The sequence below is a fragment of the Peromyscus eremicus genome, chromosome 10, assembly GCF_949786415.1.
Source record: "Peromyscus eremicus chromosome 10, PerEre_H2_v1, whole genome shotgun sequence".
Lineage (NCBI taxonomy): Eukaryota > Metazoa > Chordata > Mammalia > Rodentia > Cricetidae > Peromyscus > Peromyscus eremicus.
Window position 1 is genome coordinate 47,861,733 of NC_081426.1, and position 72,089 is coordinate 47,933,821.

Consider the following 72,089-nt stretch of genomic DNA (forward strand, 5'->3'; position numbering starts at 1 on the left):
AATGCCATACCTATAGTGCGTGCGCGCGCGCGCGCGCGCGCGCGCGCGCGCACACACACACACACACACACACACACACACACACACACACACACACACAGAGGCAAATCTTTGGTCATCAGAACCTTAGAGCTCCAGTCTTGGAACCATTTTCATACATCATGAGCTCTCCACCCCTGGTTTCAATCGCCTGGAGAGCCTACAGTTTTCTCTTACTATGACTCAGTTACGTTTGTATACTTTGACATATATGTATTCTTTGAAGCAACAGTCACTCGTGCTCTGAGAGCCTGGCACATCTCAAGTGAACCCACTGGAAGTTATAAACATGGCAGAACATGAACAATGGCGTCAGGAGACCCCTACCTTGGACACTAGAAGCTGAACTACAACGCCGCTGTTGTCAATGCCTAAAGCTCTGTTTGGTTTAGCACAAGTATAAATGCCATTCAGGCTTGTGGTCACTTTGTGGAGATCTAGCGATCTTTCCTGGAGTGTTTTTAATAGAAGAACCCAGGCTTTCACTAATTGAATGTCACCAGCTACCTGATAATGTCAATGGAGCTGAATGTTATCATCTGAGAGTGACTTCTAGCTTCTGGGGAAGGCTGAGGGGAAGCTCGAGTGTATGAGAGCAACATGAAAGATGGTGATAATATGGCCACGGAAGGCTGCCATGATTGATTGGCCATTAAAAAGAATTTATAGCACTTCAATCTTTTTGCCTTGTGAAGCCCGCCTGAATGGGCCACTCTAATGATTGGATTTAGAACTATGTTGAAAGATCAGCTAGACTTATCAACTGGGCTTTGATGTTAAATTGACCCTGGATTTGGAATCACAAAGACTCAAGGGGATTGGAATGCCGACCCTCCTCCCGGCCAGCTAAGCGACTTTTGGCAAATGATGTCAAACTTCTTGGGCCTCATTTTCTCACTCTTGAAATGGGTGTGATACTGGCTTTCTCACCTACATGCAGTGGGCACACGGTAATTGCCTTGAGTCACTCACCACTGTTCTATCCCTCCTTGGTATGCTTCCCCACTCCCCAGGCCATGGTTTTCTGAACCAGCCCTTAACTGTGTGATGACACTGGAATTCCATGCCTACTGTCACCTCCTGGCCACCACCTCCACCACCATTTCCCCAGTTGCTAACATCTGTAAGAGTGTTTACTTGTGCCAGGAATTTTCCCTCTTATTTCCTCAAACACAAGCTGCTTCTTCTTCTTCTTCTTCTTCTTCTTCTTCTTCTTCTTCTTCTTCTTCTTCTTCTTCTTCTTCTTCTTCTTCTTCTTCTTCTTCATCTTCTCCTCCTCCTCCTCCCCCTCCTCCTCCTCTTTCACCTTTTTTCATTCTTTTTAGGAGCTGAGGACTGAGCCCAGGGTCCTGCACTGCTAGGCAAGTGCTCTGCCACTGAGCTAAATCTCCAATTCTCCAATCCCCTCACACAAGCTTTTGAAGAAATGAGGATCTTAAGACTTAGGAAGGTTAGCTAATTTGCTTAGGAAAATTATTCCTTGTTATAGTTAGAAACAACCGAAATTCAAGTGTATGTCCGACTTAGAAGCATTAGTAGCAATTACAAATTGCCTTCGGGTCTCAGAAGCATTGATTACTGAGAAGATTCTGCAGTTGCAGGCTGGCTCCTCTGAAGACCTTGTTTGTGTTCAGAGAGCACTTCCACCCCCGCCTTACCCCCCAAAGACCTGCAAGGGCTAGTCTCACCTGTGGCTTAGTTTACTTCTTTCTGGTGAGGATTTCATTTTTAAGAAATTAAATTAGAAAAAGAAAATCAGCTAGCTTTCATTATTGCAAGCATCAAATACTATTTCTATGAGAGTGAAGGCCAAAGCAATAATATGTGTAAGGCCATGACAGGCTTGGGGAATGAGTCAGTGAGAAGTTGTTCCCTTTAAGCATGATTACAAAGGTAAACAAACCTGCTATACAGTGAGTGCATGACGCTGTGCCATCCCTTCCAAGTGCTGTAGACTAAGCCTGTCTTACGTCTTTGTAGGGTCGATAAGGAAAATGGTGAAAGAAAAGCAAAAATAGCATGTGTGCCAAAAATGGGTGAGAACATGTCTTTGTTGAGCTCTGCACGGGACCCCACTCCCTTCCAATGCTTCCTTTCTAAAGAGGGAGACCATTGCTTCTGATGGTTATTTGGAAAACTTGAGAGAAATTTTGTATTTTTTTTTTTTTACTTGAATAAGGCCTGTTCAATAAGGGCTGTTTAACTTGATCCATCAGCAAATATGTGTTAATCATTCTGCTTCAATCAATAAGTTATCAGCATTTAAACTATAAGTCAAGCTTTGTTTTAGGCCTTAGAGCTAGATAACCAGTGGATGGCGGAGACTTTTCTGGAGTTTAGCTTCAGGGGAGGAGAGAATAGATACCTGTGATGAGTAAGTGAATATTTGGGCCCAGAGAGTGTGAAGTGAGGAGGCAATGTTGTGAACAGCAGGTATTAAGGAAAAGATGATGTCACCAAAGCCCCTTCGTTTCTTTAGAGCATCTCACACATGACAGACACGAAAAATTATTTGTTGATAACTAACTGAATTTTATCAAGAATTGGTTCTTTTTGTGGCCTTTAAAATATGGATTGGAATTCTAATGAAAAACTGAAAGGGGGTGGACCCCAATGGGAAGAGAAGTAGGGAGGAGCTTGGAGGAGTAGAGGGAGGGGAAACCATAATCAGGATATATTATATAAGAAAAAAGCTGTGTTCAATAAAATGAAAAAGATAAATAAAATATGAATTCAAGCTCTATGTATAAATACCCTTATTACAAGTAAGCTCTACAAATAGAACTTTTCTTTGTGCATGTGCTTTCTTGCATGTATGTGCATGTGCATGCCTGTATAACTGTACTACCATCACAGCATGTGTGTGGAGGTCAGAGGACAACCTCCAGTGACTGTCTTCACCTTGTTTGACCATTGTGTGTCTTGTCTTCACCCCCCTAGGCTTACACACATGTGAGCTATTGCATCTGGCTTTTGCACGGGTCCAAAGGACTGATCAGTATCTTAGCCATTGAGCTATCTCCATAGCTCCCATAATAAGCCTTTTCTAAGAGTGCTGCTCACCCACTGGGAGCAGCAGAATTAAAGTTATTGCTCCTCTGATGTGTTCCACAAAATATTTACCAAGAATCCCATCTGGCTGTGGTTGTGACGGTTTTATCTTCTTGTTCAATGTCATGTGGCTGTGTTAGGTAAAATGCAAGTTTAAGGGTCCCATCATGGACTACCAGGACATTTTTAATCCCTCACTGTCTTCGCACAAGCAAAAGTCAGTGTTTGTCATTTTGAGGAGACATTGAGGGGTCTAAATATATGCTCTTACTTACTACACCTCCTTGCTCGGGGGAAGCTTATGTAAGGTATTGAAAACAAACAGCAGTTGATCCCCAGGAGGAAAAAAAAAAACATTTTTTTGCTGTAAACCATTTTTATTGCAAACCTTGGAGTGGAACCTACCCTGTAGGTTCCCGAATGAATCAGATTCTGCTGATGATAACTTGGTTCTGTCATTTCATGAAATAGTTGCAACTGAACTTAGTTTTGTGGTCCTTTTATCACAAAGGAAATTCAGAAACAGGAACAGATTCTTGGCTAAGTGCCAGGGTCCTGGGTTCACACGGGGGAGGCAGGAAGTGATGAAAGAGGCCACAGAGAGGACCACCAGGATCTCTTGGGTCTCCTGGCACGTACATCACCGTGGCAATATACTACCAGTGCTTATGAAAGTTAGCCGAGAACACTGCTTGAATTGGGAAGGGCAACATGCCATTCACTGATTTTGTTTTTCCTTATCAATGATGTTTACTGTTGGAAACGCATATGCAGCATAAACAGTGTAGTTTTAACCACTTTCAGGCATATATTTGATGCCACTAGTTACATTCACGGTGCTTGGGAACTGCTACCACTGTTTCTAGTTTTCATCACCTCTTTTGTTGTCAGAACTCCGTGAGTGTTAAGCCTTAACTGTCCGTCTGTCCTGCTTCTCTCAGACCCTGCTAATCTCTAACGTATTTCCTGAGAGCTCTCCGATAATGGATAATTCAGATGAATAGAATCATACAATATTTGTTCTATTGTGTCTGATATGTTTCACTTAGCATCATGTTTCTGAGGTTCTTCCATTTGGTACTATATGTTAGGACCTCATTCTTTTATGCAGCTGAATAATATTCCAATGCAGGCATTTACAACAGTACTTGGTGCTTCTGATCTTTGGTTATTGTGAGGAATACTGCTTTGAACATTGGGTTACAACTTTCTATTTGTACTCTTGTCCTTGTGTTCAGTTGCTTAGAGTACATAAGCAGGAGAGGATTGCTGGTTCATTCATACAGTAATCCTGTGTGAAGCTTTCTAAGGACTTATTTAACTGTTTACTGAAGCAGGCTCACATTTCATACTTCCACTGATACAGGGCTCACACCTCTCCACGTATGAACCATTTGTTATTTTTTGTTTCATAAAAACAACTTATCTCATTAAAACCATTTTAGTATGTGTAAGGTGGTAGCTCATTATGGTTTTCATTAACATTTCCCAAATGACTGATGGTGTTGACGATGTTTTCCTATGGGCTTCATGGTTATTTGTTTATCTTGTCTATTCAAGGGCTTTGCACATTTTAAACATTGTATTGATTCTGTTGTGTTGATAAGTTGGCATTCTTTTCCTTGTATATTTTAGAGTAATATAGTTGGAAATTAGACCCGGGCAACATACGTGATTTGCACATGCTTTCTTCCACATGCTTTCAATTTACTTTGACATGTTTGTGCAGTTAGATTTGCCTCCTTACCATTTTGTTGCCTAAACATTGGTTTTTCCTATTGATGAATACATTCCCCAACAGGAGGTCGTGTTTCTCCATGCTGTACTTGAAGTTACACAGTCTTAGCTTCTACACTCAGGTCACTGATTTTCAGTTAATTTTGTATATAATGCAAGTTAGGGTTCATTCTTTTGCATGTAGAAAGTTGCCCTCGTTCACTGTTCTTTTTATTCTTACCTCAGGTACTTTTTTTCTGCTTTTCCTATGTCTTCGAATGAATTTACTTATATCAACATGAAAAAACAAGGCAAAATGAAATTATCAGTCTTTTATGGTCCCTTATTTCGGATACTTAGGGTTATTTGTTTTAGAGACAATTAGTATCCACATACTTCTTTTACTTGGTAGGAATATAATATACATTTTTGAAGGTACTTACCATGAAGAGAGTTATCAGCTTTTATGGACAACTTGAAACAGAGGTTTGCCAGTATTCTTTAGGGTTAGATCACCATCTTCACAGTTCCTTCAGAATGACAGAAGTCACCCTGACTTCACAGCTTGGCAGCTGCTGATATGGTGGGATTAGTTTAGCATCCAGAAGATAATCAATATGTGTGTGCTGACTGACAGGCTGGAGATGCCTCTGGCAGAATCTCAGTTCCATTTCCACTTGACAGCTCAGGACCCATAACTGTGTCTGCTCATCTTTCAACACTTTCCTTTGCTCAAGGAGACACGTGGCTTTTCTCTATGAGTAGATGGCTTGCCTTAATGGAAGGTAATAGTTCCTGTGAGAAGCTGAAATTTCTCAAGTAACTTTAAGAAATTATCTTGAGCATCTATTAGAGGTTAAATGTTAAGCAGGGCATTGGGAAACTAGGAAGAATCAGTAACAGTTACTGTTCAGGGATGCTTAATGGGGCAGCACAGGCAGGAGGTACGCATGCATTCAGGTGTACTAACCCATTGAAGACGGAAGACAATGCCTTCAGAAATATTTAAGTGTGGATATTTTTTAGAAGTGTGGCATGAAGGTTTGGGTCCCATTGTTCTAACAGCTCAGCCGCTGCTCTGAGAATCACCACCAGTGTGCTGAGAACTGGTTATATGTTTAAATTCTCTGAGCCCTGGTTTTTCCTTTTGTGCAATGATGACTCATGTATTCAGATTGTTGTCATGAAAACTACACATCGGGATAAAATTGGCCGATATACCGAACACTCACGTTCACAGAGTGGCACTGCATTTGGTTGAAAACATTGGCCTACATACATTGCACAAATCCTGAGTTTAATTGTGATATTTCCATACATGCACATACTTGGATTGTCATTTTTCCAAAGATTGTCTCACAATAAGGCAGACTCTGCCCTGTGTTCTTCAGTGGGAATTAGGACTTTGGAGTTAACATCTGTGTTCCTAGCTGGTAGCTAGTAAGTAAAGAGCTGGAATTTGAGGCTACCCAGTCTATTCACAGACATGTTAGCCATGACTACATATTGCCTTATACTGTCTTGTGGTCACTTACTTGAAGGAGCAATTATTTGGAATTAAAAAAAAAAAGATGATCATGGAAGGATTCTTGGGAGAATTAGGCTTTGAACTTGGCCTTGAGGCATAATGGAAAAACTGGTTTCTCTCTCTCAACTCTAATATAAATACATGGTGGTGGATTAATGCTGTGAGAGAAAAACAGTATTTTGATTGTTTTTTTTTTTAATGCCCCGGGGTTAAGACTTATCTGCCAACCTCCTCCTGATATTTATTAAACTTGACGATGATGCCACGTTTCTCCAACCATCACATTTCACTATTCAACACGGTGAATGACAGAGTCTCCCACAAGAGCTGTGGTGTGAAGTGGAGGATAAGGCTGCAGTCGAGGTCTGTCACTCAGGGTTAGGGCTTTCATTACCTTTGGCAGGATGTGAAAATTGGAGGTTAAAAGGGGGCATGAGTTGAATTTGCTTCTCTGGGGCTATCCCTAGCTTTTCAATAAATACTCTTGATATTGGAGAAATGTCAAAAAACCCCAAAGCCTTGCAATCTGGTAAAAATGGCAGTTTCCTCTGCCCAACTTAGAATGCTGCCAAGCTATAAGCCCATCTGTTGACTTGTTGATAATACACACAGCACACAATTACGGGAATTAGTCCAATTTGTACTCACTATGATTGTGTGAGCACATTCTTCTAGAATGATTGACAGTACATGATATTTTGAGGTCTTTTTATTCCCTGTATTAATATAATATGAACTGTGAAAAGATTAAAGGCTCATTTACATAACCTGAGATAAAAGGGGGTGAAATATTGTAATTATCCTTTCAAGCTAAATTTTCACTGCTATTTAAATTAACCTATGCAGAGAGCAAGTTAACCCCAAAGAGAGCTCTTGACTTGAAATTTATTTGTGAAATCAGCAATGTTTATAAACTGGCCAGTCAATTAGCCGTGCGTTTCTGAGATGCCTCCTGTGATGGGGAAGATGAGGAGGAGTCGGGGATCGCTTCGCTGCTGTAGGGCATTTTAATTTTTCTCCAATCATGCTCCATTTTTATTTGGGTAAAATAGACAAGATCATTATAACTGGCCATGTCTTTTTGGTTTTTCAAAGTGCCGAGCTAGAAAGACTAATGGTCTGCCATGAGGAAATGTGGGTTTCTGCTACATGCGAATTCTGTCACTTCCCGAGAGTGCTACGGCTTCTCAGGTCCAGGGTGTTTAAACTCCCACTGTCCTAAATGACATTAGTGACTTAGAAGTTCTGCAGGGCCCAATGACAGCTTGCAGGTATGACCAGAAAGACATGTAATTAACTGGGCATTTAAAATCCTACTAAATTAAATTATGTTCTAAATCCAAAATAATTTTTAACAAACCTGAAATTCAGAGTTATAAAAACTAGATTATTGTAATGTTTATTTTCACTTTAGCATTAGAAAGATTTTAGAGGATAGGGATAATATTATTTGTTCAATGTTTTGATTTCCATTAAAAATTAAATAAAATATTAGAATTAAAAAAATGTATTTTTACTAACCCTGAAATTCACAGTTAAATCCCTTGAGATTTCCAAAAGGAATTCAAAAGATGCCTGCTTTAATCTAAACACATACTGTATTTCACAGTTTCTGAGGTCTGTGTCATGGGCATGTTTTATTGAGTGTCTCTGTTTCAATGTGTTGGTAGACACAATGTCAGCCACAGCTGCCATCTCAATAGACCAGCTCCCCTCCATGAGGAGAGAATTCATTCCTGCCTCTCCCAATGTGATTCCTGGAAGAAGCTGGTGTGGATAGCCCTTCAGAACAAGGGCCTTAATTTTTGCTTAGCTGGCTCGAGACCTCTCTGACTGCCTTGCCATGTAGATATCACAGGGTAGCTTAAAACATGGCCATAGAGTTTCTCTGAGTGCTTGAGAGAGTTCTGAAAGAGAATTAAACATCCAAGATATCAGCCAGATTTTCTGGGACCTGATTCCAGAGGAAGCATCCATGGTTTGACGTATGCTCTAAATTAGAGTAAACCAGTTAAGTCCCAATGGCCCTCCAAGGGAGGACTTTGCTTATAGTGTGAAAATGAGGAGACATGGTCTCTCTAGCATATTTGGGACTGTCTATAAAACATCATCGAACTTATCTCAATTCTCTTTATTTCAGAAAAATGAATATAGAGATTCTTGAATGTACTTTGCTGGGATGGACAAATTACCTTTACAAGGAGACACCATTTATTGAACGATGGTAGACTCCAGTCTTGCTTTGAAATATGTGAAGTATTAGTAAGTTCAGTGGCTTTACAGAACTGTGGATATGTGGATATTAATTATCAAATCAAGTCAAGGGTATAAATGCAGCAACAAAATGGACCACCTTGTTACTGCGATACCCTTTCTAGATTAGCTACAGATTGAGTATAATTGGAGTTTCTTGGTCTTCTCTGTTTCAACATGGCATGAATGCTGATACTTTTCAGTCTGGCCATTGCTTTAGGCATGGTGATAAGTGATTCTCTTTCTGGGACAATAGCTAACAGGACACAACCATCTCCATGTCTGCTTCTCTATCCAACCTCAAATTCTCATCATCTCTGCCGACACTTGCTGGTAAGACAAGATCTGAAACCAGTAACTTGACTTCCAAATATTAGCTTGTCCGGTGACATTTGCATTTCAAATCTGGCTTCATGAAAGGGAAAGCCTTGTCTGGCTAAGGAATTTCAGTGAACAGGTGGAAATGAATTTTTCTTCCACCCACACCGTGAGCAGATGCATCCCCTCCTAACGGTGGAGTCTTGTCTGTGTTTTCAGTCAATCCTTATAGAGCAGGGGCTCTGAGCTCAAGTTCAGTACATTTCTAGGGCAGGGAAGATATAGTAACTAAAATAATAATTGAAAAAAGAACCTTAGTGCTTTTCTTTTATGCATTGTGAGAGAATGAAGAAATAGTCTTTAACTGTGGAGGAGCGTGCTACTCTTATATAGTGGAGTGAAGATTTGTCATCAAGACAGAAATTGTGGGAAGTGGTGCAAATGTCTACTTGGCTCTGGGAATGGGAAGGAAGGATATTGACATAGCTGTAGACTCCTTATTTCCATGCTTGGGAAGTGGCTTTCCAGTTTTTAATTAAGGAGAGTGGGATTAAGAGAAGTTGGGTAGGTTGCCCATTCTTAAAATGGACCTCATGGTGGATCCTGGCTTGTGAATTTGCTATTGGCATTAATTGGGTTAACATACAAGGTACCTGATGAATGCCTGCCCTCTCACTGTTATAATCACTGCTGTGTTCCAACATCATATAGTCAGGAAGGAGCAGGGGAAGAGTATGAGTCAGGATGCCTGACTCACCCTTTTCTGCTTCCTCTCAAATCAGCGGTTTGATAGTTAGTGTGGGGAGGTTGGTGCAGGTGGGTGACAGAGCATGGAAGGAAGGTAAAGAATTGGCCGTGTGGAGAAAAGAGGGTTGGGAGAAGGTTCGTGCAACAAGAGCAACCAAAGGGTGTGGGAGTTGGTGTAGGCAGACAGGAATTGCTGGAGGGTTTAAAAGTCAACTGTGATTTGTTTGAATCTGACATGCTATTGAGTGCCAGGGGAGGGTGTTGGGAGAGTGCGTTATTTGGTCAAAGCAGAGGTGAAGGCAAAGTTTTAGAGACGACATTCTCAGCTATTATTAATAAAGAAGGGAGGAGAAGTTCCTCTATAAGGGACACTAAGACCTAGACGAGGGAACAGCAGGTAGACAAGAACAGAGAAATGACTACACAAGACTGGCACTGGATGTGGCCTCAGCTCTGGTCATGTGTCCTGCAGACCTGGAGTTTGAAGCGTGTTCTGTAGATTCTGTGTAGTTGCTGTCTGAGGATATCCATCAGCAGTGTGATAGTGAGGGATTTTTTTTTTCTGGGCCTTCAAACCTAGGAAGACTTTCTGGTCTACTTTTGTTGGTTTTTGAGAACCAAATGAAGAGCAGGTTCCTACAAAAGGCTACATTAACAGTACAGGCGAGGCTGGCAGGATTGAAACAGAAATACTCACAGGGGAGGGCAATTGCCAGCTGGAAAATCAGTGAGACACTGTGAATCCTAGCTTCTTGGTGTGCACAGGGCCAAGATGGAGTCACACACATGAGAGACAAGGAAAAACACATCACTGGGAGAGAGACTGCTTGCAACAGGGAGAGATACAGGGCAGGGCATTTATGGCTATCCAGACTTTATTTCATGAGATACTGTTATGCCCTCATGATCTTCTTGATTATGGAGAGAGATGAGCAGGGCTGGTCCTCTGTTTACGCACACTAATTGTTTCCTTTCTAAGGCAGACACCATCGACATTTATCAGGAAACTGATTTTCAGTTGTCAGGTCACTGGTTGAAGTACCATGCTCACTTATGCTTTTATGCCATTCTCCTGTTTAATCCATTAAACGAGGCTGACTCAGTGACCGTCCATCCCCACTGCTGCTGCCTCAGTGCATGGTGTCTCATATGTAGACACTTCTTCCCGGTGTGATGGTGTTGTGGAATATCAGTTTAAGATGTGTTACATCCCTTTATGCTATGGAATATTTGTTTAATGATGCAAAGATGTGTTTCATTCTTTAGTTTTACTCTGTAAAGCTGTGGTACTTTGTCTGCCTAAACACCTGATTGGTCTAATAAAGAGCTGACAGGCAATAGCTATGCAGGAGAGGGTTAGGTGGGGCTGCCAGGAAGAGAGAATAAATAGGAGAAGTCTAGGCTCAAAAAAAGAGTGGGCAAGGAGTGAGAAAAGGAAAAGGGGAGAAGGACACCAAGGGCCAGCCACCCAGCCACACAGCCAGCCATGGAGTAAAAAGGAAAGAAAGATATATAGAATAAAGATAAAAAGCCCAGAGGGAAAACATAGTTAAAGGGAAAAGGGATAACTTAAGTTAGAAAAGCTGACTAGAAAAAGCCAAGCTAAGACCAGGCATTCATAAGTAAGAATAAGTCTCTGTGTATTCATTTGGGAGTTGGGTAGCAGACCCCCAAAGAGTGAAAATACCAACTACAGACGGCATTAAAAGGTGAGACCTTCGGAAAGGGATTGGGTCACTAAGGCAGAGTTCATGAATGGATTAGGTCCCAGAGAAGTTTCCACCATCTACAATTTAGGTCATTTGAGGACACAGTGAAAAGGCACCATTTGTGAGCAAAAGGCTTTAACCACACACTGAATTTACTGGTACCTTTTCCTTGGCTTTCATAGTCATTTGAACATTACACTGTAAATATGTGTTGCTTTGACTGGTTGATAAATAAAATGCTGTTTGGCCAGTAGCCATGCAGGAAGTATAGGTGGGATAAGCAGACAAGGAGAATTCTGGGAAGAGGAAGGCTGAGTGAGGAGACACCAGCCCACCATCCAGGGAGGAGCATGTAATGACACACAGGTAAAGCCACAGAACACATGTTGACACATAGATTAACAGAAATAGTCTGAGTTTAAGTGTAAGGGCTAGTCAATAGTAAGCCTGAGCTAATGGCTGAGTAGTTTTAAATAATATAAGCCTCTGTGTGTTTATTTGGGTCTGAGTGGCTACAGACTGGGCGGGACACAGGAAATCTTTCAGCTACAATGTACAGGAAATGTTTTAGTCATAAACCATCCAGTTTATGGCAGTTTATGTTAGAGAAGCCCCATAGAACCCAGATATCCACCTTCAGCCTTGTTACTAGTTATTATCAACCACTTCATCTCTGCTATCTGTAAGGCTATGGTATAGTCTTCTTGCCATGGATTTAGAAGCACAAGAATCAGAGACATTCCTGCTTTATACACCCTGAGGGACCTTGCTTGTATCTCTATCTTACTGCTGGGTATTTCTTTGAGTTGACAGGTCATTGGGGACCTACTACAACCTTCAACATTATTGTTAGTGGAAGACTTTTCTTTTGTTACCTGATCATATTACTTAAATTATCTTATTTTCTGTAAATTTGCTAAGGTTGACACTCTAAGGTAGGATTTTTTTTTGTTAATTCTGGGTTTAGATTTCAGAAATATCAATGTTTCTAAAGATATAAGAGCCCTAAGAGGTCATAAAGAGAATCAGAAAGAGTTAGAAAAGCTTATCCCAGCTTTCTTCCCATTGCACATCAGCACTCTGTAGCAAGCTAAGTGAACTCATTTTTGCAGACTTTGTTCTCCCAGGCCCCACCTTTGTGGGTACAAGCCAATGATGCTCTCCTACATTAGAAGCTGTAGACAATCATATAATGGCTAGTATTTGACTTATTTGTTGTAGATGACCTATGGTGCCTAAAACCTTTCCAAAGTAAATGTGTATAAGGTCTAGGGCATGGTAGCCCTCCTCTCTGGTTTATGAACTTGTCCAGTTCATCGCTTAGTGCTTTCTATTTCCTTGTTCTTTTTGAATTCACAGTTACTTTCCTGTGCCAGATCTTTCACATCTGTCTTTCAGCCTCCAGCCCATTTCTTCCTTAGTGACTCAGGAGCATAGCCCCTCAGTCTAGAATGCTCTCTAAAAGCATACTGCTCACTGAGCTCTTGGAGACAATGTAGGGCATTCTCACAGGGGGAACAGTAAAAGATGTTGAGTCACATGACCTCAGCCCTGTCACTCATGATCTTGGTGACCCTGAGAAAATCAACTGTGAAATGAATTAATAACAGATTCAAGAGAGTAAATATGGTCAAAATGGCAGATATAGTTTAATATATATGAGTTATCAGCAATACTAACATTGATATCCAGGATTAATTGCCAACCATGCTGGCATCCAACATCTGATGAATATTAAAATCTTATCTCTGTCTTCTGCTCTTGTCAAAATGTCTTCTGTGGTTGAATTGCTGTTCTCAAGTCCATAATCAAAGTACATAAGTACATATTAATTATTTAACTATGAGGACAGGTGTATATTATACTTAAGTTTTTCTAAGAACCCCGGTGACCTAGAGCCAGTCACAACAGGATAGAAGCCGTGAAGCAGATGAGTGGCAATAGACAGGTTGAACGACACCAACAATGTCCTGAAAGGAGCGAGAAATGAGAGAATTCTTAATGGTTATGAGAGCTAAGATGATGTCTGCAAAGCATGCTGGGATATTGATAGAAGACAACTGGGACTTACTGGGATTGGGCTCAGGAAAAGCTGCTGATATCTAAATAGTGTTGCAGTGCCTTTCTCAGTGATGTTTGCTTGGTCACTCAGGATGAGAAGGAAATGAGTCACCAAGCACATTTAGCTGTTGCCTCTGGGCACATTCCTTTGAGTATTTGCAGTGACAGTGTTCATATGCCTATTTTCCAGACGAGGACACTAAGGCACAGGGAGTTTAAGCAACCTTGTATAATGTCGGAAGTCTTTTCAGTGGAAGACCTAGTCTCATCTTTTATGTTGTTCTGTCTTTAAAGTCCAGTTCACTGCCACTATATCATACAGCCTGTTTGTCAGCCACTGAACCACCAGAAATAAGTTAAATTGTATGAAATGAACTCTGCTTAAGAAAGGAGGCAGGGAACTAATACATCCCAGGCATATTTAACAAAAAGCTGAAACTTAATCACATAAGCCTTAGCTATTGGGTAAATCTCTTAGGTAGACAAGGCAGGTAGAAGAAAGGAGTTATTGAAATGCTTTATTCTATCTGGTGGAATCCTAAGCAACTGCATTTCATGTTGAAGAGTCACCTTTAATTTGGGGGTCAAGAGGAGGCTTTTGCTTCTCTATTCATAGAGATCCATTCACCCCATTCTGTGTCTCCGAAGAATCTCTCAGCTCAGCTCATAGTTCAGACTTCACAGCTACATTGTTTTCATAGCCTGAGGACGTGGAGGTCATGAAAGTTTTTCTTAAAACAATATCAAGGGTATTAAAATGTGACTACCTGAAGTTTACGGTTCTGTGGTTTCTGCAGTCCAGTGTGAATGATTTCAAATTGATCTGTGAAGTGTTGAACAACTGTGTTTATTACAATCTTATAGATACTTATTGTGAATTTTTTTAATCTCATTGTGGGTTGGTCACTTCTGTTATTTCAGCTCAATTTTTACCTTCAGTTGTATATTTTTCTCTAGCATAACATCAATTTCTTCAGCATTGCATTTTTGACTTGTCCATGAAATAAAGGTCTGTGTTCCTTTGAGAAACACTCCAGAATACACACCTTTTCTTTTGTATAAAATGCTTGGATTGCTTCTGAAACAGCCATGGGGCTCTACAATGTGTCCATTCTGTTTGTCTATAGTCACTTAGATAATTTTCTGAAAATACTGAATAGAAAGAATGGCTACATACATACAATTTAGCTTTAAAACATGTACCAGACCCCAAATTTTAATGAGGCGTAGTCTACAGAGAATTTCTATTGAGTGTAATGGATATAATAGTGTGAAAATAATAGGGACTAGTATTTTTAAGACATCTATGTTGCTTTGAATATTATTTGAGCCATTTGCCCTTTCTTTCTCCCCAGCACCCCTGCTCTTCATCCTGTTCACAAACAGTTGTCTAATACCCATGCTGTGACAAACGTATTCTGGCTTTTGATGTATGTAGGGGAGAGTTATGGCTGGAGTGAGTGGATGAACAGGAGATGAGTGGAAAGGGGGCTGAAGTGATGGAGTGATGGAGAGTAACAGTACCCTGCAGAACCTCTGGCTTGAATGTTATGGGAGCCCCTTGGAGTACTTGAGCAGAGGCATCACATCATCTATTTTTCAAGATTCCTCTGTTACTGTGTTAAGAATAGACTGTAGAGGAAGGAAACATAATGAAAATTTCATGAGGAAACTGAGTAACAATACAAGCAAAAGGGGCAGGGAGATGGCTCAGCTGGTTAAGAGCACTTGCTGCTCTTGTGGAGGGCCCAGGTTGAGTTCCCAGTACTTATCTGGTGGCTCACAATTGCCTGTAACTTCAGGTTCAGGGTATCTGATGCCCTCTTCTGGCCTCTGTGTGCACTGTACACACAAAAGGAACACACACACACACACACACACACACACACACACACACACATATATGCAGAAAAACATACATAAAATAAAAATAAATAAAATCTTTAAAATACAAAACAAACAAAATATGATTGTCAAGAACCATAGTATGGATGTATAGAAGTATAGAGTATGACTAGACTGTGGATTTATTCTGAAGGTAGAATTTGCAGGGGGAGTGCATGTTGGGTATAGGAGAAGGGGCCAGGGAAATTTCCAAAGGAGTTGGATCTGAGTTACCATAAAAAGCTAAGAGTTGTTATTATATTAAGAATGAACAATAAAAATTCAATTTTGGATATGTTTAGTTAGAAATACTTATTGAGTGTCTGGATGGAGATCTTGTCTACACAGCACTATTTGTAAACCCAGAATTGATTAGGGCATTGGGACTGGAGATAACTGTATAGAGTTATGTTTATTACTTTTCTCATTTCTGCCAGGAAATAACTTCAATAAAACAATTTAATGAAGGAGAGGATTATTTTGGCTCATAATTTCAGGGAATATCATCCCATCCTTGTGGGAAAGGCATGGGGCTTATCATGGCTCTGTCTGTGGAAGCAAGAGCTTGTGGTGTGGTCACATGTTGATGGATCAGGAAGCAGAGGGAGTTTGGGATGGGAAGTAGGATATCATTAGACCCAACCATAGTGACTCACGTCATCAGCTAGGTGTCACATTCTGTCCATACAGTGCTGGGGACTAAGTGTTCAAATGTATGAATCTATGAGGAATAGTCACACAGAATCTATAACAGGAGCCTTTACTGTATAGTTAGTATTAGAAACTATGAGACTCAAAGAGATTTCTAAAGAAGTTTAAAAGACTGCTGTAGAAACCCTAAGGTTCAGAGGTTGGGGGGACAAGGAGGGATTGCCAAAGGCACTTGAGAAGTGGCAGAATGAAAAATGTATACCAAGTGAGAGAGAATAGTCAACACCACAAGCTACCATTTTGTATATTAGGATAAGGACAGAGAACCACCCATTGATAAGCACATGGGGAATGGACAGAGGCTGCAAGAACAGATGACTGCATTGAATATTGTTCTGGAAGAGGTGCAGAAGACAGTCCAGTGTCTGGGAGAGGATGAGAATTCAAGATACATTGGCATCTCACGTAATTACTGAAGTCAGTTGCTGCTGAAGGTGGAAATACAAGAGACTAGAACATTTCAATCTCCTTTCATGCTTTTTGAGAGGACAGAATGCCCTTTGTGCTCTTTTTATTAACCCTCTAAAATTTACTTGTCATTAATTTAGAGTTTTCAGGTTTAGGAACTTTTGTGACAAAGGAATTCTGCTAAGAACACACTTGTGTGACTAATTAGACTACCAGTACGCAATCTAATTAGGACCATCACAAGGAAGTATTAAATATGTTTTGGCTCTTTCCTCATTAATTATAGATTCATTCATTCAAAAGTGTGTACTGAGCATCTGCTATGTATCTGTGAGTCCATTGATGAGGATGGAAAGGGAGTGGAGAGTGGTCCTGAAAGGATGGACACATAAGCCAATAAAGACAGTGCAAATTAGAATGGATTGTCCTGGAGGTGCTCAAAGAGCTGTAGTTACAGTACATGGCAGGAGAAGCAGGTGTGAGATCTCTAGGGTAACTACCTGGAGTAAAGGGATTAACACCTCTCACAGAAGTTAGATGGATAGCACTGAGAGATCTTTGAAAAGCTGAATTTGGAAAAAATGGTCAATTCTCTGTCCATGTATCAGGACCCATGTCTATAGGGAAAAATATTGGCATAGTAGATGTAAGACAGATGGCACATGTATGAGTATGTAGCAAGGCTGGAGTAAGGACAGTGTAACAGGGCTGGAGTAGGGACAGTTGCTGACTTATGCACAGACCAATAATGTATTCTTCTAGGCCAGCAATCCTCAACCTGTGGGTCATGGCTTTTTTTGGATCTCATATCAGACCTTTATACTACGATTCATAATAGTAGCAAGATTACAGTTATGAAGTAGCAATGAAAGAATTTCATGGTTGGGGTTCACCACAGTAGGAGGAACTGTGTCAAAGGGTTGCTGCATTAGGAAGGTTGAGAACCGTTGTACTAGGCACTTCCATTGCCTAAAATAAAGAGTATATTACACTACTCAGCCGATGAGTTACATGCCTTCAGAATAGAGTAGGTATTGAAAGCTGTGTGGGTGGAAGAAATTCTAAAGAAGTTTAAAGGACTGCTGTGGTCACCCAGGATTCAGAAGTTTGGGAGACAAGAAAGAATTGATCAAGGCCACTGAGAAGTGTCTGAATAAAGAAAGCATACACAACGAGAATGAAGCAGAAACTCTACGAGACCAATGGACGTTGATAACACCCTTAAACCAAGATTTTAAACTTCAACAACTTGTCATGTCCAAGGAAACTCCCCCTCATTACTATGGATTGAAGTCAAATACACAGAAAAGACAAGCAAGTTGAGTGTGCAAGTGAGCGGTTCAGGGCACACTAGCCACCCATTTCTTCTCCTTTGTTCCCTGCACACAACACATTTCGCTTAATGGTTAATCTAGGACTGGCACTCAGTGCTGGTAGATGGCAACATGATCCAATTGGGAGCATGGATTAAGGGAGTTGTGGTGCATGGCTGAACCTAGAAGAAACTAAGAACAATCAGGGTCTGAGGTGACTCGGGAGCATGCAGATCTTAGGAATGATGGGTCATTTTCTCCTGTTGTATGTCAGAGCTCTCACCTTGGGGATTATTGTCTGGGAGGGTGACAACAGTGAGAATGACGATGTGAACAGCAGCAGAAACAATGCTACAAGCAAAGGAAGAAGAAGAGAACTCACTGTCTACTTTACACAGTGCTGTGTTTATCAGGAGCCATCTCGTTGATGCCTCATAGCATATTTATGGTATAAAGAATATGGCTGTCTCGCTTTACAGATAAGGACATTCAGAGAGGTCAAAGTGGAACTGGTTGTTTGCTACAACGTTAGTTTCTTAGGCTTATAATATATCCTTTCTGATACACTGTAAAACTCAGTGGAATTGCATCTGGTTGACCCTTGTAACTTTTCAGAAGCCTACCATCCAGCCCTGTAGCTAATAAGTTTGTTGAGCCAATGGATGAATGTCGACAGCATGCATTAACGATTACAAACACTGTCCTGAGTCAGTATCTTATAATTCCTACAGTGTTTCATCTGCAATGAGACTCTTAGAGAAAAGCAATAATAAAGTAATAAAAGACTGACTATCTAAGATATTACTTTAGCGATCATCTTATTTATTTTCAATATTGTTCTGGGATTTCTCATTTAAAAAGAGATAAGTCTCATTAAACTAGAATCCCAAAATAACCGGCATGCAATATATATGTATATACATATGAATTTTATTTTCAGTGGTGACGCTTTTTGTATTTAATTTTTTTTATCTCTAATAAAGAATTAAACTGTTTAGCGACCTGAAAATTGAAAATTTTCTCTGCACCAAGACAACGGGGCTCGTTTACAGACTGAGTGTGAACAAATGCCTCGCAGCCACGGCTTTAGTTTTTCACCACTTGAATGCCAAGATTTGTGTTTTCGAGATTAATTATTAGTCTGGGCAAAGACTATGTGCTGTCATGCTTCACAATTAATACTCAGACTGTTTTGAAAGAGAGATAATTTGGTGTTTTGAAAGGGAGATAATTTTGCATTTTCAAGCTCATTCTTCAGGGATGAAAATAAAAGGGGGAATATACACTTCTCATATGCATTTCAGGGGAGTCTGCAGTTGATTAATTAAGTTGTCACCCTGCTATAAACAACGTGTGTCAGTTATTTTTACAACTTTAATAAAGTTTTTAGAAATTTACATCAAAATTTTAATCAACATTACATGTATTATTTATAATACCCGGGTAGCATCGCTGTGGTGTATTTATAAGCATTGTGCACTGGTGCAGAATTTCAAACTTGATTCTTCATTAAATTTTAATTTCTGAACTTAGCTTCTCCAGGTGAGTGAAGACAGCAAATATCACAGTTCCCACCCATCTCCCAAATGAAAATGCTTCCCAGGCTGTTCAGGGCTTCCTCGAGCCCAGTCCATGGGAAGGACTGTGACACTTCTTGCCCTTTGTGTCTGTGGAATGGCTGAGTGTACCCACGGTACTGTCCCAGGACTCTGGAGTTACAAGTGTCGTATAAAAATGCCCAAGACCTCGAAGGAAATAGAGGGTGCAAAGTAGAGGAATGTGGAAAGCAGCGGGAAGGGATGAGTAGGTGGAGGACTGTATTCCACACATAAAAAATTCATGCCGAGCCTTCCCAAGCTGTTCAAACGCAAGTGATTAAGGCGAGACTAATGTCTTCATGTCACTTAGAGGAAGGAAGACATACTTTTAGAGCTGACTTTAATTTTTATTCTCAGGATTTATGTGAAGGGAAAGAACCAGGGGAATGCAATTAAAATAAAATTTTTTGTTCAGCATGTGCTGTTTTAGATTGGCACTCGTGCTAATTCAAAGAAAGGGAGATTATCATCAAATATTTAGCATCCTTTGGTGAGAGCAGGCTCAGTAAACACAGTCGCTAACTTTTTGGTGTTATCTCGCTAAGGCAGAATTAAGATGGGAGAGGCAGGAGTCTGACCATTTAGAGACAGGGACAATATTCGCTGTGGTTTGAGATAAGCAGAATAAACAGGTCTCTGCTTATGCAGGAACTACGCTCGCTGGTTTGAAAGGCACAACTTTTAAAGCCTCCGTGTATCACAAGAGCGCTTCCCAAAGGATGATTGTTCTGTTCATTTAAAAATAGCTGTGGAATGAAGGCTCCCCTTTTATAGATTATTGATACCTTGTTAATATTGAAGACATAGAAAAACATTTCTCACATTTGGCAGTGGGCGAAGGATTCCACTTTTGGATCAAATGATGAACAGTTTTCTTAAAGGGTTACAGTATGAAAAATGAAAAATGCCTTTGCTCTGTGTCTAATTTGACTAATTAGGGGCCACCAAATGCTCCAAGGACATAGCAATTCTTCCATATTTCCACTGAGAAGATCGACTATCTCTTGGCAACTGGCAGGCCACATGACCTTGGAAATATAATTTGATCTGCAAAGAGTTCTTGCTGATTAGAAAAAAAAATACAACAAAAATAGCATGATAAAATTGGGAAAAGTTCTCTCATATCTAGATTTATAATTGCTTTCAAAATATATAATCATATCATATTTTCATATGACCATAAATCTGTTGGAATGCAAAAAAAATAAGATTTATTTATTTATTTAAACTAAATCTTGCTATGTAGCTCAATCTGACTTCACCCTTACAAGTCTTCCTGCCTTAACCTCCCTAGAGCTGTGATAATGGGTGATACTTTCTGACTATTCCTGTATGTGATTTCTAAGTTCTCCAGCTTCCTCATGATTTTCAATGTGTTGATCAATATCCTTCTCCTCATGAATTCTGGACACAGTTTTCAACCTTTATTTGTCTCTCTAACTCCCTAAATTCACCTATTTTTTTTTTTTTGTTCCTGCACAGTGGTGCTAGAGAACCACCAAGTACTGCAGTATGGAAGGAGTGTACATTCCTTGAAAAACAATTTCTGCTTGGGAATGGCATCACCTCCATGGAGAATGCACACTGCTCTCACAGCTTGCCTGTCTAGCACCATGACTCAGGATGTCTCGTGGGATTGACAAGAAAACATGCCCCAATTGGAATATTGTAAAACCCCTCACTTTCTCTGCTTGTCTCCTGTATGAGCCCCCGTAGGTGTTCAGCTTTTCAGTCTCTGATCTATAAATCTGAAAATGAATAATATCTGAGCCCTTTAAGGATTGTGAGTGGAGCCTGTTGTCTGTGAGTACCCTGGGCTCAGTGACCTTGACCTTCTAAGTTAAAGAGTAGTTTTTTCCTTCAATGATTTCCTTAGGTGAACTCAGTTTAAATACCTTTTATTTCAGATTAGAGATGTTTCAGAATGTGTTATGGCTTTGATACAATGGATATCCTTATTAAACTGACAGTGGTCTGTGTCCAGCAAATGGTTATCGAAATTCACTCTTAGGGACTGCATGTGGTCACTGACAACAGTGGAACTTTGCCTCCAGAGTTGAGCACAGTGCTGAGTTCAATGACAAAGTTCTTCTGGTTCCCCAGTCTCTATGTTGGGGTGCTTGATAAAAGTTATTAATTAATGAAAAGCTTCATTTTATTTATTAAAATGTTAAACATATATCTTACTTTTAATCACATGTCTATCTCTCTTCTCCTGTGTGTGTAGCTATGTGCATGTGACTATGGGCGCCTGAGGATGTTGAAGGCATTGGATCCCCTGTAGCTGGAGTGACAGGCAGTTGTGACACACCTGATGTGAGTGCTGAGTATTGAAGCAGTTTTCACTCTTGCTGAGCTATCTCTCCAGGCCCAGAGAAACTTTACATAGCCAGCCTTTAAATGTTGACAGTTAGAAATGTCAGCAAAAGCAGAAGAGAGAAAGCACAGGGCTTTACTGATCTGCTGACCACTACTGCTGGTCAGAGTTGACGAGATTCATCTTGAAAGTGTTTTTCACTTCTTGCTAATGAAGTTCGTACAGTTTGTTGAGTCAGAGAAAAGGGAAACAGCATCAAAAGGAATTTAGATGTCAGGAAGAATTGTTTTGGTCTTATGGAAGTAAAGGTAAGGTCCAGTTATTGGGGTTTATCTGATATCTGGGAAACGGCATGGTAAATCAGAGGTGTCATGCTAGTTCAACATCATATTCACCAAGAGTCTTTAGTGACCTCCTACAGACTGAACTTGTGTTCTCTTCTCTAAAAATAATACATAGCAACCCTAATCCCTAATGTTATGGTGGTTGGATGTGAAGTCTTTAAGAAGTGGTTAAATCATGAGGTGGGATGTTGGGGAATATTATTTTAAAGTGTGTTACTTTTGGTTATGTTTCATTTGTTTAACTCTGTGAAGCTGTGTTACTGTGCCTGTCTAGAACACCTGATGGTCTAATAAAGAGCTGAACAGCCAAGAGCAAGGCAGGAGAAAGGACAGGCGGGGCTGGCAGACAGAGAGAAATCTGGGCAAAGAAATAGGTAGAGAGGGAGGAGGACTCCAGGGGTCAGCCACTCAGCTATACAGCAAGCCATGCATTAAAAGTAAGATTTACAGAAGTTAGAGAATGGGAAAAGTCCAGAGGTAAGAGGTAGATGGGATAATTTAAAGTTAAGGAAAGCTGGCAAGAAACAACCTAAGCTAAGGCTGGGCATTTATAATTAAGAGTAAGCCTCTACGTGTGATTTATTTGGGAGTTGAGTGGTAGGTTCCCCAAAAGAGCAAAAACAACCAACAACAGTGGGAGCTCTTATGAACTAGGTTAATGTCTTTTTTTGTGGTTTCTTTGAAGGAAGATCTTTCTTTGAATATGTGGCTTTCTTGGAATTCGTGATCTTCCTGCTTCAGTGTCCCCACTTCTGGGATGACACAGGCTTACACTCCCACTCAATGGGGTTAGTGTTCTTATAAGACAGACCATGAAAAAGATGCTCACTGATTTATGCTTATGTGGACATGGTGAGAAGATGGACACATATGAACCAGGAAGAAAGCCCTCTCCAGTCTCTGATTGTGTTTGTCTTGGACTTTCCAGGTCCCACAGCTATGATAATAAATCACTGTGGTTTATCAGCTGCCCAGTCTGCGGCATTCTGTTACTGCAATTTGAATTGGCTGAAGGAAATTGATCCAGGCTAAAACATTAATAATAAGGATTCCTGAGACTTTCTCTAATAGGTTCTGATTCTGGGGTCAGATGAGGCCACAACCTACTAAAATGGAAATCACTTGACTTGAAATTCTGAGATTGTAAGTGCTATCACCTGAAGGATATTTTTTTTAAGACCTAGAGATTAATCCTGCTAGAAGGTCATTAGGTTTCTGAACTAGCTGAGCGTCTCATGGCAGCTGGTACTTGGTAGGCCGGGATATTTTGAGCATCATGTCTATAAAAAGAGGTAAGCAGTACTATTTGGGGAGTTCTTTTCTTTCTCTGTCTGTGTGTACTATATCTTGTGGAAGAGTAGGTGGTATGAGCAGACCAATTATCAGTTTTAAATAGAATAAGTGTAGGTCTCTGTGATTGCAATTAAATCCTATATAAAGACTCATCTAGTCACTAGCGGCACAAAATCAACTCAAATGACTTTAACAGAAAGGGGACCAGTTAGTTCACAGTTTTGAAAAGGAGAGACTCAGGTATTTACCAGTTTTGGCCTGCCTCCATTTTTCAGTTCTGTCTTCTGTGATAACTTTGTTCTTAGGCTGGGTCCTCTAGGAGTGGCCTGGAATGGCCTCTAGGAGCTACGGGTTAATTGGATTTGGAGCTACAGAGCACAAGGGGTTTCTGTCTCTGAGGAGAGTCAAGAAAGGGGTTGGATAAGTTCTAACTGGCAGAACTGAGTTGTGTGATTATTCTAGAACCAACCACTATCCTCCCATAAATCTCACTTTGATTGGCCTGGAAAGCATTGCATGCTTATTTTAGTGGTTTGATGTCTGAAGTACCGAACCTGAAACACCTAGGATAAGAATGGACCTTAGTCTTCAACTGAAAATAGGCAATAGCTGTCAAATGTAGGGGAGCTACCTGGGGAGATGGCTCAATTGGTAAAGTGCTTACTGAGTTGGATTCACAGTACCTACACCAAAAATTGCCTGTAATCCTGGTGTTAGGGAGACAGAGTCAGAAAGATCATGTGGGCTTTGCTGCCCAGATAGTCCAGCCAAACTAGTGAGCTCCAAGTTCAAGAGAGACACTGCCTCAAAAAGAGGGAAAAGAATAGTTGAAGAAGACATCTGAAGTCCACCTCTGGCCTGAACATGTGGGTGCGTGTGCAATCCCCCACCTGTACACATATGTATACACACACACACACACACACACACACACACACACAGAGGAAAAGGTCTAAAAACAAAAGTAGAATTATGGTTGAACAACAAACCTCATAGGATTAGCAGCACAGAGAGAATAAAATAGCAAATACTGACATCTGTGCATTTTCAGAAACAACAGAATTTGCCTTTGACTCACAGTAAAGTGTGGACAGGAAAGATAGGGATGAAGGTCTTTCTTATCATTACTAAAAGTTCACTTCAGCATCATGAACTCACCGGTGGGAAATGGAAAAGTTTTCTACATCCAATACAGTGAGAGATAGAACTTATCCTAGGAAATTGGAAAAAAAAAGGTGTGTGTACCAGGCACGTGTGCCATAGCACATTTGTGGAGGTCAGAGGGCAATTTGTAGGAGTTGATGATCTCCTTCCATCATGTGGGACCCAGGGGTCAAACTTGGGCTCTCAGTCATGGCAGCAAGCACCTTTGCCTTCTGAGACATCTTGATGGCCATGGAAACATTTTAAACATCTTACTAGTGATGGCTGAATTAGAATGGAAAGATTATATTTCACTTCCTGGAAGATGACACAGAAAAAGTCGAGTCTTAACAAATCAGACCCTGAGAAGACGCCACTCCCCAGGCCCAGCTGCTCCTTGATGAAGCTGGGAAGCCACAACTTGGATACATTTGTTCCAACACCCTGGAAAGATGAATAACAGAAGAACAATGAAAGCTCCTCTGGTGTGTAGGAGAACAAGAACAAAAGAGATGGAGGGGTTTTCTTGCATAGCTCTTGGTATGTTTGGTGCTTTTAATCATTCCTATTTCAAACTTAGATAAAATTCCAAAATCCACTGGGCTATTATGACACGAAAACCCTTCAGGTTTTCCATGAACACCATTCCAGATCTCTGATTCCTATCACATGTCTGCCTACTTCTTAGGCAAGTGAGAACTTTTGCATGGTGAGAGCTCAGCTTGGGCCTCTGGACAGCTACAGGGTTCCTCTACAAGACATCAAAAACTTCTAGATCAGATTGCGCAGGCAGAACTCCAACCCTGTAATAAAGGTGCTTGCTTCCAGGACAACAGAACGTGCAGAAACCTAGATGGCAACCTGGTGAGATACTCCACAGACTGATGAAAAATGACATTTCACAAAATTCTAGTTTCAGAAGCTTGGCTAAGAATGCGAGGAATTTTTCAGTTTACACATTGGGTTACAGATGTTTCTACATTTTCTTGTTTGCCCGACTCTTCTTCTCCCAAATAAATTAGCATCAAATCATGATAATTAAAGTAGTCAATCAACACACTTAGAACACATATTTAAGGCTCAGGGAGCATCATGGGAGAAGAGGAGAAAAAAGCCTGTCAAAGCTAGAGGGTTAGGACATCCGCTTCAAGAGACAGTTTCTCCTAAAAAGGGTGAACACGAAGTGGGCGGGGCATTGGATCTGAGAGGAGGGGAGGGGAAGGAGGTAAATACGATCAAGATACATTGTATGAAATTATCTAAGAATTAATAAAATATTATACTGAGTGAAGTAACCCAGACCCAGAAAGACCAAATTAAGTAAAGAAATAAAAGTAGTAAAAAGTAAACAGACATTAAAAAATACCCAAGGAGTATATATTACTTTACTATTCAGAGGGAAAGTCTTTCAATCTCTCTCCCCGCTCCTCTCTCTCTCTGTGCGTTTATGCATGTTCTTGTTCCTGTGAGGGGGCACACATATGTACATACATGGGTGTGAACACACATACATGTGGAGGCAGAAGTTGATGTCATGGGGTCTTCATCAATCCTCTTCCATCTTGTATACTGAGGCAGAGTCTCTCACTCAACTTGGGGCTGGCAGATTAAGGCTGATTTAGTGAGCTAGCTTGTACCAGGAATCCTTTATTTCCATCTCCCAAGGGCCATCCTCCATGCCTATGGGTTGGGGACCCGAATTCCAATTTTCACACTGGCAAAGCCAGTGCTCAAGCCCCGAGAAATGTCTTTACAAAAAGATTTCTTAAAAAGTGAGCTTGGGAGGAAACTACACGCATAAACTCTCACTTTCACGGAAACTTGATGAAAAGTCAGATTCACTGGGAGGCTTCTGGAAAACTGGCCTTCCTGGCAGGGTGAAGGTTAGGATGGGTTCCCGGTCTTCCTCAGGGTGCCCTGGTTTTGAATTGCTGGCGTTCTAATTTTGTGGAGCTGCTTCCTGGTTGCATTTCTAAAAACCTTTCCCCAATGTCATGTAGCAAATATTATTAATGCAAACTGCTTAATAAAATAAGCAATTTAGTGGAAAGGCCAAGTCCAACCTCTGCCCAAATTAAATCAGTGTTTGCAAAGCTACTTTGATGTGGAGGTTCTCTTGGCTCCAGGACCTGCTTGCCGTGGTGCTGAGGAAGGATGGAGTTAAACATGCTTTAGCATTTTGATGACGAGGAAGGCCTCATGGCTGAGAAGACATACTTAATTTTATTTTCTATTCAGAGCTGATACCTCCTTCTCCTGTCTTTATTTTGCAGGCTCTCTGTTGATCTGGCACAAGTGTGCGGCTTTTTAAAAAAAAAAATGATGATGTTATCTATTTACTATTCAAATGCAATTTTAAATGGTTTGGCTCAGCACATTTGAATCAAAAATCCTATTAAAGATGCAATATTCCTCTGCTACCTTTTTGCTGGGCGCATTCACACAGCATTCCTTTCTCTATCGGAATATAATACTGTATACCTGCTCAGAGTGATGTGATTTCCAGCTTTGACTCTGCAGTCGTTAAACAGGCTGTTCACCTTCCTATCATGGAAATTTGGTATTCATGCATAATTTCCCCTCTACATTTGCAAAATACATTATGAACCACGTGATCATGCCTTTGCTCTGCTCTATAGCCTTTTCATTTGAAATCTTCCAACTTATTATTTTTGCTTCCACCATCTGATAGAAATCATGAAATTGCTGAGTTGAGATAAACACCCTGTTTCTTTCTTCTTTTCTTCTTTTTTTCTTAAACAGTGATGGAGCTCTTTTTGGAATGAGGGATGGAGAAAGGGCAAATTGATCATTTACTCCACAGTAAAAAGTTTTGATCTGTGGATTGATGAGAAGTATGCTTAATTTTAAATATTTTGCATGTACTTAACTGCCTAATTGCATGGTTAAATGAGCTGTAAGAGCAAACGCAGCTGATAGCTTGGATCAGTTTTAGCCAGTTCTAGAACACTGATGCTAACAGGAGGCTGTGCTTCTCCTCTGGTAATTTTGAACTTCTTCAGATACACTGTTTATTAAGCAAGCCAGACTTTCTGCTTGGGCAGCATTTTCCAATTACCGAGTAGTCTTCCCTGCAGCACCGAGAGATGGAATCAGAGGCTGCACATGCATTGTGGGCTACTCCAGGCAGTCCAAAGCCAGGGAGTCCAACTCTCATTTAGTCTTACTTTCTCAGCGGGCTGCAGGTGCATTTTTGACATGTTTTTGTGTGGTGACTACATGTAAGCATGCTGCTTTTTAGTAATTTCAATCACTCATCCAGAAAGTGCCTGTATGAAGTATCTGGAACTCAATCCCATTAATTACATCAACTGAAATGCAGTTAAGTTGTTGGCTACGAAGTGTACATGAGTGGACACACTCTTTCATTTACACATATGCTTGCATTCACTCACATTTGTGGCTGGCAGCATAAGACACTAGTAATTAAAAGAATTTGAGTTTGTCCTCCAAAGTCTGTGAAGGAGAGGTGTTTGTGTGAGATTTTCAGGAAGAAAGGAGATAGCGAATGGGTAGTGTTTCAAAGGAGGTGGTTGTAAGTAGATGCGTGGAAGTACGATATAGCTTTCAGATGAGCCTACTGAGAATCTTCTGTCTCAGAGCTGTGGTAGCAGAAGCCCATGGGGACTCCCCAGGGCTCTAAAGGTGTTTAATGAGCCTGGGAGAATTTTAAGATCCTCTTACATAAGAGTAGCAAACAGAGAGGGTCCTAGTATACCCCTCTAAATGCCACTGTCCAGGCTTTACAAAAGACCGTGTGAAGGTGTACTTTCCTGCACCAGAATTATTGATAGTAAGAGTTTACAGAGTAGAGTCTGTTTTCATAACTGTATGCTGATGTACATATACACTGTCTCAGTCATGGCACGGGATACAACAAATCTTTGGACTAGTACCTGCCACTTAAGTTTATAGCTTGATGTTTTGATATTTATTTCCCACATCAGCACCAAAGGATGACAGTGGGTGGGGAGTATTGTTAAGAGTAGATGCAGTGGGGAGGGGCTTGATCCTGCCTCCACTGAATGTACCAGGCTTAGCTGTTCCCCCATGGGAGAACTTACCCTGTTGGGAGAGGACGAGGGGTGGGTCAGGGAGAAGGGAAGGTGGGGGTGGAGTGGGAGGAGGGATGAGAGGGGGATCTGTGGTTGGTATGTAAAAATGAACAAAAAAATTAAAAAATAAAAATAAAAAAAGAGTATAAATTCCAAGGCCCATACATACATCAAGTTTTGGGGTTTTTAGTCCATTTGATTATGTACTATATGATATTGGCTGACCTTATAAAAATATACACACCGGGCACAGCATTGCCTTATAGGATTGTGGAGAAGATGAAGAGTTAGTAACATAGAAAACTGAAGTACCCACTACAGAGTAACTCATTATTGTTAGTGTTTTAGCAGTGTGCTGTGGATATCGCTCTGTATAAATAAAATGCTGACTGGCCAGTAGCTAGGCAGGAAGTATAGGCAGGACAAGCAGAGAAGAGAATGTTGGGAAGTGGAAGGCTGAGGCAGAGAGATGCTGCCAGCCGCCACCATGACAAGCGACATGTAAAAGACACAGGTAAGCCACAAGCCATGTGGCAACTTATAGATTAATAGAAATGGGTTAATTTAAGATATAAGAACTAGTTAACAAGAAGCCTGCTGCGGCCATACAGTTTATAAGCAATATAAGTCTCTGTGTGTTTACTCGGTTGGGTCTGAGCAGCTGTGGGATTGGCGGATGAGAGAGATTTGTCCTGACCGTTGGCCAGGCAGGACTGGAAAACTCTAGCTACAGCAGTGTGTCCAGAAGATTGGCTCTTCATATGTATTCCTTGAGTCATGGGCACATGGGAAACCTGCTTCTAGAGATCATGTCTATATCTCCTATAAGTACTATTATATGTGCATCTTAATGATTTCTACTTTTCTATAGACCAGCCTCCAGTTTTTTCTATGGCTCCTCTACTTGAGGCTCCCTGCTAGTGAATAGTCTGCCTGGATTATTCTCATGATTTGCTTTTACATGCATTAAATCCCTGGTTACTCTAGCCCATTTGAACATCTTCAAGTTGCCTGCCAGATACTGAGACTGACCAGGGGACCTAAAGATGCTTGCTGTTTCCCATCAACCTGTTACTGCCTGAGAACTATGAGTCAAATAAACTAGTGTTTATAACCATTTAGGGAAACAAAATAAATTTAACAGAGCAAGTTAACTAAGCTTTTTTTTTCCTTAGTTGGACCTTAGACTTCAGACACAGATGAATTCTAATACTCTGGTGACTCTGGTGAAACAAGACTTGAATAGCTCCTTTAGGTGGGGTGGGTCTTGTGGCCTGGAACCAGTGTAAGTCCAATGAGGACTTCAAAATTATTTTAGTTTCCTTATATTCCAATCTTGGGAAAAGCAAGAACATTGTTTTACCTCACCTATCTCCTCCCTGATGAACCAGGACAAGTTAACTCACCAAGACTAATATAAAAAAATATGGCCAAACTTTGATTTCTCTGAGAATGTACCAGATCAAATATTGAGTGAAAACTTAAGAACCATGTTTTAGCAGTAACCTGGCTGTGCTGGATAGTTTTACATCAACTTGACATAAGCTAGAATTATCTGAATAGAGGGAACCTCAAAGAAACAATGTCTCCGTAAGACCTGGCTGTAGGACATTAGTAATTGATGGGGGAGGGCCCATCAATCAGCACACAGAAGCTGTGTTCCAGAGGTGGCCAAGGTTGTACCTCCTGATGGCACCAAGACTTGGTAGTAGTCACCCAGGTGGTACTGGTTTTGAAGTCATGAAGGGGTCATGGAGAACAGCTGAGCCTTGGTACTATGAGAGGTCAGGAGAGACCATGGGTGCAGGTAGAGCTGGAGTAGCAGTTGAAGCCCCAGGTCATGGAGAAAAGTTGAGGCTTGGCACCATGAAGAGAGCCCAGGAGAGGCTATTGGTAAAAAGGCACAGCTCAGTTGCAATAGAAGACTCCAGCATTTCGGAGATGCCAGTACCATGGGATGACCACCAAGAACAGCAATGGAGGAGTAGAGCCATCTCAAGCCTTGGAAACATGGTATGTGTGTTGCAGAGGACAGAGCCAGAAAAGTGACCCACGCACCTTGGAGGAACCCAGAAGATTGTGAGTGAATCCCAGATAATTGGGCATTGAGTTATTTACACTGTTGAAGTTTGGTTTTGTTTTGACCTGATTGTAAGTGTGCCCTGGGTTCTCCCCTCTGAAGGAAAGTATTTAACTTTATTTTTTCACAGGAACCCATGGCTGAAAAGACTTTGAGCTTTTAAATAGATTTTGAATTTTTACAGAGATTGGATATTTTAAAGAGAGTGAAATTTAAGTGTGTTTGGTGTTGTAAAGACTGTGGGACTTTTACAATTATTTATGCTTTTATTGTGAGATCTTGGGGATGGATGAGAAACAGAGGTTGTGGCTTTACAGTGATGTGTTTGTGTGTCAAACTGACAAAGGATTAGTTGTCCTGGGCAGTTTTATGCCAACCTTATACAAGCTAAAGTCATCTGAGAGGAAGGAACCTCAATTAAGAAAATGTCTCTGTAAGATCATGCTGTACATAAAATAGTGCAGACGAAATTCTAAACGGTCTTATTAAATAAGAAACACAGAGCCAAATACAGAGTTAAAAGCCTAAGAGATCAGAGCACTAGCGAATAGCCTTTAGCTTACCACTCTGCCTTTGCTTCCCCAGAGAGAAAGAGAGAGCTTCTAATATCTAACTTGTCTTTTTATTGCCTTTCTGTTCTGCCTTCTCATTGGCTCTAAACCCAACCACATGACTTCCTCGTTATTGTCTGTCTATACAGACCTCCAGGTCTTTAGGGTTGGTACTGGGATTAAAAGTTCGTGTCACTGCTTTGCTGTGTCCTTGACCACACAGAGACTCTGCCTGCCATGTGATCAGATTAAGGGCGTGTGTCACCAGCGCTGTACTTCTGCTAAATGGCTTGCTTTTAGCTCTGATCCCCAGGCAACTTTATTTATTAACATACAAATAAAAACACATTTCAGCACAAATAAAATATCACCATAAAATAATACTTGTAACAAAACAAAATAATTTTAAAGGAAATATAGTCAGATTGCAAATGTTTGGCCAGGTGATTGTGGCACACACCTTTGATCCCAGCACTTGGGAGGCAGAGGCAGGCAGATCTCTGTGAGTTTGAGGTCAGCCTGGGCTACAGAGCGAGTTCCAGGACAGGCTCCAAAGCTACATAGAGAAACCCTGTCTTGAAAAACTGAAAAAAAAAATCATGCTGTGCACAAGCCTGTGGGGGCATTTTCTTAATTGATATTTGAGTAGGGAGGGTCCAGCCTCTTATGTGTGGTGACATCCCTGGGATGGTAGTCCTGGGTTCAAAAAGAAAGCAGGTAGAGCAAGACAGTAAGCAACACCCCTATTGGCGAAATTATTAAGGCCACTCCACGTAGTTAAAAGAGAGGTTTATTTTGTGGGGTAACTTACAAGTGAAGGGATAGGCTACAGGGTCTGGGAAAGGTGTAGCACAGTCCAGTGGTGTTCTCTGGAGAACTCTGCTCGGTCTACCTCCAGGGTCCAGGAACCAAGAGAGCAGGCCCATCTGGATCTCGGGTCTTCAGCGTCCTCTCTTGGCCCCGCCTTGTGGGTGTGACAGTTACCGAAGCCTCAATGGGGGTTGGAACTTCCAGGTCAAAGCTGGAATGGCTACCCACTACAGCACCCCTCCATGGCTTCTGCGTCAACTCCTGTCTCCAAGTTACTGCCCTGTTTGAGTTCCTGTTCTGATTTCCTTTGATGAGTAGTGTATGGAAGTATAAGTCAAATAAACCCGTTCCTCCCCTAGTGGCTTCAGTTATGGTGTTTTATCACAGCAATAGGAATCTTAACTAAGAATCTAGCCCATTAGTTTCTTTTGTAAGGACAGAGAATGTCATAGTGGGGTATTGAGAAAGTGGACTATCTGGAAATCAGATCTTGGACTATCTGGAAAAGATGAAAATGACTGGCAGGAACAGTCTCCCCGAGTAGACTAAACTCTTGGTACCTTAGCTTTCTTATCTGTGAACACGCAAATAATTATATTTGTCTTTGGAATTAGAGAGGGTTGGAATTTGTATAGTTAAGTAGATAATATCATCATTATTATTTAATGAGTGGAGTTCTTTTTAAACAGTTTACCTCAATTATCAGTAACAGGGAGCATAGGCTTGTTTGGGGAAGTATTTGGGTATTTAAATGCTTAGGGTAAATCTTGGATTATCAGAAATCCTCTATGGGTACAAGCTAAAATAAGAAGTTAAGTCCCACCATTGAAAGAGAAACAAATTGGATGATAATATATAGAATATTCATAATTATAAGTTTTAATGGCTTAAACATAGACTTTGCGTCTTGGCTTATGTGATAGCATCAATAACAAGGGGGATATTTTTAAATTATTTTTTTTCTGAGAATAGGAAATTGAACAAATTCTTTTCCTAATGGAAACTTTAAAATTAAATTTGAAGGATTTTGAAAATGCCACTCTCTTGCCCTGAGGCTTCTTTTGAACTAGGTCAACGTAGTTGTAGAAATTCATGGGTCAATGTGAAATTTACATCATGGTCTAAAGATTCAAGATGATCAGTTGGGCACCAGTGATTTCATGCAAACCCTGAATTTTTGTCATTTGTGATGGTGACATTTTTCAAGTGACATTCCTGTAAATACTGAATAATAATATGTCCCAGACAGAGCCCCTGGGGGACAGGAGAAGAGAATGAGAGCAGAGCAGAATTAAAACTGACAAGAACTGGAGACAGCATGTAAGATAAATAGTGAGCTGGGCTCTGCCAGGCAAGCCTGGCTGTAAGACGTTCGGATGATAGCGTGATTGATGGACTTAGCTCTGAGGAAATGTCCAGTAATGTAAGAACAGATCAGTATTGAGAGATAAATCATCCTGCAATCATGCTGCGATCTCAACACTAATGGGGTTGAAAAACAGCACAGTTTTGAGGGAGGTCCTGAGATAATTGTTTCCTAACAACCCGCTCTGTGTATTGGCAAGGAAGTTCAAACAAACTCAGGACAGCATTGCAATGCCGGGTTCTGGGGACCGGGAGAGCAGTAGACTCTCACCAGGGGACTGGAATTTGTACAGCTCTCGGGCTACCTGCCAGTTTAACAGGGAGAGAGCCTCCTTTGTGTTGTGAAGACCATTCGGATGCTGATTTCATATTGCCATCCAAATCTCCTGTCTGCCTCCTGAATTTGTACTGTTAGTCTCCAGAGGGGCGTCGGGCTGTCTGTCGGTCCTGTGGGACTGTGGGAAAACTTTTTTGTTATTGTGTCAGTAAACACTCATGGGGACTAGGTTGAGCAAGCTATTATGGAGGAAAAAGAGAGGGGAGAGAGAGAGAGAGAGAGAGAGAGAGAGAGAGAGAGAGAGAGAGAGAGAGAGAGAGAGAGAGAGAGAAGACACACAACACACAGCAGCTTCAGAGATCTCAAAGAACGCAGTCAAGAGAACCACAAAGAAGCTGAGTATGAGGAGGTACAATGAGGAGAGATAAAATGGTGGGAATAACTTTTTTTTTTTAATAAGAGATTTTCTATTCATTTTACATACCAACCACAGATTCCCCTGTCCTCCCTCCTCCCACCCCCAGCCTTTCCCCTTAACCCACCTCCCATTCCCACCTCCTCCAAAGCAAGGTCTCCCATGGGGAGTCAGCAGAGCCTGGTACATTCAGTTGAGGCAGGTCCAAGCCCCTCCTCCCTGCATCTTACAGATGCTTGGATTATCTGGTCCTGCTCAGGGACCTGGAAAGCCTCTGTACAAATTGGTGAAAGTGTGAGGCAAGAGGCCTCTAAAGGTCTTTCTAAGTAAGAAAGGTTGGTCGATGAGATCTTCTTATATTGGCAGTTTTTTCAACAACACAAAGTTCAAGCTATTCAAAGGCATGGAAGTGAGTTGGAATGATGTGTTCACAGTTTCGTCTGGGTAACTTGTTTTGGCTTAGTTAAAAAAAGAACAAAAATCATTGGGGAGATTTTAAAGTTGATTTCAGAACTTCCTTCTCACAGGACATCCTCCAAGAGTTATGTGCCATTATGATAGTCATTTCATCTCTAGGAATGCCACCAGCAAATAGTAAATATTCTTTTTGTGACTTACGGTTTAGATGTATTATATATGACGTATAAAATTTACATATAGATAAATATTATTTTAAAAACTAATCTTTACATTATATACATATTACATATACATCTAAAACCCTATTAATATTTACAAAAATGTAAAGATAGATTTATAAAAATATATACCATAAAATGAATAAAATAAAAACATACATACTTAAACAAGAGTACACATTCCTTGTCCTAGGACCCTCTGAAATGTCTTTTCTACCTGTTTTCCAGATGAGGTTAACAAAGTTGGAGAAAAAGCAAGATACTTCTTGGAGCTAACATTAGAATTGGGGTCAGGCCTCATTCCTCTTGACTCTTGTTCCCCAATCCCTTGGACTCATTTCCTGAGGATTTTTCCAAAGCTGCATTTGTTCACATGGTGAGTGTTCTTCCTTCTGTGGGCTCTCCCACTGCACAGCAGCATTGAATGTCGACAAAGGTCCCTTTCGCCTGAGAGCCTGTGGGGTCACCGTTCTCTTTAATTGCTGAAGTAGTCCAGCTGAACACACTTTGAACTGTTTACAAAAGAGACTTCAGGACTGTCGAGGTTTCTGAATACAGACTATTTTCATGAAGGACCAAGTTTATCCAAGGCCTGAGGCAAAGACCCCGACAACAGAAAGAGGGGCGTCAGGTTAGATGAGATCACTGTAGTCATTAGAACTCTCACAGCTTCAGACTCAGTAATACTTTTATCTGTGGGAAGACTGGAAGGCTGTCGCTCTCCCTTCAGGCCCTCTTTAAAAAGCCATTCAAATCATAAGAAGACGTTAAATTTATCCAGTGAATTTGAAAGCTGAAAGGTAAATGTTAGAGATAGTTTGGTCTTGAATGGGGAAACTGAGCCCTATTTAAAAAAAAAAAATCAAAATTCACTGAAGCTCACACAAAAATTGTCAAAGGTCAAATTCCTGTTTGTCCAGAACTTTCCAAGTTTTAAACCAAGAGCCCACGGTCTCAAGGGGGCTGATCGTCCTGCTCTAAACTCTAATAGCAAAGTATTTCACTGGATGGTTTGCAAGATCAGTACAACCAGAGGGGAAGAGCTAAGCAATTGATGATGTTCTGGGGCTGAGGTCACTGATCACATCCTGGGAGCTGGACAGCTGCACCCCAAGTGTTGTGTTTGACTTACATGGCAGGAGGCAGGCACTCAGCACATGCTTGCTGAATAAATGAGCAGGGAATGCAGCTTCTGAAATCAGGAGCCATGTGGAGTCCATTTTTTCTCAGTGTCACTCTAGTTCCTATCAAAAAAATGTCAGTGGTTTTTTTTTTTTTTTTTGCTTTTTCACCTGCTTGCATTTTATTCCTGGCTTGAGGGCGGGGTAAGATTAAACTGCATGTAACCTGGGCTGCTCTGGTGATTGTCATCCCAAGGTGTTTTCAGTATCTTTGAATCACTTCCCCAGTACTTCATTAGTCGTGAAGAAGGAATAGAAGACTATCATTGTGAGTGAGAAGGGAGGAAGCCAAATCCCTCATAGGGGTTGTTGGATAAAGGATTATTAAATAATTCACATACCAGCTTTGGAAATAGGTAGAGAAATGTTCTAGGTTAAGAATTATTGAAGACCTTGATCTCTTTGTTGTCAGGTGATCTGCTGAGGGTGAGGCTGTGGAATATACATGGTGTGAGGTCACTAACAGGATTTTCTTAGTTGGCAGGCCCTGGATAGCTCTAGGAAATGTAGAAATGGCTAGCACCTCTCAGGTCTCTGGGAGCAAAGTGTCCTGAGCTCTCAAGCATAGATCACTATGAGGTACAACAACTGCTGAAGCATTTCTACCCCTTATTTTGGACATGGGGATGGGCAGGAGCTGGTGATGAAGGTTGCATAGGTTGTTAGTCCTGGTGGAGGTAATTAGGTTCCTTTTAGGGAATTTCTGCAAAGCTTAGAGGTCTTTCAAGGTGAGAGTTATAGTTTTGGATAATCCATGAAATCCACATTATCCTTGCCCTTATCACCACAGGTCACTGAAGGTTGTCTATATTTGTTCCTTATCTGCCCTCAGAGAACTCAAAGAGGACTTACTCTCTCTTGCCAGTCAAACTTGAGCCATAAAGTTATCAACTCAGCAAGCAGCCTCATGTACACTTGGGGACCTCCACGAGAGAGGGTTTTATTACAAGTGTGTTTTTGTGAGTTTGTATATGTTACAAATATCACCTCACATCAAGTAAGCTTTTACCTTTCTAATGGATAATTTTACTGGAATTATACTCCTATCCATAGCACTCTTCAGCTGTAGAAGTGATAGCAATACCATCATTCCTAACTGATAAGAAAATCAAGCCTCTGAGAAATGAAGCGAGTCTCCAGACATCACTATTCCTGAAACCAAGCCCTCCCCTCCACTCAGCCATATTCATGACATGTTTAGGCCTTCAAACAATTCATCTTTTCCCGCTGAAATGTAAAATAATGCAATCACTACTTCTGATCACATGACAGTTCTTTGAAAAGATGGGACATGGAAACTCTGGCGCTGTTGGATGTTCTTACCTGAAAAGTCTATCAGACTTCAGCACTTGCCAGCTTCTCCTGTATCTGTAAAGAGCTGTTATGCACGGGCTCAGCAGGAGAGGGCTTTGCATGTGTTTAACAGTTTTCTATGCTAGTTATTGTAACAAATGCTTCTGTATGTTATCTCCCTTAATGCTTGGGGTCTATTCATATAGGCACTGTTTGTTTTAAATGTGACTGGAAAACACAATGGGCACCTAGGACAAAACAGCTACTAAAGCACAGGTGTTGTAACCCACTTAGATGAGTGTCCACACATCTGTATAAAGCACATACCCAAGCGGGCAATTATCCAGTTCAATTCCAGTAAAATTCAATAAAGGCTAGCTGGGAATCACTTATTATTTTGACACTGAATGATTATAACCACCTTCTTCAAGGAATTTGTGGTCCAGTAGAGGAAATGGAACACTAGCATCTGGGTAAAGACAGTGAAGTAGCATGTGCATGGGTAGACATAAGCCACAGGAAAGTAGGTAAGACCCATGATTCATTGTGAAGCCAAAATCTCCAGTTGCTTTTCAAAGATTTGGTGAGTGAAAAGAAAGGGTTGTCCGAACTCTTTGGGGTTCTAAGAAAGCACATAGGAAAGACAGTGGGCATTTCCTAAAGGAAAATGCACCGTAATGTACCATATTAAAAAATGAACAGTATTTCAATTACATACACACATACATACACATGTGATTTTATATTCCTGGCAGGAAAAAGCTAAGAAAAATATCTGTAAGAGTGTGCTACACCATGTACTAGGCTTTCTGTGGGCTCTAGTGGCTGCAAGAGATGGAGGTGGGGTTGGAAAGACAGTACTGAAGAGGCAGGAAGCTCTAAGGTACTGCTTAGACTATCATGTTCTATAGGGAGCCGTTATACATTTGGAAGAAGAAAACCTTCAGTTTGCACCTGGGTCAAGTCCTCCCTTTGTGTGTGTGTGTGTGTGTGTGTGTGTGTGTGTGTGTGTGTGTGTGTATGTGTGTGTGTGTGTGTGTGTGTGTGTGTGTATGTGTGTGTGTGTGTGTGTATGTGTGTGTGTGTGTATGTGTGTGTGTGTGTGTGTGTGTATGTGTGTGTGTGTGTGTGTATGTGTGTGTGTGTGTGTGTATGTGTGTGTATGTGTGTGTGTGTGTGTGTGTGTGTGTGTGTGTGTGTGTGTGTAGGAGAGTTTGGAGGTAGAGGAGCTGGGGTCAGGTGCACCATTTACCCCCTTAAGAAGTAATGAGCGCCTTAGCTGCCTTTGCCCTGATAATGGAGCTGCGGGTGGGAAATCAGATTCCAGAACAATCAGGGAGGCAGAACGTGGCGATTGTTGACTCACTGAATGTGGGCGGGGAGGAGATGGTGAAGGTAGAGCTCTGACTGGTCTCCAGTTGGGGATTTGGTGGAGAAACCAACATCTTACATTTCTATAGTGTGTGCATTTCTGAAAACCTTAGGAAATAAAAAGGCAGCTTAACTGGATGGCAAATTCTTAAATTAGAAGTGCAATTTTATCTCCAAATTCACAAGAACTTTCTCATACAGCTTGGCTATCTTTGGTTTCTATTAGTATATATTTTAAAAAGGTCAAGATGCCGGTTCTTTTCATTCTCTGTAGAGAACAGGGATGATAGTAATTTTTGCTTTGACAGTCACATGGTTTAGGCATGCCCCATAACTAGCTTTTAGGGCTTCAATAGGTAATGCAGTGACCAGAAGCTCCAAAATGGGATTTAGAAGTTTCTAAATGATACCCAATTAAAAAGTGTTCCAGGCAAAATAGCAGCAAACCTTCCTTTGAAACCAACCCACTGTTCCGTTTCCCTCAGATGAGGTGGGAGCTGCGACTCCAGGCTGAGGCTAACGCTGTGAGCATTCAGCTACAGCTGTAATTACTGGCAAGCAGGCTATATCCCAGAATTAGGATTATTGGTAATCACATCATATGACTGGGGGCAGGACGGGTTCATGGGTTGCTGTCAACCATCGTGCCCGAGGCACATAGGTATATTGAGTTTCAAACTTACAAAATCCAGCACAGAACAGACTGAGACAGAAATCGCCCAATGAGCTGCTTGACAATGTGAAATTCAGTCGGTCTAAAACCAGTTAGTTGACAACATTGCTTTTTATTATCCAGGCTACACCGAGTAAATGAAAAACGCAGAGTCATAAGACTCAAAGTTGATGGGGATGTAAAGGCTGACAAATCATACTTAGGACCAAATGTAGAGTTAATTTATTTTAGGTTTTTTTTTAAACTGAGAAATCTGACCCCCCAGAGAATATAAGAAACATAGCCACAGTTACGTATCAGCTCATTAATGAAAGTGGAACCAAGAGTTGTCGTTTTGAATTGAAGGTAGAGCCCCCATCCACAATGACTTGTTTAATTTAGGTGTGTTGACTGTGGAAAATATACATAAAGCACATGCATGTGAGTCTTGCTGATAATTTTAATTATAAAAAACATGCAATATGGAATCAATCTTATTACATTTTCATTCAGTGTAATGACACATACCTTGTTGAATAGCAGTTCTTTAGAACATGCTAATTTTATATGATTGAAATTCCATTAAGCCTCAATATCTTAACCATACTACTCCAAGCCCACAGCAACCACCATTCTGTTTCTGTAAGTTATATTACCTTAAATATATCATATAAGTGGAATAATAGAGAATTCTGTGGCTGGCTTATTTTATACAGAACAATGGTCTGAAGGCCCATTCATGCTATAACATATGACAGCGTTTTCTTCCATTACGTGTGTATACTATTTTTTTATTTGTTTACCTATAATGAGAGTTTATGTTCTTAACTCTTGGCTGTTATGAAATATGTAACAATGCACATGGAGTGCATGTATCTATGAGGTCTTCTTTTTAATTCATTTCAGATTAATTCCAAGAAGTGGTATTCATGGGTCATATATTTCTTAGGGACTTGTGAATTATTTTGCACAATTGATGTATTATTTTCCATTCTCACCAACAACATGCAAATGTTCCATCCCCTTCTACCCAAATTCTCACTAGTGCTTGATGTTTTGTTGTGTTTGAAAACATTCCCAAGGCCCATCTTTTTTTTTTTTTCAATACAATTCAGTTCTACATATCAGCCACGGATTCCCTTGTTCTGCCCCCTTCCACCCTCCCCTCCTTCCCTCCAGCCCACCCCCCATTCCCACCTCCTCCAGGGCAAAGCCTTCCCCACAGATTGAGATCAACCTGGTGGACTCAGTCCAGGCAGGTCCAGTCCCCTCCTCCCAGGTTGAGCCAAGCGACCCTGCATAGGCCCCAGGTTTCAAACAGCCAACTCATGCAATGAGCACAGGACCCGGTCCCACTGCCCTAAGGCCCATCTTAACAGGTGAGTACTGTTGGGTTTTGTTTTTTTTTTTTTTTTTTTTTTTGCATTTCTCTGGTGATTGGTGATGTTGAGCATCTAGTTATAAAAATGGTCATTTTTTTTTTTTTTTTTTTTTTTTTTTTTTTTAGTTTTTCGAGACAGGGTTTTTCTGTGTAGCTTTGCACCTTTCCTGGAACTCACTCTGTAGACCAGGCTGGCCTCAAACTCACAAAGATCTGCCTGCTTCTGCCTCCCGAGTGCTGGGATTAAAGGCGTGCGCCACCACCGCCGGCGAAGATGGTCGTTTTATGACAATATAGAAATGTGTGTTCAAGTCCTTTGCCATGAAGCTGATGTTGATGTTATCTTCCTTGGTTGCTCCCCACTTTTTATGGAACCTGAGTCTCTTGTTTCTCGCTGAATCTGGAGCTCACCACTTCCAGTTAGTCTAGCTGGCCAGCTTGCCTTGAGGATTTTACTGTCTCTGCCCCTTATGTTTTGGGATTACAGGTGTCTACAATGTCTGTGCCTCTTCTATGTGGCTTCTGGGGATTTGAACCCAGGTCCTCTTGCTTGTTGAGCAAGTTCTTTACCCAATGAACAATCTCTCCAGCCCTTTCCTAGCCTTTATGAGTCTGTTCCATTCTTATTTTCTTTTCTCATCTGACTGTATAATTTCAAATAATATTTCTTCAGAGTCACTATTTTTTTTTTTTTACTTGATCAATCTTGTTCTTGGACTACTTTAGTGAATTTTAAAATTTCCCATTATTATATTCTCCAGAACCCACAATTTTAGTTATTTTTACTATTTACTATCTCTTTGTCTGTATTCTCATTTTGTTTATGTATCACATTCTTAAACTTGCCAGTAGTCTTTATGGTGATTATTTCGAATTTTTTGTTATGTAGTTCACATATCTCCATTTCTTTAGGGTTGATCTCTACATTTGTTGCGATCTTCACATTTGAAAAACAAATAAACAAACCCCAGCTACTTCTTCTGTCGTTATTTATGCACTGGCTTCTTACAGGGAAGAGCTTTCCCAACCAGACTGACTGGATTGTGGGATCCTCTCAACGTTTTCTGTGTGGGTGTACTCTCTGGATTGTATGGAGGTATTTAAGTAGAGCTATTTTCCAGGGGTTGAAGAAGATCTCTTTTTGTTCCCCTAACATGCTAAGCTTGGGAAGAAGTCACATCGATCATGTCCTACAGGTGTTTTGAGTTAGCTGATTTTGTACTCACTTGGGGTTGAAGAGGCCTCTTAATTATTTTCTTGATTTCTTAAAAAGGAAACTGATCTATGTGTTATTGTTGAAGCCTCTGGAGGTGAATAGCCTAAAGGTTTAACTTCAGATTTCATCCTTGAAAGGGCTGTCTCAGGGACTCATACATTCCTAAACATTCTGACCTCTTTGACCATCAAGAGATACATGCTATCGGTCCAACAAGGAAGAGTTATAGAGGCTTCCATAAGAATTGTGAATGGAGAGGCTTTGAAGATAGCCCATTTACTAAATGGCTTGGAACACAGCATAAACACCTGAGTTTGAGCCCCAGAACCCATGTAAAAAGCTGGGCATGGTGGCATGTATTGTCATTCTAGTACTAGAGAGATGGAGACAGGTAGATCCCTGGAGATCACTAGTCAGCCAAACTTACCTAATTTGAAAGCCCTGGGTCTTAGTGAGAGACCCCACTTCGAGAAAGTAAAGGTGAATAGACTCTTGAATACCGCCTAAGGTGGACTTCTGGCTTCCACTGCACACACACACAAGAATCATGAATGGAGAGGTCATATAAATGGTAATCTGCCAGTGTCTGCTTTACCTGTCTGGTTGCTAAGAAATGTTATGCATTTGGATTTTATCCCCCCATGTCAAATGATGACAGAAAAATATTCAGACAAGATTTGGCACACTGTATCAATTCTTGGGAGGTCAGATGAAGGGAAACTTGGGAAAGTCAGAGCCAATGCGTTTCTTTTATAAAGTCATTTAATTATGGAAGAATTATTAGAAAATTTCCTTCAGTAAGTTTCAAACAGCACTTAAGTTGATGTAGATTAGAATTTTATATGAAAGCATGCCTACTAGCACTGAGTATAGAAAGATTACTTGCTAAGTAGCTTTTGCTCAAAGCTTCCAACATCACCACTCTCATCTAAACTATTATCTTTCTCCTGGCCCATTATTTTATTCTCCTCAATGGCCTTCCTGGTTTCCCTTTATCCATTCCCTCCTCATACTCACATCATTCTCTGCATAGTGACCACAGGGGTCCACCTCATGCTAGACCACATGATGTTGCTGATTTGCTTATGACCTTCGAGCACTCTTCTGTCGCACGCAGAGAATACAAAACCAGAAACCCACATCCTTCCAATGGTGACAGATCTGTACAATCAGCATTTTGCTCCTTGCCCTTGAGGTTACTGAGTTTCAACTATAGTTTCCTCATTGTTGACCCGATAGCACATTAAGCACTTGACCTACTCATGGATTTTCAGTATTTGTCACTTTTCATTGAAGTGTTATTTCCCAAGTCTGTATGTTTTCACTTCCTTCAGTTTTCTGCTCAAATATTGTTGTTTTGTGTTTTTTCTTGGATAGTATTTTCTTCTACATTACTACATTAATTTCCACAGAGCAACCAATATTGCTTTTCTCCTCCTCCTCATTATTATTATTATTGGTATTAATTTGTAATTTCCCATAGTCAAAATGGAAGCTCCATAAGGGCCAGAAGATTATGGTTTTTTTTTTTAAAATTTTTATTTTGCAATACAATTAAGTTCTACATATCAGCCACAGATTCCCTTGTTCTCCCCTCTCCCGCCCCCCTCACCTTCCCCCTAGCCTGCCCCCCATTCCAATCTCCTCCAGGGCAAAGCCTCCCCCACAGACTGAGATCAACCTGGTGGACTCAGTCCAGGTAGGTCCAGTCCCCTCCTCCCAGGCCGAGCCAAAGGACCCTGCATAGGCCCCAGGTTTCAAACAGCTGACTCATGCAATGAGCACAGGACCCGGTGCCACTGCCTGGATGCCTCCCAAACAGATCAGGCCAATCAACTGTCTCACCCACTCAGAGGGCCTGATCCAGTCGGTGACCCCTCAGCCATTGGTTCATATTTCATGTGTTTCCGTTTGTTTGGCTATTTGTCTCTGTGCTTTATCCGACCTTGGTCTCAACAATTCTCTCTCCTATAAACCCTCCTCATTCTCGCTAATTGGACTCCCAGAGATCCACCTGGGGCCTAGTCATGGATCTCTGCATCCAGATCCCTCAGTAGTTGGATGAGGTTTCTAGCACGACAATTAGGGTGTTTGGCCATCCCATCACCAGAGTAGGTCAATTCGGACTGTCTCTCGACCATTGCCAGCAGTCTGTTGTGGGGGTATCTTTGTGGATTTCTGTGGGCCTCTCTAGCACTTTGTTTCTTCCTATTCTCATGTGGTCTTCATTTACCATGGTCTCCTATTCCTTGTTCTCCCTCTCTGTTGTTGATCCAGCTGGGATCTCCCACTCACCCAAGCTCTCTTTCCCTCGACCCTCGCCCTTCACTACCCCCACTCATGTCCAGGCTGTTCATGTAGATCCCATTCCATTTCTCTGTCATTGGGCAATCCCTGTGTCTTTCTTGGGGTCCTGTTTTCCAGGTAGCCTGCCTGGTGTTGTGAGTAGCAGTCCAGTCATCCTTGTTCCACATCTAGTATCCTGTTATGAGTGAGTACATACCATGTTTGTCTTTCTGAGTCTGGGATACCTCACTCAGGATGATTTTTTCTAGATCCATCCATTTGTCTGCAAACCTCATGATGTCATTGTTTTTCTCTGCTGAGTAGTATTCCATTGTGTATATGTACCACATTTTGTTTATCCATTCTTCAGTTGAAGGGCATCTAGGTTGTTTCCATGTTCTGGCTATTACAAACAATGCTGATATGAACATAGCTGAACAAGTGCTCTTGTGGTGTGGTTGAGCATTCCTTGGGTATATGCCCAAGAGTGGTATAGCTGGATCTTGGGGGAGATGGATTCCCAATTTTCTAAGAAATCGCCATATTGATTTCCAAAGTGGTTGTACAAGCTTGCATTCCCACCAGCAGTGGAGGAGAGTTCCCCTAGCTCCACATCCTCTCCAGCATAAGGTGTCTTCAGTGTTTTTGATCCAGAAGATTATGTTTTACATCTACTGTTATGTCTCTAGGGCCTATAATAATGCCTAGCTTTCAATAATCACTCATTCAATAATTCAATAATTACTTTCTAAATAAATTGATAAATGTGTAAATATATTTCAAGAAGAGAAAAACCAGGTCTGAGAACTCCAAACCATAAGAAATTGTTAATCCTGATTTTAGTGCTTGTCCACTCTTACTACTTACAGCTGGAGTGCAAGTACAGTCAGAGGATGGAGAATAGAAAACATGAAGAGCAGCTTCAGATACTTGAGAGGTGGACTTTTTGTCACTAACAATGATGATGAGAGAAAAGATACAGAGAGGCATATTTATGAAGAAGGGAAGGGATTTATATCTGTTTGCATTTTCATAAAACAGAATAAGCTGCCTTCTATGTATAGTGAATTCCCCACCGTCCAGGATTCTCAAGCAAACACTACATGCTTAGTAGTGGAAAGTGGAGGAGAGACCTAGGAGACCTTTGAGAACTCTTCTGGACTTGAAATTGTTGAGTTCTACAGATATCAGAGGTAATTAAGAGTGTCTCCGATATATCATCACATTCAAGTACAAATGGCATTTACTGATCACCCATATTGTCAACTTTGATATTTCTTTTAATCTATGCTATCTATTATAACCTTTCTCTTTCCATCTGGAAGGTATCATGTTTCATGAAAGAATGAAAAAAATAAGTCCCTATCTTGCATGGCGCATTTATGTTCAATATTCTACAGTAAAACCTAAAACCTAGACTCTGTCCTATGTTGGTTCTGTCCTGTGTGGCTGCTGTAAATTTTCTGCTTAGATGTCACAAGACAGTTCCTCACAGGAAAGCAGGCACAGATGCAGACAAAACATAGTGATTCTCTGAAAATCTTAATAACTCATGCTCTTTCTCTGTGACGAACATTGCACACCCAGGGGCTTAGCCCCAAATCTATCATTATGGAATAATGAGAGAAGTGAGATATTTGGAACCCTGAGTATTTCCATGTATTCTAGGTCAGATATTGTCTCCAGCTTATATGCATACACTTACTGAAGGTTTTCTTAGTTCTAACAAGGTCTTGAGGGAAACTGGTTACTTTGTGAGTAACAAGGTCCAAGTTCATATTCCCGATGGGGTCGCCTATGAAATTGCTCCTGTTTGAAATCCAAGGCAGCAAATCTCATCACAAGCACACAAACATTCTGAATAATTGTGATATTTTCTTTGCATAAAGAAAGCAAGGACAAGTGCTTACTAATGACAACATGCAGTTGAAGGGAACTGGCAATTATATGAGAACAATTCAGCTTACATCTCACTATCATAGACAAATTAGCCATGCATGACATCTGCAATAAAAAGGACTTTCAGTAAATTATTTAGTATTTATATTTTGTGGTGGTGCATGCCTAATAAAACCAGAAGTCACAGGGGACGGTAACAGAGTGTTACTAGCACCATTCAGAATCTGGACATGCTGCCTTGCTCAGGTGAACATTAAGGAACTTGAAACTAGAGTTAGGAGAGACAGCTTAGTGGTTATGAGCATGTGCTGCCCTTCCAGAAGACCCAAGTTTAGTTCCTAACACCTGTGTTGTCTTGCTCACACCACTTGTATTTCTAATTCTAGGGGATCTGATGCCCTTTCCTTGCCTCTGTGGGCACCTGCACTCACAGGCACGTACCCCCCCCACAGGCAATTACATACACATAATTAAAATAATAATTAAATTAAATGTGTAGGACTAAAGCAGTGCCTTTTAAATAGAGAGGATGTAACCTCATTTGGAGGAAGCTCCATTCACAAGAGCCTTCATAATTCTATCATTTTTCCTGCAGATCTGGTGTGACACTTCCTCTACCAGATCCCCATTCACCTCTCTGGGAGAAATTCTATTGTTCTTTTTATAAGTTTGTATTTTCTTTAAAAAACACATTTTACTTCTGGAGTCAGGAATAATTATTAATAAGACTACAACACCCCGATAGATAAAGACAGCATTGTTGTCATTATTAAGGTTGAGCAGATGCTAATATTAACAATTATACTAATTAAGATTATGCTTACAGTATTGTTGTCAACAGTAGTTTTTCTTTATTAAAGTAGTTCTTAAACATCTTTTGTTTTGTTTTTGACAGAAGCACTCAAAGAAAACTACTTCAGTACTTAATAAAAATGGATCTTTATATTTGTTGGGATGTACCAAACTGCCTTAGATTTGGCACCTCAGTGTCTTACCTATCTAGAGGTTTATTTTCCATTTTCAGCATAATATATTGAACAGAAAGCAGGGCCTTTGCCCTTCTTATTCAGGTAGAGACCCAATGTCTTGAATGTTGGCAGAGACAGGCACAATTAATCACTGTGCAGGAGACTCACATTGTTTTAGGTGTCACAGGTGATTCTTTGATGCCTTTCCTTATGATGAATTAGCTGGAACAAGTCATGTGAGCCTACAAGTGACAAATGGATAGGAAGATGGAAGCCATGAATTCTTCATAAAAATTGTTTTGTCTAGCTTGGGTAGGTGTTCCCTGATGGCCTATGTGTTAAAAGATTAAACATCAGCCTATACTGCTGTTGGATAATAGTGACACCTAAGTGAGGTGAAGCTGGATAGAAAGAAGTTAGCACTTGGGGGTCATGTCTCTGAAGGGGATATTGGAACCTTAGCCCCTTCTTTCCCTTTGCTTTCTGTCCACCATGAGATGAGACTCTTTCTCCACTATGTGTTGCTACCATGTGTACTACCTCAACACAGGAACATGAGTTGTAAGGAAGAGCATAGACTGGAACTTCTGAAGCAGTGGGCCCGTATAAACCTTTCTTCTTTTTATACTTATTTACCTCAGGCATTTGTGAGTATAACGGGAGGCTGATTAACACAGTATTCATGACTTCTACACTTCCTTCTTTATCAGAGAGGGCAGCTCTAGACTAAAATCTGAAGCCTAAAGTGTCGTGATTTGGCAGCTACCATGAGGAAGGTTGAAGGAATTATCAGAGGAGAAGACTAGAGAATAGAAAAATACAATGTAAAATATATTCAAGGAAAATTGAAAATTTTCCCTGTATTTTTCTTTATCTACTCTGGTAATACAGAATTCACAGTGGCACATGCTTTTAATACTGGCACTTGGGAGGTAGAGGCAGAGGGTCATGAGCTTAAGGCCAACCTGGGCTACATGTGCAGAACCTGCCAAAACCAAGCAAGCAAGCACTCAAGCAAGCAAACAAAACAATTTGGAGTTTGTTCTTCATTTTATATATATATGAAAAGACTATAGGTATGTATTTTGGAAGATGAAAGATGCCTGCATTGTTCTTCTCTTTGGTAGTATTAGATAACCCTCACTTAATCTTTGTCCAGTAGAAGTCCTATGCTTACTCTGCAAATGTCTTCTGTTTGCTACCTTAGCACTTCATCACAGAGTAGTGTGTGGTTTGGATATGAAGCACTTTCCTCACTCCCATGAGAGTCCAATGTGTTGGAGTTTGGTCTTCAGTTGGCAGTGATTGAGAAGTGATTGGATCATGAGGGTACTAACACTACCAATGGCTCAATTCATTGCTGAATTCACAGGTGGAATTGACCACTGTATGATAGTCCAATTGGAGGAAGTAGGGCACTAGGGGTGTGTCCCTGAAAGATATACCTTGTTCCCAGACAATTTCTTGCCCATTTTCTCTGCTTTCCAGTTGCCTTGAGTAGCTTTGTTCTGTCATGCCCTTCCATCAGAACATTCTCTCTTACTATGGCTCTCCTACTAAGTGGCTCTCTTACCACAGAACCAAGCTATCTTGGTTTGGTCTACAGATAAGTAGACCAAAACCTCTCAAACCTTGAACCAAAAATAAATCTCCTCTCTTTCAATTTGACTTCTCACATGACAGGAAGCCAACTAACATAAGCACCATTGTAGTTTCTTGCTGTGCAGTGAACTTCCTGTGGGTTTGGACTGTAATTTTTCTTTTAAGATTCTCTACAAGGAGCTTTGTTTTAAGAATCTTGCAATTAACAAGGACTGGATTACAGACACAGTTGTTGCCTCAGGGTATAGTGGAATGGTCTCACAAATATCTGAAATCATGCAAATCTAATTCATCTAATCTCATTCAATTATCTAATGAAGTATTCAAAAGACAGAGTGCAAGAATTTAGGACACAACGTTGTTTTTAACTGCATCAAGTAGAATCCCAGATGCTCATGTCCTGTCCCAGGATAAGCATTGTCAGCTGGTGTCATTCCTGATCCAGTTTTAGTTCCATAGTGCAGAGACACCTCCCACCAGCTGCCTGTGTTGAAGGTGATTGCCCAATCCTAGTGTGTCTTTTCTTTTCTTTCATGAATAATTCCAAAAGAGCCAAACAAACCAAACACAAGGTAAATATCATTTTTAGCAAATAAGAGGAAAATTGTCTGGGATGCTATGCAAACCACTTTTCCTTTACATTTTGGTCAATATTAAACAAATCACTGGCTAACTAAAAACCTTTATATCTTCAGAGAGAGTCGTTAAAATACTAGTTGTAAATGACTGTTTTTTTTTAAGATTAAAGCTTTTGAAGAAGAAATGATGATCAGCCAGATATAGCAGAAAGTCATAGACATCTGAATCAGACATATAGTACTTTCTGCATTATGTCATTATTTCAGACTTTTCTCATTAGCCTCAGGCTCTCATGATCAATCATCATCCCATAGATACTGCATACTCAACATATTGTAAGTCTAGCTCGTTCTTCATTTATCCTTTGTCTCCATTTCTTCATGTAGCTCTTTCTCCTCCTCCTGAAGTAACTATGAGATTAAATATTCTGCATATGTGACTGACTGGTACCTTGGGCAATAGTCTTGATCCCCTTGTCATCAAATTCTATAACTCCCTAGCAGACAGGGCTTGTCATCTGCTCCAAATTCATTTCCCCCTTTTACATAGTTAAGAATCTTGATTTTGTTTAAGTCCTGTAATGTGCTCTGATAAAAAAATATCCTTACAGAGTTTCTTGACTTTAGAGACAATCATGTGATCTCTTAATGGCTAGTGGATGGGAAGTTTCCAAGAATTTTAGGAATGCCATTGTTTTACTGATATAAACAGACTAAGTTGGTTAATGCCTTTTCTTTCCTTTAATTCTTTTGAAATTTGTGTGTGTGTGCTCATATGTGTGCACAGGCAGGAACTGCCAAAGCAAACACACGGAGTTCAGAGGACATTCTGAGTTATCAGCCCTTGCTTCCACCTTGTTTGAAGCAGATGCGTGCTACCACACCTAGCTTTATATAGGTCCTGAAGATTTGAAATCCCGTCCTCATGCTTTCACATCAAGCACTTTATCCACTGAGTCGTCTCCTCAGCTCTCACTTTTACGGTGCTTAACTCTATGTCTAAGCATGTCTAAACAATGTCTACAAATAGAACATCTATGTATCAACCATGATGAGGAGAATAATGGGGTATGAATTAGGATGTGGAGTGAGGATGAAGGAGGATGGAGATGTTGTTTGGCAACTCTCTTCAGTAGATAGAGTTTGGGTAGTCTGTCATGAGCCTTTTATAATGGGAGAAAAAGAAAACCCTTTCTTGAGTGAGTCACTAAAGGGCTTCTCCCAATGATATGCAAAGCAATCTTAATATACAAGGCCAAGTTTGTTAGTTTGCCTTGACAATACTTGTTGGATCTCTCTACTCCTCTCCACACCCACTGTTATTTCCTTGGCTTAGATCCCTGTAGTTGGAGGGTTTCTTCGGTCCCACCAAGCCCCCCACAGTCCCATGGTCCACTTATAAAATAATCATTCAGAAGCTTATATTAATTATAACTGCTTGGCCATTTGCTCAGGTTTGGTACTGACTAGCTCTTACACTTAAATTAACCCATAATTCTTATCTATGTTTAGCCATGTAGCTTGGTACCTTTTCTCAGTTCCTCCTTGTCATCTTGCTTCCTCTGTGTCTGGCTGACAACTCCTGACTCAGTCTTCCTCTTCCCAGAATTCTCCTCTCTGCTTGCCCTGCCTATACTTCCTGCCTGGCTACTGGCCAATCAGCCTTTTATTTATCAACCAATCAGAGCAACACTTATTAATAGCGTATAGAACAATATCCCACAGAACCTCCTTTTTTCTGTCAAATCAAAAAGGAAGATTTTAACTTTAACATAGTAAAATTATATATAATAGAACAGTTATCAAGCAAGAATTACAGTTACAATATCTAGTTTATTTGTATTTTGTAAAATTAAAGAAAATATTCTATCATCTATCCTGTATTTGTGAGTCTAAAGTTTCATATCTTTAAATTATAATTACAACTATCTAGTCTTCAACTACATCAACTACATCAAAGACCCCAGAAGGATATAATATTACCTAAACAAACAGGAAATGCATTGTAAGCAACTTCCAGAATTCTGGAAATGACAGAGACAGTTGCTTGCCTGGTCAGTCATCCAAAGTTCTTCTGCAACTTTGGGGCATCCATCTTCAGTCTATAGGTCTAGAGTCTCTCAGTTGTTTCTCTCTATGTCCTGTAGAATGTCTGGCAGTTTCTTCTGTGAAGCAGGAACCTGAAGGACCATCTTGCCTTGCAAAGTTCAGTGGTCACCTTCTTATGGATCCTGCATGTCTAATCGATACAACATTTTGTCAAGCAGTCCAGGCAAAAACAGTTTCTTCCCCAAATGATTCTTTTTGCCAAGAAGAAGATAAACTCCATATGAAGTGTCTTCAGTGCCCATCTTCCTCTTTAATGTAAATTGGTGCTGCCAGAAGCAGATGTGTCTCATTGTCCAGGAAAGTCTAAGTTTTTAAAACATTTTAAATGTTGTATTCTGTAGGTCTTTGAAGTGTTTGAAGGTTACCTACCTAATTGAAATATATCTATGTTCTGTTGGTAATATAAGTTAGGATAGAAGGTGAATTAGATACATTTTGGACTCACCAAAATAGGATAGATAATTGAATATTTTTGCTGAATTTGTCAAATGCAAATGGACTAGACATTGTTAATGTATTTGTTGCTTGTATGTATTGTATATAGTTGTTATACCTATTGTATATAGTTTTTCTTCTATTAGTTATAACTATTTTATTTTTTATTTTATACAAAAAAGGGGGAAATGTGGTGATATTCTATTTGTGCTCTAATAAATAAAGCTTGCCTGGAGATCAGAGGGATAAGCCAGCCATTAAACAGAAGTCAGGTAGTGGTAGCACACATCTTTAATCCTATCACTTGGCAGGCAGGGATCTATCTGGACCTCTGTGAGTTCAAGTCTACACTGGGGAATAGAGCCAGGCATGCTGACACATGCCTTCAATCCCAGCACCAACCATAGAGGTCTGGAGGTCTGTACAGACAGATAGGAAGTGACACAGCTGGGCAGGAAGAGGAAGTAATGTAGCTGGGCTGAGAGAGCGAATGAGAGAACAGAACAGAAAGGCATATAGGCATAGGTATACAGGAGTAGGTCTCTTTGGAAGCTGCAGAGATGGTGAGGTGAGGTTGGCTGGTAGATTTCCCTATTTCTCTGATCTCTCAGGTTTCCACCCCTATATCTGGCTCCATGTTTTTTATTTAATAAGACCATTTAGAAATTTGTCTGCAGACTCCTTTTCCCAGAGTGAGTGCAGCAGCCTGTTGACTGAGGTCTTTGCTGTCACTACTATTCCTTCTTTTATCCATTTTACTTAATGTGATCAGATTGTTTGCAGTGAGTCATTTATATCTACCTCAAATATACAAACATCTTCTCATAATTTTATATATAAATTCAAACACTTCATGGATTACAAGACTTGACACACCTCCTTCATAATCTCATCTCTTTCCATTCTGCCTTGAACTCTGAACTCAAATCATGTTGAAAAAATTCTCTTTTTCCTCCTCCTCTCTTCTTTTTAGTTTTTGAGACACAGTCTCACTATGTAGCTTTGTTTGGCCTGAAACTCACTGTGTATACAAGGCTGGCTTTGAACTCACAAATATCTTCCTGTCTTTCCCTCTGGAGTGCTGAGATTAAAGGTGAAAGTTGAACCACCATATCTGGCCATATTGAACATTTAATTTTATGACTATGTCTGTTCTTTGGAGCATTGAAACTGCTCTAGCTTGAATGCAGCCATGGGTATTAGGAATATGAACATCTAATTGTGTTCCAATAAAGTTTTATTTCTAGGCATTGGGCTGGATTTGGCCTCTATCCTACAGACTGCCCATTCCTGGTTTGAATATTTGTGAACATACAGATATGACAAGGAATTCCTATTGCTGTAACAGCTAGATTCTTGCTATATGGAGATCACAATGCAACAGAAGAAGAAGAAGAAGAATAAGAAGAAGAAGAAGAAGAAGAAGAAGAATAAGAAGAAGAAGAAGAAGAAGAAGAAGAAGAAGAAGAAGAAGAAGAAGAAGCAGCTCATGCATTATTATGTGAGCCTTATGACCCCAAGATGGTCCTCCAATGCATTTAGCCACTGCTGTGCTTTGTGACTTGAACAACTTGTTTCACTTTTGTTTTTCTCTTTGAATACTTAATGCTGTTGAATCCTGCCTAGTCCCTTTTCAACCCAAACAATTGACATTTTTTTTTGTTATCAATTTTCTTGTTCCAAGAAGTCATTAACAACCTTGCCCTGTGGGGTGATCCTTCTGTGTGCTGTGAATATGCATTACTCTCATTGGTTAATAATAAAGATGTTTGGCCAATAGCAAGGCAGGACAAAGTTAGGCAGGGCAATCAAATTGAGGACTGGGATGAAGAAGGGTGCAGTCAAGAAAGAATCAAGCCAGCAGCCCAAGAAGCAAGATGCCAGAGGATAGGTAAAGCCAAGGCCATGTGGCAATACATAAAATAATAGAAATGGGTTAATTTAAAAGTAAGAGCTAGTTAATAACAAGCCTGAGCTATTGGCAGAGCATTTTGTAATTAATATAAGCTTTTGTGTGTTTATTTAAGACTGAGTGGTCAGAACAGAAAACTCCACCTCTGTTTACAATTTTGTTTTATATCAAAAGTTTTTCTTGTAGTTTTTGTTATGCCTCTATTAGGGGAAAGGGGTCAGTCTCCCTTGGGAGCTCCACAAGCCTGGTAAGTTGGTAAATTTCCTCACTCCTAAGCCAAGATGCCTACTTAGAAACTACTTTGGTTAGGGATTTACCATAGAACTTGGACTCTAGAAACTACCTTGGTTAGGGGTTTATCATAGAACTTGGACTCTAGAAACTGCCTTGGTTAGGGGTTTATCATAGAACTTGGACTCTAGAAACTACCTTAGTTAAGCGTTTATCATAGAAGTATCCTAAGCATACAAGACCCAGGGCTTTTGAGTTCTACTTCTTGAATATGTCTTATTGGTACAGACAGGACACCAGACCCAAGTGGAGGAATGATTGATCTTATGAGAAGATTAAATACAAGAATATGAAGTGTTCATGACTGCCACCTCCATGGCAGTCTGTAGTCTCTTTAATAGATAGTTCTCACTCAGCTTTAAAATGCAGTGAAAGAGTTATCTACTTATGTCAAGGTCTCATAAAATAGCAAACCAGCAACTCTATTTTTAGTGTGCTTTCTTTCTCACTGGAGAAAATTGTCTGCTAGGAAAATTAAAGTCTTTGTAGCCTCTTCCTCTGCCTAGTGCTGGTAGTGGCTTCAATAATAATACAACCAACAATTTCTTAGCTCTTTGCCTAAAGCATTGTTAGTCTTTTATACATATTTATTTTATTTTGTGTCTTGGACCTTCTAACACTTAATAATATAATTTACTTTGATTACCCTGCAGATGAGACTCTCCAGGACTCAATTTAAAAAAATTAATGCATTTAATTTTGGTAGAAGTATGCAACAAGACACCAGGTGACTCAGCTAAGTAAAAGAAGGGTTCCTAATTATGCATCTTAATCAAATTGTACTCTGAGTGCCCTTCTGGGGTTACCTTCTGCAGAAATCTAGAGCCATTGAGGAGTGCTGACTCAGTTTTCCCCAATTGTAAAATGGGGATTATCTGTATTTAAGGCACCCTGAAGTTTCTAAATATTTAAAATTCATATTCACAACTCTTCCCAGAGCATAGCGTTTAGGGATGCTTAACAACAAATGACTCCCTACCCCAGGCAGTATTCTGAATTCTTTCCAGCCTCACCTGCTGTTTTATTGCACATTTGTTCATAATTGCTTTTGTGTAACTAGAGTTTGTGGGGTACAGAAAAAAATGAGTAGTCATATCTCCAGATATGGAGTCCACTGAGCACCTGGGCATTATTTTAAAAATTATTTTAAAATGGATTGACTGTTTTTTTTCTTTCTCATAGTAAGACCTTACTCATTGGATTGGATTTATTTGTTCTATTTCTCTTCACATTGTAGACTGTGATATGAGAATGAATGATAGGTCTTTCCAGAGGGACGTCAGCATGATGAAGCCATGCTTTCTCTCCTCTCATTTATAAGCAGCACAGTGATGCAAAGAGAACACCTATTAATTTTAGATATAATCTATTCATATAGCCTAACTTGGTCTTCAACTCTCAATCCTCCTGCTTCAGCCTTCTGAGTTCTAGTGTATATAGCTGCCATACCCAGCTAAGTAACTAAATTTCTAACATTTTTTTTTGAAAAAGAACAGATGTATTTTTAGGGGGTGTGAGTCATGATTCTCAAGGCCAGGTCCAGTGAGCAGCGTCAAGGAGGAAGCTGGAATTGAGCTGAAGCTTTGACTGGATATGTTTGTTAGAGATGGTGTTTGGGAGGCAGTTGATTTGATCCATGAATATATTTCCAAAAAGCTCTAGTTATTAGAAATTAGAAGTTTTTTTTTAATTGAGAGAATTGTAGGAAGATATGTAAGAGTGAATAAATTCAGGTGTGAAGTTGAATTTTTCATAATATAACATGAAAAAATATTTATTTTGCCTAAAAATCTGAAGGCAGGAGAGAGATAAAAAAAAAAAACAACTCCCTTAGCCAGGTGGTGGTGGCACATGCCTTTAATCCAAGCACTCTGGAGGCAGAGGCAGGCAGATCTCTATGAATTCAAGGCCAGCCTGGTCTGCAAAGTGAGTTCCAGGATGGGCAGAGCTATTATACAGAGAAACCCTGTCTCAAAAAACCAAACCAAACCAAACCAAACCAAACCAAACCAAACCAAAACAATGGTCTTTGTTCTCCTAGCTGATCACCCCAATCTCTAGGCTTTAGACCCAGGGGCACAACCAGTCCCCCCATACCCCCACCTATTGCAGCCCCAGTTGCAGGCCAGCAAGCAGGACTCCTGACTACCATCCCCTCCCACTGGACCCTATAACCTACAAACTCTACCTCCCAAACCCACCCATCCTTGGAGATTGCAGCTGCTCCCTGAGACATAGACCTCACCAGCTCTGATTGGACCAAGAGTTGAGTCTTTTTTCTCCTAGCTGATCAGCTCAGCCTCTAGACTTTAGGCTCAAGGGCACAACCAAAGTCCCCATACCCCGACCCATTGCAGCCCCAGTTGCAGGCCAGCAGGCAGGAATGACCCCCCCCCCATAGGACCCTGTAACCTACAAGCCCCACTCTATACCCCCAAACCCACCCATCCTCTAAGACTGCATCTGCTCCCTGAGACACAGAGTCCATCAGCTTCAATTGGACCAAGAGCTCTGATAGGACTAAGAGGTGCTCCCTGAGACACAGACTCTGCCAGCTCTGATTGGACCAAGAGTGCCAGTTGGACCAAGAGTGCCAATTGGACCAAGAGTAGCTCCCTGAGACTTAGACACCTTTTTCACCAATTGGAGGAAGAGATAGGTAGACACGAGTGCAAGAATACATTCAACAACATAAAGAGTAATATGGAACCACCAGAACCTAGTGGTTCTACATCAGGAGGACCTGAACATCCCAATTTAGAAGAAGCAGAAGAAATTGAACTTAAAAATGACTTTCAGAAGATTATAGAGAACTTTAAAGAGGAAATGAAAAATTCCCTTAAAGAAATTGAGGAAAAGACAGACAAAAAAAATGGAAGAAATCAGTAAATCTCTTAAAGAAAGCCTAGAAAACCAAGAACGCATTAAAAAACTTTAATAAATAAAGTTGCCTGGGGGCCAGAGCTAATAACAAGCCATTTAGCAGAAGTCTGGCAGTGGTAGCACATGCCATTAATCTGATCACATGGCAGGCAGGTCTGTGTGTTCAAGGACATAGCCAGCTTGGTGACACACACCTTTAATCCAAGTACCAACCATAGAGACTTGGAGGTCTGTATAGACAGGCAGTGACAAAGAAGTCATGTGGTTGGGTTTAGAACCAATGAGAAGGCAGAACAGAAAGTCAATAAAAATACAGACTCATGGGAAGTAGGTCTCTTTTCTCAGGGGAAGGACGGCAGTGGCTGGTAAGCTAAAGGCTATTCACTAGTGACCTCTTGGGCTTTTAACTCTTTATTTTGCTCTGTGTTTCTTATTTAATAAGACTGTTTAGAATTACATCTACATCCCACACTAACAAATTATAAAGCATGAAAACATACAACACTACCACCAAAAAATAACAGGAATTAACAATCACTGGTTTTTAATATCCCTTAATATCAATGAACTCAATTTGTCTATAAAAAGACACAGGCTAAGAGAATGGATACAAAAACAGAATCCATCCTTATGCTGCATATAAGAAATATACCTCAACTTTAAAGACAGATACTACTTCAGAGTAAAGGGCTGGGAAAAGTCATTCCAGTCAAATGGTCTTAAGAAGGTGTAGCTATCCTAATATTTAACAAAATAGACATCAAACTAAAATTAATCAAGAGAGATCAAGAAGGACATTACATACTCATCACAGGAAAAATCCATCAAGATAAAGTCTCAATTCTAAACATTTATTGTCCAAATACCAGGGCACCTACAGATGTAAAAGAAACATACTAAAGCTTAAATAGCACATCGAACCCCACACAATATTAGTGGGAGACTTCAACTCCCCACTCTCACCAATGGACAGGTCTGCTAGACAGAAACTTAAAAGAGAAATAAGGGATCTAACAGATGTTATGACTCAAATGGACTGAGTAGATTTTTACAGAACATTCCACCCTAACACAAAAGAATATACCTTCACTTCAGCACCCCATGGAACCTTCTCTAAAATTGACCACATAGTTGGTCACAATGCAAATCTCAACAGATTAAAAAAAAATTGGAATAACCTCCTGTATTTTATTGGATCACCATACCTTAAAGTTAGATTTCAACAACACCACAAATTACAGAAAGTCTACAAACTCATGAAAACTGAATAATGCTCAACTGAATCACCACTGGGTCAAGGAAGAAATAAAGAAAGAAATGAAAGACTTCCTAGAATTCAATGAAAATGAATGTACAAGATACCCAAACTTATAGGACACTGTGAAAGCAGTACTAAGAGAAAAGTTCATAGCTCTAAAATCCTACATAAAGAAATTGGAGAAATCTCATACTATCAACTTAACAGCACACTTGAAAGCTTCAGAAGAAAAAGAAGCATACTCACCCAGGAGGAGTAGATGCCAGGAAAAAATCAAATTGAGGGCTGAGATCAATAAAATAGAAACAAAGAGAACAATACAAAGAATCAATGAAACAAAGAGTTGGTTCTTTGAGATAAATCAACAAGATAGAAAACGCTTATCCAACTAACTAAAAGGCAGAGAGAAAAATATCCAAATTAGCAAAATCAGAAATAAAAAGGGAGACACAAAAATTGACAATGAGGAACCAAAGAATCATCAGGTCATACTTCAAAAACCTGTACTTCACAAAATTGGAAAATCTAAAAGAAATAGACAATTTTCAGGATAGGTAAGATATACCCAAATTAAATCAAGACCAGATAAACAATTTAAATAGACTCCTATGGAAATAGAAGCAGTCATTAAAAGTCTCCCAACCAAAAAAAAAAATCCCAGGACCAGAAGGTTTCAGCGCAGAATTCTACCTGAATTTCAAAGAAGAGCTAATACCAATACTCCTCAAATTGTTCCATATAATAGAAACAAAAGGAACATTGTCAAACTCTTTCTGTGAGGCTACACTTACCCTGATACCCAAAGCACACAAAGATGCAACAAAGAAAGAGAATTACAGACCAATCTCCCTCATGAACATTGATGCAAAAATACTCAATAAAATACTGACAAACTGAATCCAAGAACACATTAAAAAAAACATCCATCATGATCAAGTAGGCTTCATCCCAGAGATGAAGAGATGTTTCAACATACGAAAATCTGTCAATGTAGCCCATCATATAAACAAATTGAGAGAAAAAAAAACCACACAACCATCTCATTAGATGGTGATAAGGCTTTTGACAAAATTCAACATCCCTTCATGATAAAGGTCGTGGAGAGATCAGGAATATAAGAAAAAATGTAAACATAATAAAGTCAATTTACAGCAAACCAACAGCAAATATCAAATTAAATGAAGAGAAACTCAAAGGGATTCCACTAAAATCAGGAACAAGATAAGACTATCCACTCTCCCCATATCTATTCAATATAGTACTTGAAGTTCTAGATAAAGCAATAAGACAACAAATGGAGATCATGGGAATACAAATTGGAAAAAAAAGAAATTAAACTTTCACTATTTTCAGATGATATTATAGTCTACATAAATGACCCCCCAAATTCTACCAGGGAAATCCTACAACTGATAAACGCCTTCAGTAATGTGGCAGGATACAAGATTATCTAAAAAAAAAAAAAATCAGTAGTCCTCCTATACACAACTGATAATTGGGCTGAGAAAGAAATCATAGAAACATTACCCTTCACAATAGCCACAAATAATATAAAATACTTTGAGGTAACTCTAACCAAACAAGTGAAAGACTTGTATGGCAAGAACTTTAGGTCCTTGAAGAAAGAAATTGAAGAAGATATCAGAAAATGTTAAGATCTCCCATGGATAGGTCGAACTAACACAATAAAAATGGCAATCTTACCCAAAGCAATCTACAGATTCAATGCAGTCCCCATCAAAATCCCAACACAATTCTTCACAGACCTCGAAAGAGCAATACACAACTTCATATGGAAAAACAGAAAATCTAGGATATCTATAACAGTCATTTACAATAAAGCAACTTCTGGAGGCATGACCATACCTGACTTCAAGCTCTACTATAGAGCTATAGTAATAAAAACAGCTTGGTTTTGGCATAAAAACTGACATGTGGACCAGTGGAATCAAATTGAAGATCCTGACATTAATCTACACACCTATGAACACCTGATTTTTGATAAAGAAGCCAAAACTATACAATGGAAGAAGGAAAGCATCCTCAACAAATGGTGCTGGCATAACTGGATGTCAACCTGCAGAAGATTGCAAATAGATCCATATCTGTCACCATGCATAAAACTCAAATCCAAGTGGATGAAAGGCCTCGAACTCACAGAGATCCACCTGGCTCTGCCTCCTGAGTGCTGGGATTAAGATCATTCTATTTTAACTAATGAGACTTGAAGAACTCTGTGGGCCTATATGTGTTTATGTTCTTGTGTATATGAGTGTATTCAAGTCTGTATGTGTGTATGTGGAGTCCAGAGGTCAATCTAATTGTCTTCCTCAGTGGCTCTTCACCTTATTTTTGAAGCAGGGTCTCTCACTGTACATGGAGCATCTGAGTTGCTAATCTGGTTAACCAGTAAGCTTTAGACATTTTCCTTTTTCCACTCCTACTTCAATGGGATTATAGGGGCAAGCCACTCTACCCAGCTACCACACCTGGCATTTATTTATGTATTGATTAATTGTGGTTTCCAGCTCAGATCCTCATTCTTGCATTAAAAGTGCTTTACCAACTGAGCCATGCTCCAGGTCCCAGACACATTTTTAACAAATTCTAACCCTTTCAGGATTTATTAGAACCTAATTTTCTAGGGTTAATCAGAGCTCATTTGAGAATGGCCACCATAGGCTCATATATTTGAATGCTTGGTCCCCAGTTTGTGGAATTGTTTGGGAAGGATTAGGAGGTATGGCCTTGTTGGAGTAAGTGTGTCACTAAGGGTGGCCTTTGAGGTTTCAAAAGCCTACACCAGACCTAGTGTATCTCTCTGCCTGAGGAGGATGCAAAGCTCTCTGCTACTGTCCCAGCACCATGCCTATCTGCTCCATGCTATGATAATAATGAACTAAACCTCTGAAACCATAAGCAAACCTTCAATTAAATGCTTTCTTTTATAAGAGTTGCCTCCATCACGTTGTCTCTTCACAGCAACAGAACAGTAGCTTAGACACTATCTTTGAAAGAAAGACCTGGGGCTTATGCAGAGACACTTAGCTCAGCCTGGGAGGAGGGGACTGGACATGTCTGAACTGAACCTATCAGGTTGAACTCAATCCCCAGGGGAGTCTTTGCCCTGGAGGAGATGGGAATGGGGAGTGGACTGGAGGGAAGGGGGGGAGGGGGGAGCAGGGAGGACAAGGGAATCCGTGGCTGATATGTAAAATTAAACAACCACTTTGGAAATCAATATGGTGCTTTCTTAGAAAATTGAGAATCAATCTCCCCCAAGAAACAGTTATACTACTCTTGGGCATATACCCAAGGAATGCTCAATCATACCACAAGGGCACTTGCTCTGCTATGTTCATATCAGCATTGTTTGTAGTAGCCAGAACCTAGAAACAACCTAGATGCCCTTCAATTGAAGAATGGATAAATAAAATGTGGTACATATACACAATGGAATACTACTCAGCAGAGAAAAACAAGGACATCATGAGATTTGCAGGCAAATGGATGGATCTAGAAAAAAAATCATCCTGAGTGAGGTAACCCAGACTCAGAAAGACAAACATGGTATGTACTCACTCATAGGAGGATACTAGATGTAAAACATAGATGACTAGACTGCTATTCACATCACCAGGGAGGCTACCTAGAAAACAGGACCCCAAGAAAGACACAGGGATTGCCCAATGACAGAGAAATGGATGAGATCTACATGAACAACATGGATGTGAGCAGGGTAATGAAGGGCAAGGTTTGAGGGAAAGAGAGCTTAGGGAAGCGGGAGATCAAAGCTGGATCAAGAACAGAGAGGGAGAACAAGGAATAAGAGATGATGCTAAATGAAGACCACATGAGAATAGGAAGAAGCAAAGTGCTAGAGAGGTCCACAGAAATCCACAAAGATACCTCCACAATAGACTACTGGCAATGGTCGAGAGACAGCCTGAACTGACCTACTCTGGTGATAGGATGCTCAAACACCCTAATTGTCGTGCTAGAGACCTCATCCAATGACTGAGGGGACCGGATGCAGAGATCCATGGCCAGGCCCCAGGTGGAGTCCAATCGGCAAGAAAAAGGAGGGTTTGTATGAGTGAGAATTGTTGAGACCAAGATTGGAAAAGGCACAGGGACAAATAGCCAAACGAATGGAAACACATGAACTATGAACCAATAGCTGGGGAGCTCCCAACTGGATCAGGCCCTCTGGATAAGTGAGACAGGTGATTAGCTTAATCTGTTTGGGAGGCATCCAGGCACTGGGACTGGGACCTGTCCTCAGTGCATGAGCTGGCTGTTTGGAACCTGGGGCTTATACAGGGACACTTGGCTCAGCCTGGGAGGAGGGGACTGGACCTGCCTGAACTGAATCTACCAGGTTGAACTCAATCCCCGGGGGAGTCTTTGCCCTGGAGGAGATGGAAATGTGGGGTGGGCTGGGGGGAAGGTGGGGAGGGAGCGGGATGGGGGAGAACAAGGGAATCTGTGGCTGATATGTAAAATTAAATTAAATTATAAAATTAAAAAAAGAAAGACCCAGAAACAAATGCTGGAGGTAAAAAAAAATTACACTGGAAATCATGAATACCTCTGGAGGGCTCATTAGGATATGGGGTATGGCAGAGAATCTCTGAGCATAAAGATACAACATTTGATAAACTTCTTAGAGAGATCAGGAATACAAGGGACATATCTCAATGTAGTAAAGGCAATATACAGCAAACCAACAGCCAACATCAAATTAAATGGAGAAAAACTCAAAGCAATTCCAACAAAATCAGGAACAAGACAAGGCTGTCCACTTTCCATATCTATTCAATATAGTACTTCAAGTTTTAGTTAGAGAAATAAGACAACAAAAGGAGATCAAGGGGAAACAAATTGGAAAGAAAGAAGTCAAAGTATTGTTATTTGCAGATGATGTGATAGTATACACTAAGTGACCCCAAAAATTCTACTAGGAAGCACCTATAGCTGATAAACACCTTCAGAGAAGTAGCTGGATACAAGAATCAATAAGCCCTCCTATATACAAATGACAAAGAGGCTGTGAAAGAAATCAGCAAAACAACACCCTTTACAATAGCCATAATAATATAAAATATCTTAGGGTCACTAACCAAGGAACTGAAAGACCTGTATGATAAAAAAATCCAAATCCTTGAAGAAGGAAATTGAAAAAGATATCAGAAGATGGAAAGATCTCCCATGCTTAGGGATCAGTAGGATTAATGTAGTAAAAATGACCATCCTAAAGAAAGCAATCTACAGATTCAATGAAATCACCATTAAAATTCCAACACAATTCTTCACAGACCTTTAAAGAACAATACTCAACTTCATATGGAAAAACAAAACACCTGGGATAGTGTGGCAGGGTCCTGTGTTGTTGTTCCCTTTGGGAGAGGGGGCCAAGTAGGCACAGAGTCAATGACACAGATTCTGGGAGAATATCAAAACAAGCTCAGTTTATTCAGGAAGAGGCAAGCCTTATATACCCTCCACTCCACCCTTGGGGGAGGTCTAATGAATATGCATCTGCTGGTGTGACAGGGCTGCCTCTCATTGGTCCAGATCATGTTTCAGCTGTTGCTAAGGCCCTTAGGCAGACCCAGGTTGGCTCTCAGAAAGTATCTTTTTTACTTGTTTGGGCCAGCTGGCCCTCAAGCCTATTAGGGATGAGTCATCCCACAGGATAGCTAAAACAATTCAGCAGAATAAAAGAACTTCTGTAGGCATGAGGATCTCTGATTTCAAATTGTATTACAGAGCTACATTAATAAAAACTGTGTGATATTGGTATAAAAATAGACACATTGATCAATGGAATTGAATCAAAGACACTGATGTAAATCCAGACACCCACAGACACTTGATTTTTGATAAAGAAGCCAGAAATATACATTGGGGGGAAAAAGCATCTTCAACAAATGGTGTTGGTATAACTGGATGTCAGCATGTAGAAGAATGCAAATAGATCTATATCTATCATCCTGTACAAAATTCAAGTTCAAGTGGATCAAAGACCTTAACATAAAACCAGAGATATTAAGCCAGATAGAAGAGAAAGTGGGAAATAGCTTTGAACACATTGGCACATGAGACAACTTCCTGAACAGAACACCAATAGGGGGCAAGCACTAAGATCAACAATTAATAAATGAGACTTCATAAAACTGAAAAGCTTTTATAAGTATAAGGACACTGTTAATAGTACAAAAAGGTAGCCCAGAGAATGGGAAGAGATTTTTCTTAATGCCACAAATCACAGAGGTCTAGTATCCAAAATATGTAAAGAACTCAAGAAGCTAGACTTCAACAAACTAATGGGCAAGGGATGGGTGAATGAGAGCTTAGGGGAGCGAGAGGTCTGAGCTGGATCAGGAACAGAGTGGGAGAACAAGCAAAGAGATACTGTGATAAATGAAGACACCATGGGACTAAGGAGAAGCAGAGTGGTCCCCAGGAATCCACAATGATGACTTCATCATAGACTACTGGCAATGGTTGAGAGGGTGCCTGAGCTGACCTACTCTGGTGATCAGACGGCTGAACACCCTAACTGACATCATAGAATCCTCATCCAGTGACTGATGGAAGCAGATGCAGAGATCCACAGCCGGGTCCCAGGCAGAGCTTCAGGAGTCCAATCGACAAGAGAGAGGAGGGATGCTATGAGCAAGAGATATCGAGACCATGATTGGAAAAAGTACAGAGACAACTAGCCAAACTAGTGGAAACACATGAACTGTGGACCAATAGCTGAGGAGCCCCCATTGTACTGGACTAGGCCCTCTGGATAAGCGAGACAGTTGTTTAGCTTGAACTGTTTAGGGGGCCCCCAGGCAGTGGAACCGGGACCTGTCCCTAGTGCATAAGCCAGCTTTTTTGGAACTTAGTGCCTATGGTAAGACACTTTGCACAGCCTTGGTGCAGGGAGGAGGGGCTTGGACTTGCCTCAACTGAATATACCAGGTTCTGCTGACTCCTCATGGAAGACCTTGCCTTGCAGGAGGTGGGAATGGGGAGTAGGTTGGGGGGGAAGGCTCAGCGGTGGGAGGAGGGAGGACAGGGCAATCTGTGGTTGATATGTAAAATGAATAGAAAATCTTTTAATAAAAAAATGGGGCAGAGATCTAAACAGAGAATTTTCAAAAGAGGCAACTCAAATGGCTGAGAAACACTAAATGTTCCACCTTTTTAGTTATCAAGGAAATGCAAATCAAAACGACTCTGAGATTCGATCTTATATGCATCAGAATGGCTAAGATTAAAAACACTAATGACAGCTTATGCTGGAGAGGATGTAGAAGTAGAGGAACACTCCTCCACTGCTGGTGGGAGTGCAAACTTGTATAGCCACTTTGGCAATCAATACGACAGTTTATTAGAAAATTGGGAATTGACCTATCTCAAGACCCAGCAATACCACTCTTGGGCATACACCCAAAGGATGCTTCATCCTATCACAAGGACACTTGCTCAACTATGTTCATAGCAGATTTATTAGTAATAGCCAGAACCTGGAAACAACCAAGTTGTCCCTCAACCTAAGAATGGATAAAGAATATGTGGTATATTTATATAATAGAGTATCTATTATTCAGCTGTTCAAAACAATGACACCATGAAATTGGCAGGCAAATAGATGGAACTTGCAAAAAGTCATCTTGAGTGAGATAACTTGGACCCAGAAAGATAAACATGATATGTACTCACTTGTAAGTGGATATTATCTACAAAGAAAAGATTATTATGCTATGGTCCACAGATTGAGAGAGTCTAAGCAACAAAGATGGCTTAAGAGAAGATGCAAGGATCTTCTTGGGAGGGGGAAATAGAAAATTCAGGTATAGCCTGACTTCCCGACAAGTCAGGATACCTTTCTACTCACAGCTGTAGGTATCCAGGATACCGTCCCTTCACAGCTGTAGGTATAGCCTGACTTCTGACAGCCAGGATACCTTTCTCTTCAGAGCTATAACATTCAATGGATTCTGAATAGTGTGAGTGGGGTGTGGTCACTGACTCTTTTGCCTACTTGTGGGACCCTTTTCCTCCTACTGGGTTGCCTCATCCAGCCTTGATGTGACAGCATGTGCTTGGCCTTATAGTAGCGTATTATGATGTGTTTAGCTGATGTCCCTGGGAGACCTGTTCTTTTCTGAGGGGAGAAGGAGGAAGGGTGGATCTGGGGGAGAGGGGAGGTGAGGGAAGAGACTGAGGGGAAACTAAAGTCAGTGTGGATGTACTATATGAGAGAAGAATAAAAAAAAAGATACATCATTGGAAGATTTCAAGAATGAAAGGCAAAATGAGGGATGGACTAGAAGCCTGTGGAATCCCTCCCAGAGTATTTAAGAACCATGAGAAATGAGAAAGTGGTGCCTCATAAGTAATAGAGGTACAAGAAGGAAAAGAAATAGAAAAAGAAGAAGAAGCAGTATTTGAGGTAAGAATGATTAAGAATTGTTGAAAATTAATGTCAGACATCATATCTCAGAGCCAAGAAGCCCAGGAAATGCCAAACATGATAAGTAATTTCCCAGAAAAACAAGAAAGAAAAATCCTCCACAAACTCCGGCACATAATATTTAAACTTTAGAAAAATTTCCTAAGAACCTTGAAATAAGTGAGGGGGACATAACACAATGCCGTAAAGTGGCAGTGGTCAACACTTTGTGCTGCTTTGCCTGGGAAACCGGGAGAGCAAGTAGATAGCAGAGTAAAATGTATGAGGTTTGCAAAGAGAAAGAGAGAGAGAGAGAGAAAAAAACCCCAGCAACCTAGAGTGCTGCATTGTGTGCAATTATTCTTCAAAAGTGAAATGGAAATAAAATCTTTGGCAACAAGAATTGGATGAATTTATTGTCAGTGTACTTGTCTTACAAGAAATGTTAAAAGAAATAGCTCAGAGAGAAGGAAAATAACATATAACAAGCTGAGGTCTATAAAGAAAAGCCATCAGAAGGATACACAAACCCTGAATGTTTTGGTTTTAATTTAGCAGAGGCTAGTTTGTTCAAAATAACAACTGCAATACTATATTTGATAATGCATACTTAGTTAATATATATGTATGTATATTTATATAATGATTGCATATAAAATAAGTTACTCAGAATTTAAAATTAAGTAGATATAATCATCACATCAATTTTCTAAAAAAGGGAAATTACATCATCTTGTCAGTAGATATAGAAAAAGCCCTTAAAAAAATTCAACATCACTCATGAAAACAAAAACAAAATACAAAGTAGTAAACTTTGTAAGTAAAGAGTAACTTCCTGAATTTGGCAAAGAAACCATTTAAAAAGCCAGGAACTGACATTACTTAGGGATAAGAAAACTCAGCTTTCCTGCTGAGATGAATGTCTTTTCTTAGTACTGTGTTTCAACAATATACTGAAATCTCTGCTGATCCAATAAGAGAGAGAAAAAAGTAATAATATAAATGAATTGAAAAGAAGAAATGGAATGTCTTTGTATGTGATATGACTCTTTATGCAGGTGAGATTTGATACTGTCCATATTTTGTATTTGGTCATTCTAAAAGCTGTGTAGAGAGATTCCATCAGAATTTTGTTTTGCATTTTCCTGATAATATATAATGTGAAGTATCTATCCGCATGCTTAATAGCAGTGTGCATATGTCCATGAGGTATCCATTCATTCCTTTTAAAAAATAGAATTGCTTATTTTTTGTCTTTGTCCTTTGTATAGTTAACCTACAAGAGGTTATTCTTTATAAAGTTAGTATACAAAAGAAAACCCAACCATTTTCCTCTATCTCAGAAATATGGTGAAACTTAAAAAAATATATAGTACTACTAACTTTCACTTTCTCCAAAGTGAAATACCACATATACATCTAACAAAACAAGCACATTATCTTTATGTTGGAAACTAAAAAATTATGCTAACGTCATGGGAGTGTTAAATAGAGATAGATTTTTTAAATTTTTTTATTTTTATTTTGCAATACAATTCAGTTCTACATATCAGCCACAGATCCCCTTGTTCTCCTCCCTCCTGCCCCCCTCACCTTCCCCCCAGCCTACCCCCCATTCCCACCTCCTCCAGGGCAAAGCCTCCCCCATGGACTGAGATCAACCTGGTAGACTCAGTCCAGGTAGGTCCAGTCCCCTCCTCCCAGGCCGAGCCAAGGGACCCTGCATAGGCCCCAGGTTTCAAACAGCCAACTCATGCAATGAGGACAGGACCCGGTCCCACTGCCTGGATGCCTCCCAAACAGATCAAGCTAATCAACTGTCTCACCCACTCAGAGGGCCTGATCCAGTTGGTGACCCCTCATCCATTGGTTCATAGTTCATGTGTTTCCATTCGTTTGGCTATTTGTCCCTGTGCTTTATCCAACCTTGGTCTCAACAATTCTCGCTCATATAAACCCTCCTCATTCTCGCTAATTGGACTCCCAGAGATCCACCTGGGGCCTAGCCATGGATCTCTGCATCCAGATCCCTCAGTAGTTGGATGGGGTTTCTAGCACGACAATTAGGGTGTTTGGCCATCCCATCACCAGAGTAGGTCAGTTCGGGCTGTCTCTCGACCATTGCCAGCAGTCTATTGTGGGGGTACCTTTGTGGATTTCTGTGGGCCTCTCTAGCACTTTGCTTCTTCCTATTCTCATGCGGTCTTCATTTACCATGGTCTCCTATTCCTTGTTCTCCCTCTCTGTTGTTGATCCAGCTGGGAGCTCCCGACCCCGCAAGCTCTCTTTCCCTCGACCCTCGCCCTTCACTACCCCCACTCATGTCCAGGCTGTTCATGTAGATCTCTTCCATTTCTCAGTCATTGGGTAATCCCCGTGTCTTTCTTGGGGTCTTGTTTTCCAGGAAGCCTCCCTGGTGATGTGAGTAGCAGTCCAGTCATCCTTGTTCCACATCTAGTATCCTCCTGTGAGTGAGTACATACCATGTTTGTCTTTCTGAGTCTGGGTTAGATAGAGATTTTTATGTTTGTGGATAGGAAGACTTAATATTAATGTATCAATTTTCTCAACTTGATCTTGATTCATAGATTCAATGCAATCCTTATCAAAAACTCCAGAAATAGACTTTTGAATATTGATTTGAGCACTGACAAGGTGATTTTCATACACACACACACACACACACACACACACACACACACACACATATGTACATACACATATATCTACCTACATACCTACCTACCCACCTACCTACCTACCTACCTACCTATCTACCTACATACATACACAGATGTGTGTGTGTGTGTGTGTGTGTGTGTGTGTGTATGTGTGTGTGTGTGTGTGTGTGTGTGTGTGTGTGTGTGTGCATGTGTGCATTGGTGTGGAGCCATCAACTGGTGCATGGGAAGCTCATCAGTGGGAATACTCTCAGAAAAGAATGCATCTCCTCCCCCAGTATTCATCAACTGCTAACAGTTCCTCATTAAGAGGTAGGGCATGGAGAGCACTTCTCTTCTCTCTTCTCAAAATTTGGGTTGTTTGATCTAGTATGGGTAACTCAGATGCTGTGATCTCATGAGTGCAAAAGCCATGCCATGCCCAGTGTACAGCATTTCACTGCATTCTTCCCATCCTCTGGCACTTTTTGTCCTCTCTTCTTTGGTGTTCCCAGAGCCTCATTGGGGTGGGGCAGTTTTAAAGATGTCCCATTTAAGGCTGAGTGCTCAATCTCCCATTCTTAGCATTTTGACCAATTATGCATCTCTGCATTGGTTTCTGAGGGCAGAGAGCATTTTGCTCTATCCTCAATTCTCAGACCATATTTACCAACAGTCCTTGTCCTGTTGACAGTTCATGTCCTTCTCTAATTCTTGCTTTATTTCAATGGTGACTTGGCAAGTTTTCTTTTGGTTCATTCACCATCTATTTATTCATAATTGAATCTTTGCAATGACAATTTGCTAAGTATATTCTTTGTGGCCAGAACTGTGCTCACAATCTAAGTAAATAATAGTTTCCTGTAGCTAGAGTTTTCCTGCCTGGCCCACAGTCAGGACAAATCTCTCTCACCTACCAGTCCCACAGCCGCTCAGACCTGACCAAGTAAACACAGAGACTTATATTGGTTACAAACTGTATGGCCATGGCAGGCTTCTTGCTAACTGTTCTTACAGCTTAAATTAATCCATTTCTATAAATCTATACCTTGCCACATGGCTCGTGGCTTACTGGCATCTTCACATGCTGTTTGTCATCGTGGCAGCTGGCAGTGTCTCTCTGACTCAGCCTTCCACTTCCCAGCTTTATTCTCCTCCTTGTCCCGCCTACACTTCCTCCTGCCTGACTACTGGCCAATCATTGTTTTATTTACCTACCAATCAGAGCAACACATTTGCCATACAGAACATCCCACAGCAGTTTACATTCTCAAATTCAGTGAAATTGGTGAAATTATTAAGGTAAGTCCATGTAGTTAAAAGGGAGGTTTATTTTGTGGGGTAACTTACAAGTGAAGAGATAGGTTACAGGGTCTGGAACAGGTGTAGCACAGTCCGGTGGTGTTCTCTGGAGAACTCTGCTTGGTCTACCTCCAGCATCCAGGGTCTAGGCACCAAGAGAGTTCTCCCATCCAGATCTCAGGTCTTCAGGGGTCCTCTCTCGGCTCCGCCTTGTAGGCGTGACAGTTACCGAAGCCTCAAAGGGGGTGGTATTTCCAGGTCAAAGCCGGAATGGCTACCCACTACACTTGTGGGTGCCTAGGGTTTTAGGCATTTGCTACTAATGAGTTCATTTGTCTGATAGTGGTCTAGCTCATCATCTCCATATGACTTTTGGGGAGCAATTGTCACTACTGGGACATGAAGCATCTCTTTGGCTAATTGTGAGAAAGGGCTAAGAGCCACATGCTTGCAATATGGAAGCTTTTTCAGGAGGCAATAATATACTCACCAGGCTTGCATTTGTCACAGACACCTTGGTTTGGGTGGGGATGATAGATATCTGGGTCTCCCTTGCTTTTTTCTTAGGCCAAATGGTTACATGCATGCCTCTGCTTTGGAGAAGCCATCATTTTTCACATTCCTGTCCTCTGAGCTGCTGATTCTGTGAAGCTGGTAAAACCCATGTCTGCTGAGGATACTTCCACTCATAACTTATGTTATTGGTCCCCCCTCTTCTCATCTACTAAGCTCTGATTTGTCCCTGATTAGTGTCCTAAAATCTGCACACCGGAACAGGGAGCTTCATGTGGGGGTGATTTCACCCCATCCTTTATCTGCTCTCCCCACCCAAAGACCATCACGTTTTCTGTAGAGGGTAAATGTATGCTTTTGAGATACAGTAAGCCTAATAATGTGTCCCGGCTTTGCCATTTTGTAGCTGTTTGACTTCAATAAGTCCAATTTTCCAGTTCAAGCTTGAGTATCCTCACTGGGGATAAATAACAGGTATTTTACTGGATTTTACTTGCTAAGTCCATATACTTTCCAAATATACAACACTGGCAAAGCACCCATGTCAGGTTTTGTCATGTATGTAGCAGCCACAAAGTATGTCATGGCTATTGTTATTTATGCAGTCACTCTTAAGGGGATTATGGAGATAGTTCAGTTGGCAAAATGCTTTGTATGCAAGCTGTACAGGCACAGGGAGCTGAATTGGATCTTCAATACCCACAAAAGTAGAAGCATAGTGGTGCATGATTATAACCCCAGTGCTGGAGAGTAGAAGACAGGTGCTCTGGGTTTCCTCATCAGCCAATCTAGCTTACTTGGTGATTTCCGGATGAGTGAAACATCCTGTCTCACAAAAGCAAGGCAGATGACTCCTGAAGAGATACCTGAAGTTGACTTCTGAACTCCAAATTTATGTGTATACCACTACGTACAAACATTTACGTGTGTGTCTCATGTGTGCACACACATGCGTGCGAGCGCGCACACACACACACACACACACAAGGTTACTATTATGTTGTGTCATGTGTATCAAATGTTAATTGCGTTTCTTACACTCATCTCTTTTAGAGAATGTCTCAGAAGCACAGGGGTTTGATACTATCATCATTGACCAAATGAAATAAAACTAAGTTTAAATGCTCTCCACAGGCTCCAGGTCCAATGCTGGGGATCAGCATTGTGGCTCTAGAAAGGAGAGTGGCCTATTTAGAAGG

The 72,089-nt window shown here is 40.6% G+C and overlaps 1 long non-coding RNA gene across 1 annotated transcript; it reads left to right on the top strand.

Moving 5' to 3' along the window:
• The first annotated feature begins 25,081 nt into the window (after window positions 1-25,081).
• On the top strand, window positions 25,082-35,843 carry LOC131920931 (uncharacterized). The gene is made up of 2 exons (XR_009381800.1): window positions 25,082-25,297; window positions 34,874-35,843. It is a non-coding gene; the product is annotated as an uncharacterized LOC131920931 (long non-coding RNA).
• The last annotated feature ends 36,246 nt before the right edge of the window (window positions 35,844-72,089 follow it).